Raw genomic sequence first — 72089 nt, 5'->3', positions numbered from 1 at the left:
GTCGAGAACATGTGTCGATTACGTCACTCGGCCTGTTCCCCTCTCGCGCTGTCTCCCTCACTCCTGCAGCAAGCAGCGGATTCCAGAACTTTCGTTCGTACAGCTATTTCAGACTCTAAAGCTGAGCATTTCTTTAGAAATAATGACTAAGAAAATGATGTGCCAGGCTATATGCCTTCCTGGTACACTACCTTTTACCTTAAAAAATTCTTGCTCTAGTATTACTGGTCGTTTCCTTGTCCTACTTGACGTTATTGACGTTCTCATTTCTGGTTGTTTAGCTTGCACTCCTTCGTCCTGATGGTGCTCCAACATCCAACTTCTCCAGTAACTCCTCTCCCCGTTCATCCAAGTTACGAGTTCAATGGTTTCCTCACGAGTTTTCGCTGAGTACTCGGTGCTTTCTGGTGCTGCTGTGATTGAGGTAGAATCACATTAATCCCTTTCAGCTGATTTTCTTCAACTGGGCACCCTCCTTTAGTGGTAGCACACACCTCAACTACTTCCTCAACTGATCTTACTTTCATTACTTGCAAATGTTCCGGAACTTCCTCATACTTATCGTACAACAATGGTATGGCATTATTCATGATAGTTGTTCCGGGGGGTCTGTCGAATTTTTTCCTTATCATATTACATAGCTGTTTTTTCCTCTTCTGCTAAGATGCATGGCACGATTTGTGAAATATCCTCGATCCATATTGCCCATATCAACTATTTCCGTATTTTGAAAGCTTTTGACAATTTTCTGTAGCCGCCTGTTTGTATCATCACTAACTTATTTACACAAGGCCATTCAATTACATCATGTCGATGTGGAATATTACATAATATTACATTGGTGGTCTTTAATTTGCAAAGTACTTTCTTCACCCCAGAAATTACATTTGATGCTTCATTCCTATCAATATCACTTATCCCTGCCATAATAACCACGTAATCATTCTCATTAAGTGTTCCCATCTCTTCGATATCTGACTTAAGAACCTCTTTGTACAGAGCACTTTCAACTTCAGTCCCCGGTATCATATCACAAAGTTCGACAGCAATACCCCGACAATGGCTATCCCCGTACACAACTACCTTACATTCTTTCTTCCTCAACCCCAGTCCAGGCTTCCTTCTAATGGCTTGAACGTTATTAATCTATAGACATTCTCCTTCACTAGAGGTAATTTACACAAGGACCGTGAACTTATTCCTTAATTCAATACCTAGACTTACGCCCCGATCATGATTAGTTTTAGGCCTACTGTTGCAACACCTCGTAATTACGTCCGACCAAGTCTCAGTTTGCCCTTCAGTCACACCAGTTAAATTAACTGTATTGCGTTTAATACTTTCAATGTCTTCCCTTAACATTCGAATAATTTCATCCCATGAGGCCAGTTCGGATAATAAATTAACACAGTCAACACAATCTCCCGCATCCGCATGCACTCCGCGACTTATTTTCCCTTTCGCCTACGTCCTGATCCACACTTCCACTGGTATCCAATTGAGTCGTATGTGTGTGGCTTGTGCAACGCTAGAAAAAAATTAGAAGATGGCTACATAATATGTGTCGGAAGGTGTCGTAGAAGGCATCATAGAGTGTGTGTAAAAATCAATAAGAAACATTTTAGGAAACTTATTGATGTTAAGTCAAAAAATGGTACTACGGTAGGTGTGACGATACAGCATGTCTTAGTAATGAGATTGAGTGTGTGTCTAATGTTGGTAATATAGATAACGTGATAAGAGATATTCATAAAATACTTTCAAAACTTGAGGAAATACAAACGGAGCAGGGCAAGATTCAAATGCAGTGTCATTTTGTGAGGACATTTACAATAAGATACAAAAGTTGAAACCTAGAAAAGCAGCTGGAAATGATAAGATTTCTGGGGATATACTTAAGACAATGGGTTGGGATATATTACCATATCTGAATTACTTACTTTATTATTGTTTGCAGGATGGAGTTATAGTGAATGAATAGAGAGTTGCTGCAGTGGCCAACATGTATAAAGGAAAGGGTGATAGACGTAAAGCTGAAAATTAGAGGCCAGTAAGTTTGACGTGCATTGTATGTAAGCTTTGGGAAGGCATTCTTTCTGATTATATTAGACATGTTTTTGAAATTTATAACTGGTTCGATAGAAGGCAGTTCGGTTTTAGGAAAAGTTATTCCACAGAAGCTCAACTTGTAGGATTCCAGCAAGATATAGCAGATGTTTTGGATTCAGGAAGTCAAACGGACTGTATCGCGATTGACCTGTCTAAAGCATTTGATAGGGTGGATCATGGGAGACTACCGGCAAAAATGAGTGCAATTGGACTAGACAAAAGAGTGACTGAATGGGTTGCACCCTTCGGGTTAAGGTGAACTACAGTTATTTCTCCAGCTAGTCAGATTTCGTCTCAGGTTATCCGTATTTTAAGAAAAATGTTTAATTTTTCTATAAGTTCAATTTTACGTAAGTTCACAGAAAGATGCTAGTTCCAAAATGCAGTTCTTAAATTCGTATGTCATCATCAAATCGCAAAGTCAGCAAATACAAACTTCGATCAACGACTTCCAACGCAAATCCGCTCAGAAATTATCGCATATGCTAAGTATGACTATAATCAAATACTACGAATAATAACTCACTGGATTATAAAAATTATTAAGAAGCTTATTTATTAAATTTAAAAAATCGCGAAAGAAATGGTAAAGTACCTAAATATGTTCATGAACTTCCAATTAATATCTCAAAAACAAAGATTCTCATAGGTGAATTAATTCTTTAAGTCAGCGCTGGCTTATATATAGGTTATGTTTGCTTATTACAACATTTTTAACTGGATATATCAGAAGTGAAATCAAATTTTTCTAAATTTTCCATGCAAAAATTAAACCGTGCTACTTGCGTGCACAAATATAGCTTAATTATCTGATTATTGTCAAAATTCATGGTTTTACCAAGTAGTTATATCATTTACGACGTCAAAAAACACTGTCATAAGAATCACAACGATAACAGTAATCATATAATAATAATAATAATATTGACCTGAATTATAATAAAATGACCTCAATCAAAAACAATCTGCATAGTCTGTATTATCTGAGTTTTGATAATAGTGATCTGAATTCGTTGGTATCGGATAAAATAAAGAAAACAAGAAATCGACTGACGTGCTAAGTTACTTGGTCCTACTGCCATTCAAATTACGGCTCCTAGCGTATTACTCACTTTTATAGTGTTTCAATTTAAGAAAAATATAAACGATATATCATATATATATCATATCATTTCCCTATTCTAGCTATATAATTCCTTATTTAACGTAACACAGTTCAATGTGCACATAGACGATAAGCTTCTGCCATATAAACATGTGTGCAAGTACCTGCCGTATGATATCTCAATATTATATTATCACTTTGGTTATATAATAATCTTGACTTTTACACGATCTATATTCATGAAGAATACGACACAACACACATAAATCTATCCATTACCAGTTATTACTACTGCAAAGTCATTCTGAATACTCAGCTAAATACATATAACTGAACCATCCATACCTTGCTATGAATTTTCCCTGGGGTATGTTTCCTTTCAGTAATTGCTTAGTTTCCATCCATATATCTCGTACTATTCATTTCACACATGTCTCATTACTTACCATTCTGCGCAATATTTCAATTAAATCATAACAAACACTTCCATATCATCCTCAATAACCTTCATTTCAACTCATATTCAACTCACTTAACATTCATATATAATGCATATAACCTCCAATAATCATCTAATACATTGAAACATCACGTTCATTTCACGCAGAATTCCTTTCTTAATACTCAACTTATCATAAATATGACACATAACCCCACATATGGTATCTATTTTTCATGCATTACCATACAGCAAAGAATATGTTGACTTTAATTAAACACTTCCAAATACGCGTCCTACTATGACGTAATCTAGGTTTGGATAGCACCATGTCATTCACAGATATTTTAAACTAACTGGCACTCTTTGAAATCAGCTGTTTTACTATGTCACTTTTCAATCGTATGCTCACTCATTGATTGAAATTATATCATAATACTTATCCAGTATATCATAAGATATCGTTTAATTCCACCTTAACTTAATATATTAACAGCATCTTAAATATATCGCACTTCACCTCCTTATATCATTTGCACACTTAATTATTTCATGCTTGGGCTATTCAGTTCTACAGCACATACCGTGAATACGTTAAACAAAGAACTATTCTACTTATTATTACGACTTAGCTCGTCATTCGACATCTCGAGCCTTAGTTGCTCCTCTTCGTCTGCTCCATGGCTGGATCTTAGGTCATGGTTCGACGACTGGTCGGCTCTGGTTGCGTAACCTCCATCTCTCGTGTCGGGCTGTCTTAACTGCCAAGATGACCTCTCTCTCCAGGTTGGTCCATGCCGGGTTAGTTAGCCATCATTTCCTCAGAAGTACTGTAGACAATATCGAATATTTCTGAAAAATACATATTCATTTTGGATTTCTGATATCTTAAAATTTCGGTTGATATCTATATATTCTAGCTTTCTTCTGTAAAATAATTTCCTAATTCTTGAGGTCTGCGTATATGGTAAATCGCTTCGACTCTTTGAAATATACGGAGTTCGCTTATTTGATTTTGGGAATGATTGTTTCTCTATTTATAATATCTCTGCTATTATTTTCTCCAGTTGCAGTTCCAGTTTCTGCTCTCGTGTATCACCAGATCTTATGCTTTCAGATGATCACCATATATATATCTGAACGAAGTTTTCAAAATTCACCGGGTTCTTATCCTCCTCACTGTATTTTATATATTAATACGCTATTCTCTTCTATATTAATAATACGTTTATTGCAGCCAATGGCCATAGAGAAACTTACATACTGTACAAAGTAGATGATCATAAATTACAATTGCATCAAAATAATTCTCAGTCTGCACAGTATTAACTCTCTTCCGAGCAGAATTTCTTAAACGACATACGCCGGTTCTCACAAAATTGCACGTGGTATCGATCGCATAGCTTGCCACACAATGAACAACTACAGTCTTCACATGGCTCATGGAATCGATCCATGCAACAGACTTTGAAATGAAAGCCGCGTATCGCGAACCTTGTCACGAGGTGCCTCAGCTCGTAGTTTTCTTACTTCCAGTCACTTGTCGTCATCGCGTCTGTGCTGTAGAAGTCAATCCAAATGTCTTTCTTTTTCCTCTGGTGTTCGGAGACTATTTCTTCGTAAGCTGGCGTGGATGGCAGTCCAAGCTGTAGGCGGAGATCTTCCATATACGTGGCCTTAACATTTTCGATGTCCTTCAAGTTCGCTTTTGTAAGGCATTCCCAGATTAACTGTAACCCATACGTAGCTACGGGTATGATCTTAAATTTCAATAGTTCCATCGCTGTTCGGAGTGAAATCTTCCTGATATGTCTGATATCATTTATTGCAATCAGAGATGCGGCCACTCTGTCTTTAACATGTGCAGAAAATGTTCTCCTCTGTGCCTGAAGAGTTATTCCCAGATATTTGAATCTGTTCACATTGCTTAATGGTTGCAGGCCCAAGTATATTACGTCCTCGGCTGCTTGCCGTCCTCCTTTCTTAAAGGTCATTTTCACCGTCTTCAGCCTGTTGAGTTGTAGATCGTTGTCATTCGCCCAGTCAACTAGGTGATCGAATACTTTTTGTAGCGAAGTGATCGATGTTGAAACCAGGGCAGTATCATCCGCGTACAGGTATACTTTTACGTCTTCTGTCTTTCTTGCCTGCACCACGTCGTATGTAGCAATGTTGAATAGGAGGGGGCTAAGTGGGTCCCCTTGTAAGACTCCCGTCGTATGGTCAATCGGGTTAGAGGAATTAAGTGCATCGTCCACTTCTCGAAAGTATATTTTTCACCAGAATCGTATAGGAGTTCTCTTCTCCTACGAGCTGCACGTGTTTCGTCATTAGCTTCGTTCTGTTGATAGTGTCGAATGCCTTGGTATAATCAACGAAGATAACATGCAGTTTCCCTTTTGGATGTCGAAGGGCCTCATTTATGTCGTTCTGTAGACATTCTACTGCTTGGATTGTCGATCGACATTTCCTAAAACCGAACTGTTCCTCTGGGATACACTTGTCCACTATGGCTGTCAGTTTCAAGGTCAGAAGTTTCGCCAGGGCTTTATATAATGTACATTCTAGCGCTATACCTCCGTAGGAATCAGGATTACTCGGATCTCCTCTACCCTTATACAGTGTTTTAACCCTCGAAATTCTCCACTTGTCCGGAATTCTCCCCTGCTGGAGACATTCATTGAACAGCACAGTCCATGCCTTTGCTAATATTTGAGCTGAACTCTGCAGGTACTCACTAAAAATCAAATTATGTCCACAGGCTTTATTGGGTTTCAGTGTTGCAAGTACTTCTACTATCTCTTCTTCAGTGAATGACTCAGTGCTTATCACATTTCCTTGGCCAACAGTAGCATTGCAAGGTCTAGTGTCTTTAGACTGTAACACTATACTGAAGTGGTCGTGCCAGATCTCCATTGGAATGTCTCTCGGGAAGGTTGGATTCCTCGGCTTTAAGACCTTGAAGGGGTTCTTCTTAGCTTCTTCTATAAGCTTCTTCACTATTTCCTCAGAAAATTTCCTTTTTGTTTCTCCGATCAGCGCTTTGTAGTTCTGTCTTTTCCTGGAGTATTCGCGCAGGGAGGCTTCACAGGGTGATATTAACGCTGCGTGCAGCGATTGAATCGTTGTTTTCCTAGACTGGTAATAGGCTGCGTTGAACCAGGGCTTGGCTTTCCTCTTGAATGCCGGTGCTACTGTCGTTGCGCTGAGTATGATGTCTTCTACTTCCTGTAGAGCGGTGTCTATGTGTCCATGCTGTATGAGCTGTATTGCTTCTGTGATCAAAGGGGTGGTTTCCTCGATCGTTTGTACATCCAGTGCTCTGGTCCGTTTTATGGTATGAGATGTGGTAGGAATGTTTTGCTGTACAGTAATGTTTGTCAATACAGGCAGATGCTTCCTGACGACAGTCTTCTGTATTCTTTGCACTACGTTTGTCACTTTCTTCATATTTGAGAATACTAAATCAATCGTGCTACTCCCGTTGTGACAAATGTATGTCTTCTCTGTGTAAGAGTTGATCAGGCTCAGACCTTCTCCTTGAAGGAATCCGAGGACTGCCTCTGACTTAGTATTGTCAATATCGACTCTGCAATTAAAGTCTCCAGCGAGTATAACCAGTTCCTGTTGTCCCACGTTGTTGAGTCCAATGCTAATGATATCTATAATATTTTCATCTCGCTTCAGCTTAATATCCGCGTTAGAAACTGTTCAATCTTCTAAATTCTTCAGAGCACTATCAATCACCTCTTGTCCGTGCGAGATTAAATTTTCAAGTCAGTTTTTCTGATAATCCCTTCGATTCTTCTTATTTTTTAAAAAACAATTCAGTCGATTCTACTCTGTCGCACATTGCCTTCGTAACATCGTAGTTCCGAATCAGTCATGGCCTTCTAATATGCTTAAACGTCCATATCTTGCTATATATTCCTGTGCCTTGGGTGGTCTCTACCTTCCGTAGGCGTCATTTTGGAACACGTCCAAGAAATGCATGGTTACATTCCTGCAATTTCCCTATGACTCTTCGATTGACTGATGGATTTTTCTTTCCTCTATGGAATAATATCGATTACTCTTTTATTCTAACTGATGTTGTTTATTTTCTCCAATCCTATCTCTTTGCTTATCAGCTGATTCACCAATGTATGTATTCTGTACTTCATCTGCAACTCTATGGGACTTATTTCTCTGTTTCGTCAGCTTTGTTTTCATGGAAATACAGCTTCTTATTACTTGAATTGTGAACGTTTCTGTATCTTCCGTCCATGCTTACTATGAGATACGCATTATTTCTAAAAGCATGTTCAATTCTGTATGGTCCCTCATATAAATGGTTAAACTTAGCACATATCTTAACTGGTGCATTTGTTACTGGTGCCTTTTTAATTAACACGAGGTCGTTTTCCTTGAATGGTGCGCGAAATCTTTTATTAGCCCGCCTGGTGGCCATGATCGTTAAGGCGCTGAAGTCTAAAAACGGTCTAACACCGAGGTTAGCCGGTTCGAGTCCCGTTGGTCGAAAAAATTTTCACCATCAGAATGTTGGCCGGCAGGGTAGGGGAGGTGGTGGTATACAATTTCTAATCACTAGATTGCGTGCCAAAAGCCTGGATTAAATTCCAAACCTCTCCGCAGTGCTCATATGGAGTGAGGGCATATGACGCTGTTGATGGTGATTCGTCCGTCGGATGGGGACGTTAAGCCTTGAGCAGACCCCTTGGTGCTATTCGACAGGAGTAGGCTATGTGCCGGCACCGGGTTTCACCCTCTCCCTACTATCATATATCACGTCATTCATTTCATCTCCCATTAACTCCTCTGATGAGGTTGACGTCAGGAAGGGCATCCGGTCATAAAAAACCGCCAAGACAAATTCATTCCACCTCATACCCGACCCCGTAGGGAAACGGGACAAGGGTTGGACAAACGGTGCGCGAAATCTTTTATTCCGTAGTCTTTTACGTCTCTTCTCAGACTGTTGTTTTAACCACCGCCGTCTCAATCTCTATATACTGCCTGCTCTGTGCCGCGATAAATGCGTTTACAGCGGCATTGCAGATGGCAGCGCTTACCGGACCCAGAGCACATGTTGGTATAATGAGAGTTCGTCCGTAAAGCCAATATAAAATGAAAAATAATCCTTAACATGTTATTAATTGATAATATATTCCACATACAGAAACTAACATTTCACATTTGGGCTTGGCTTAAGATATAGAAACGTAAAATATATAAAATCTTGCCAGTTTTAGTAAATATATTATGATCATCACACTGCTGCACAAATTTCAGAATTTTCTCGACACGAGTAACGGAGCACATTTTCAGTCCTTTTCTTACTGTTATTTACCAGCAGTGGACGCAAAAAAATGTCTATCACTATTTCGCTGACCCTTTGTTCACGACCAGATTTCAGGATACGTTTTACAACACATAATGAGTGCGTCCGTCATGTTATTAAATCCACCACCCAATCTCACTGAACTAAATAGGGCATCTATTGCTTCTCCAGAAAATCATCTAGTGAGAACATAAAATAATCGTTTTTGTAACAGACAAGACACACATTACACTATACATTTAAGAGTTAGTGAGACAGCATCTGCCATCTCATTAGTCAGATACTTCAGTTTTTAGCGTTTTGATTCCAAGGTAAGTATTTTATCTGCTTTCTTTCTTTCTTTATTCGTGTCAGAAGTATCAACTTATAGATATTTAACAAAAAGCAACATCTACATTTCTACTATACAAATATACAAGTCTATTATACAATCACAGATAGAGCAACAATATTCAAGAGCTAGATGATGCTTGCCCAGTATTGGGCGACGTCAATAGCGTTGGGGGAGGCTGCAATCAAGTCTTTCATAGTGCACATTGAAGGACATAAAACACACTGACATAGATGTTGGATCGTCTGCTGCTCTCCGCAATCACAAAGTGATGAATCACTTGAGAAGCCCCACTTCCGCAAGTTTACTTTGGTTCTGCCGACTTCTGTACGGAGTCTGTTAAGGGCTTTCCATACTGTCCACTTCTCCTGGTGTCCACATGGAAGACTTTCCTTTGGCTCTATCCAGTTGGAAAGGTGGTGGATTCTTTCCTTCCACATTGTGACTCTAGCATTCTCTGCTTTCCCCTCAAGGTTGACTGATGTGCGGAGAAAACTTTTCCTAGATTTTAGCCTCTGTGTGGCTGGTTGGTATCCATAGAGAGGATGTGCTTCTGAAGAAGATGCCTGGAGCCTTTCTTTGTTAGCTGCTACCTCCCTACGAATCTCACCGGGAATAGAAATGCACACAGTCTGGATTGTTTTGCCGAAAGGCACTACAGTAATAATTTCTGAACTAAAAGAGATAGATCGGAGACCTCCTAAGCCTTTAACGAGGAAGTAGGCAGCAGGACTAGACACAGAGAACTCCTTTGAAAGTCGGATTACAAGAAAACACAACAGTTTATCCGCGAGAGCAGCAGATTTACAATATATGTGCCGCATACACCTTCAACATTGACCACGCAAACGAACTTGTCACTGTTTCGGTCGTAGTGGAGCCGTGCCTAATTAGCCATTTAATCGGCGCGCACTGTTACACACCTCTCTGTTGGTCTGAGAGTTTTACATTCCGCTTTAAATCTTTCCTCCACTAATTGGGAAATCCCGACAAATACTATCAACATTTTCCAATTAGGCTACCTGTCCAGAGTACTTTGTGACGTAGCTGACACTAGATCAGGAGTCCTGCCATATTCGTAACCGTTTGGGATACTATTCCTCACGCCACATAGTACTGCGTGATTTGTTCTGACTGCCAGGATTTTGTCTTGCGAAAATTATGAAATTCATTTTTTTAAACGGTCGTTTTTTATATTTGGCGGCTTCCTTTACTTTATTCAGACGATCATTTTCTGGGTTGTATTCGAACTGTCTCCGTAGTCTTTTAACTTCATTATGGTTACTCATCAGCTGTTATCGCAGTCTCGGAATTCTTGATCGGAGCCTCTAATGTCTCACATTCTGATCACTGCTGTTATTCTTACTCCTTGGAATATTGACTTGGATTGATACATAGTTGTTCAAATGAATTTCGTACTCGTCATTCAATGTATTTCCTGCGGTTGAAGAGCTTGTTTCATCACAGATTTCTTCCGAAGAAATATCTTGTCCTTGTCTGGTCTTTCGTGGAGCTATATTTCTGGTTTGAAGATAATGGGGATAATTCTAAGACCGAGTAGGCACGCACTCTGGCTTCAATATATATTTCTTTTAGTTTTATATTTTATCCCCATTTCTAAAATTCAGACTGCAAACACGAGAATAATCGGATAGAGGAATCCATTGAATATCCTTGGTTGATCCTTGCGTTCATATAGCGTTAAGCCAATTTTTCCAAAGTTCCTTACTTGGGGATAACAGGAATCCTCACACCTGAAGAATTTGGATTTCCTGCTATGATATACAGCGAGGAAGGCAACAATTAATCATTTTACAACCAGAGATACACACACAAACATTCGATGCAAACGCACTAGAACACAACAACGTGGGTGCGTTACCTGGCGCCCTTAGCGGAGGTTCGTGACACTAAGAGCTCACGCTGAGAAGCATGTTAATCGCATAGCATTGAGCAGGCAGTATATAGGATTGAGACGGCGGTGGTTTTAACCTTCCCTGGACCATTTTAATAACCTCTTGGATGTCTGGTTTCTGTTCAAGTGGCATGTTTATCATATTGTCCCATGTTCTGCGTGATTGTTTATTATGATGTACTAGATTTGGGATCTGAGCAATTGATTCGTTGATGGTATTAGTTAGGCATTCCTCTATGATTTCTATTACGTCAATCCATTTCCAGTGACAATGATTACAGTAGATCCTACAGAATTTTGCGATCTCTTTCATATATATTTCCGCTGGATTCGCCGATGGATGCCGTACTGAGCACAATACGTGTTTTATGCCCATACTTTTCATCTGTTCTCGGAATAACATAGAAGTAAATTGTGTTCCCGTGTCTGTTAATATTCTTTCGGGCTTGCCCATTTGAGGAAACACCTTTTTCACTAAGCTGTGTAAGACTTGCTTCGTATTTGCTCGTTGAATCGGCTGTAAGTAGTGAGATATACTTTGAAAAGACGTCGATTACCACCAATATATATTTCTTTCGCTTTTTGGCTGTCGGTAGCTTTCCGAAAATATCGATCGCATAGATTTTTCTGACTTTTGCTGGTATTATGGCGATAGGCTGGTTACTAGCAATGAAATTGTTATGTTTAACGCGCTGGCATATGCACATGTTGTAACAGTGTTTCTGACTGATCTCCTAAGACCTGTCCATGTGAATTTCTCTGACAACGTTCCTATGACTTTATCGATTCCTGCATGTCCTGTCACTTTATGCACATGCCAAATTAATTCACGTTGTAGCGATCGTGGTATGATTATCCTCTTCTTATATATGGTTTCATCCACAACTTTTGTTAATATACCATTCAGTATTTTGTATTTATTTTTTAGCAATGGTTCTTCCTCATCAGCCATTAACTTATAAGTGATGACCTTTAATTTTTCATCCGTTTTCTGATATTCTCCAAGGTTTTCCAACTTCCTTAATAGTTCCTCATCTTGATTATCTAATGTTATTTGCAAAACATTTTCTTCATGGTCTGCTGGATTTCTAATTAATGCAACTGCTAATACATTTTCTTTCCGGCTGCAATGTTCAATCTTGATGTTGAATTGCTGTGTGAAAAGCATCCATCTAGTTACCCTTTCACTAACCATCATTGCTTTTAACACAAAAGTTAGCGCTTTATGATCCGTTCTGATGATCACGGGGTATCCATAAATAATCCGTCTCCATTGCTGTAGAGCATGCACGATGGCAAGGAGTTCGAGCTCAGTTGATGTGTAATGTAGCTCGTGTTTTCGCAACTTTCTGCTCGTGAATGCTAAGTACGTTCGCTTCTTATCTTCCTCTGCCTCCTGGTATAAACATGCTCCTACGCCAATATTCGACGCGTCTGCCTGGATGATGAACTTTTTCTCGTAATCAGGGTACCCCAACTTGATGCTTTGCCTTAGCAATCCTTTCATTTTTATAAATGCATTTTCAGTCTCTTCGTTCCATTTCTAGCGATTATTTGCCTTCAATATTTTCTGTAGCGGTGCGGCTATTTCCGTATAACCCCTACAATGGTCGGAAAAGAATCCAGTCATGCCTAGGAATTGTCTTACATGCTTTACTTTAGAAGGACGTGGGAATTCACAAATTGCTTTTATTTTCACCGGGATTGGCTTGACTCCTTCGCCGTCTATTATATGTCCAAGGAACAGCACTTGATTTTGGCCGAATTTTGATTTTGCTAGGTTAACTTTAAATCCGGTTCTCTGCAGGTTACTCAACAATTTTTCCAATTTATCACAGTGTTCCTCGAAAGTCATACTGCCAAATACCATGTCATCGACATAACAGCTGACAAATCCCTTTACTTCATCTGTTAAGTTCCTATCTAAGGCCCTTATCAAAACAGCACAACTGTCCTTCAAACCAAAGTGTAATCTGCAGTAGGCGTACGTTTGATTATCAAACATAAACCCTGTCAGTAACCTCGATTTTTCTTCCAGTACGATGTGATGGAACGATGAGGTACAGTCCAAGCTCGAGAAGTATCGCAGGTCTCTAAATTTCTTCATTATGTCTTTAATTCTGGGTACCTGATTGTATTCTGGGATAAGCTTCTCATTGAGCCCCGTGACATCCAAACATGGCCTAAGTTTCCCATTACTTTTCTTTACGATTACGAGCGGATTTAAATAAGGTGTTACTGCCTTCATTATTATCCCATCAGCTACCATTTCATGAATAATTTTCTTTACTTCTGCGGAATACTTCTCTGATACATGGTATATCTTTCCCTTATATGGTTTCCAGTCGTTGACTACCAGTTTATATTTGAAGTTGGGTATTTGTCCTGGTTTATTATCGAAAAACTCAATATATTTCTTCAAAACTTCATATAACTTCCGTTTTTCCGTAGATGATATTGTAGCTTCGGCCATAGTTTTCCAAATTTCTGTTTTTTCTTCTTCCTCTTCGATAGTTAATATTCCCACAATCCTTTCAATTAGTTCCAAATCTATTTCTTGATCACACTCATCCCTATTTTGATCTTGGTTTTCCTCGATTCCGGCATCAATTTTCTCCACCATAATCTTCAAGTGTTCATTTTCATCTGTATCGTTACTCAGTTGTATTGTTTCTATAGACTGTATTCCACTACTTTCTGTTATTGGAAACCGAACTTCTCGTTTCTCCATATCAATGGTCATCCGGGATGTTAGCATGAGTCTATTCCAAAAATGATATTGTATTTTATTTTCTTCATAATAATGAATGAATGCTCAAACTTATGCTTTCCTATCATGATCGTAACATATGCTTGCATTTTGCAGTCAACAGATTTATCTGGGATTATTCCCCCTTATTTTAACTCCTGATACGGGTATTGTTGGTATATGTACTCTCTCTCTGAGCTCTTGGAAAAGCACTGATGCCATCACACTGATACTGGCTCCGAAATCCACCAAGCAATGCAACTTTATCTTGGCCACTGTTAATATAATTACGGGTAACTTGAATTTTGTTCTTTCTTTGCCATAAATATTTTCCTCAAGCAGATCATCGGGTTGAATACCCCAGTCGTCTACTTGCGCGACTATCCAATTACGAATTTTGTCAACTTTATCATTCCTTTCGCTATGCAACATCTCTTCGTTCCTCAGTTCGAGATTGGCGTTTTTTCTTTCAGGCGGCTCCGAATTTCCTACAAATTCCGGAGTATCTGGGTTCAATCTTCCCTCTTCTGCTTTTCTTCGCTTGTAAGACTGCAATTCGAGGCTCTCTGCTCCCTCGATATCTCCGTTAATGTCTTTATCTCTTATTGCCTCCTCCCATCGGATTTTATTTCGCCTCTCTTCTCGTAATTGTTGAATACATCGACGGTTCTCTTCATTCCTTTGATAATTATTCTGTATTTTCTGTTGTTAAACCATGTCCTGTTTCTATAACGTTGCTGTTCCTATTTCCTCTGAATCGTGGATTATTCCTATAATATGGATCGTGTACACTGATATTCTGCTCATATCCTTCATTAGATTTCCCACTGCATTGACAAAAACATCTCTTTTTTCCCATTTCTTTTTGTCCATCATTATTCTCTGGCCTATTCTTTGACTTATTGTTCTCTCTATAGTTCGCTTCCTCGGGAACAATGGTGTTTATCGCTTCCTCTTGGGTTGTATTCCGTAGATTCCTATTCAATGGACATGACGATGTCATATCAATTTGCCTCAGCTTTTTCTCCATGCCGATTGCAGTTTCTACATCTGAAGCTGCTAATAACCTCTGCCGTAAGAAACTTTCTGCATCCATTATATCATTTCTCAGCCATGATTCAACTCCTATTACAATATCTGGTAAATATATATCTATTAAATTACTTAATTCTGTTCCTTTCCTTACAATACTTCTACAGTTCAACACTAACAATGTTATGTCATCCCTACTTGATTTCCAGTTCCCTGTTTCCTTATCACCGCTCCCTAGGCCATCCCGTTTCCCTGAATGTACCTCCCTATTACCCTCCCAAACAAATTTCCCCGCCCGTTTAGGATCTAGAAATTTCACTCCCAGTTTCCCACTCCATAGTCTCATTTAAATCCCCAATCACCCTCCAGTCAGTATCCCTTCTACACAGTATTCCACTAATAACAATCTCCACTTTCTTAAATTTCACCCGTGCTGCATTTACCAGATCCCACACATCTCCAGCTATGTTGGTAATCTGACAGTTTACCAAGAGCAATCTCAGATCCCCTTCCCCTCTAAAACTTGACTGTTGCAATAGGGTAACTTGAAATTCCTTACTTTCCTGGGTTTCATTTTCTACTAGACTGAGCCAGCTTGAAGTACAGTTTCTAGTAGTTTTCCTGGTCACTGTTATAAATCAAGGGAGGTGCCTTTTTTGCAGTACATATCTTATGATTAATAAAATCTAGAACAATATTTGCAACCTTTTGTTTACCTGAATTGTTTAGATGAGGGCCATGCTTTGTGTATTAGTGTCTCTTGAAACTGCTGCATTCAGTTACCTGAGTATTACGAAAATATTTTAAAAATTTAACCATATCTGTATTAACTTTGTCCACTTCAATGTTCACACACGAATCTCTACTCAAATGATGGCTGTGGGGCACGTTCACTATAAAGATGTTGGTGTGAGTCAGCTTACCTAGTGTACATTTAAGTTGAGAAATGACATTCGTAGCGTCGTTGTGAGCTACGTCGTTCGTCCCGCCGATGTTCACTACTGCATCACGACTTTCGAGATTTCTTGCTGCCTGCTCCGTATTTTCCAGTACGGTACCTTCTTGATTGGGGCCCCAGGATAGATGACAGCCGATGCTGCAATATCTTCATTGTTCATTTCCTTCGCAATTCCCCTCGCCTGGCTATCACCAAATATAAGAATGTTCGACACTTTCGTTGGTGCACTGTGGGATTTTAGGCCTAACTTTGCCGCGTCTTCTAACGGAGTTTGTGCTATACGTTTGACTGCTTCCCATACGAATAATCCTTGCGTATCGCTTACTTCTCTCAAGGCTGAAACTCTATTTTTGGTATCATTTACAAACTTATCCTTATGTAACTGTACACTTTTCCTCCTAGAATCCACAGCAACTTGACACCACGCGTTAGAATTCTCGGAGCCACCTGTGTTCTGATTGTTTACCGGTACCGTACTTTCGATTCCAGTAAAAGCCCACCTTCTCCTTTAAGATCTCATTCTCCGCTTTTAATGCTTGTAAATCCTGTTGCAATAAAGGGAGAATTACAAGTACATTACAATGGCATACATATAAAGAACAGCAAACAGTTGAAATTAATATCTTACAGTTTTCAATTATCGCTAAATGTTTTTGTTTGATTTAGTTATCATCCGATAGTTCAAATAGCGAATCTGCTAAATAAAATCCTCGCTGAATGAAACATTACGGAAGTGGGTAATGTACTTTTAACTTCTCTGCTAGTTGAGTGTAAGTAGAAGAAGAAGAAGAAGTAAAAGAAAAAGAAGAAAGCGATAAAACAAAACGATACAACATTGCAGTATAGAACGTAACCTAAAATTAATAGTGTACATTGTGATTTTTTAATACTTCATTCCAACAATGAGTATCGGCGCTCGTAATTTGGCGGTAGTGTCTGTTGACGTTTGTAGGTTATGCCTGTGGATCAGGGGGCCAATGTTACCAATTTTTACAGGGCATGGCAAGGATGGCAAGGATCGGAATTTAGCCACGAAGATAAACACCCTTTTTCCCTTTGATGTAGGTACTTAAAAAATGTGTATTATTTTCCCATGCGAATTTATTGATGATATCCTGTTTTACGGAGTTATCACGATCTTACTTCAACATCGTTATAAATACTGTATTTATTTTAAATCCTTACTTTAATGCATATTTTATCTTTATTTGATTATTCCATGTACCTGTTGAAAATTGTGTATTGGGGAATTCCCTTTAATCTGTTTATTGACGGGTCTTCATCTTTCATATCTTCTTTTATCTTAAAGTGTCTATGCGAATGTACTGCTAGATTTGAGCTTTGTATTTAGATTTACATTTCGATTTTCATTAAATTTAAATGATTCTTGATTTCAGTGGTCCTATTGGAATTATGTGTTTGCTGTACGCTACTGTTTTTATTTTTTTTCTGTCGGTTTTTTCCATTTCTTTACATTAAACCCCAAATCTACTGGAAGCAAATCTTGCTTTCATCAATATGGCAAAGAAAAACAATTTTCGTGATTATGACCTTGTTTTACGGCCGAATTCCCTTCTTATCGTCAACACTATGCGAGTGATATAATCAATATTGCGTGTTTCTGTCTGAGTGTCTTGTGTGTCATGAAGGTACCAGATGAACACAATCAACCAGCTCTAAGACATAGGAATGAATTATGCGAAATTAAAATCCCCGGCCCAGCTGCGAACAGTAGCGGCGCTAAGAAGCCCCCCCCCCCCTCACGTTTCCTGTTAAGGAAAGTTGCAAGTTTATTTCATTGTACAAAATTGTATATGATTACAATGAACAGCAACGATAATAATAATAATAATTGACATAATTTAGTTTCCAAATCCGAAGTAATTAAAATAATACACTTATATGTACAAACACACGTGCACCAGAAATGCATATTCCTATTATAGTAACCAAAACACGCTCACCGTCACAATATTAAGAAATAATCCCGTTCCTAGGACCAAATAATTTACTACCAGTACTGTTTACAACCTAACCGTCCATCGTAGGACTACACTGACTACCCAGAGTTATAAACAGGCTCGAAACTTCATATTAGAGTTTGGATAACAAGGATGTGTTTGTTATCGCACCTTTGCTGACTACTGGGTTCTCAGAACTACCTAATTACTTCAAAAGCCTTGTTTATTTATTTATTTAGCACACCGGTATGGCTTTACAGATACAACACACAATGATTTTGAAAAACAAACTATATATTTATATCCAGTTTATGTATATAGCTAACTGTCTCTGGAAGCACATGAGCAAAGTCACTGATATTGCCACTGTACTTTCTTTTTGGACATTTGCTAATAATGTGCAGGATGGTCTGCTTGGAGGCGGCACACTTGCAGTTAGCAGCAAGGAATGGTTATTATTGGAACAGGTTGGGAAACTCACATTCTTTTAGAAATAACTACCGTACTTCTATTGACAAAAGAAGCTCTGCACTACGACAGCCTAAGTTTGGAACAACCCCCTGTAATACAAATAATACTGTGTTGTGTGCTGTAACTTTATCAATATGTAAAATCACTCTTCAGCTTCTGAATTAAGAAACAGTCATGGCCCCTCACAAGCCATGACCCCCCTCCCCCGTCTTGCGGGGTCCTTATCGCCGCCACTGGCTTCAAATCGAAGCTGAGGCCATTTACCAGTTGGTCGTGCGGTTAGGGGCGCGCAGCTGTGAGCTTGACACTGGGAGATACTGGGTTCGAATAATGATCAATGATCAATCAATACTGATCTGCATTTAGGACAGTCGTCCAGGTGGTAGATTCCCTATCTGTTGTTTTCCTAGCCATTTCCTAAATGATTTCAAAGAAATTGGAATTATTGAACATCTCCCTTGGTAAGTTATTCCAATCCCTAACTCCCCTTCCTATAAATGAATATTTGCCCCAGTTTGTCTTCTTGAATTCCAACTTTATCTTCATATTGTGATCTTTCCTACTTTTATAAACGCCACTCAAACTTATTTGTCTACTAATGTCATTCCACGCCATCTCTCCGCTGACAGCTCGGAACTTACCACTTAATTAATTAATTTCATTATGTTCCGTATTGATATCTACCATATATCATAGAAAGAAAAGAAAGATCCACCTGATCAATACTTAACATTTTTGTAACGCTACTCTTTTGTCGGAAATCACCCAGAACAAATTGAGCTGCTTTTCTTTGGATTTTTTCCAGTTCTTGAATCAGGTAATCCTGGTGAGAGACCCATACACTGGAACCATACTCTAATTGGGGTCTTACCAGAGACTTATATGTCCTCTCCTTTACATCCTTACTACAACCCCTAAACACCCTCATAACCATGTGCAAAGATCTGTACCCTTTATTTACAAACCCTTTTATGTGATTACCCCAATGAAAATCTTTCCTTATATTAACACCTAGATACTTACAATGATCCTTAAAAGGAACTTTCACCCCATCAACGCAGTAATTAAAACTGAGAGGACTTTCCCTATTTGTGAAACTCACAACATGACTTTTAACCCCGTTTATCAACATACCATTGCCTGCTGTCCATCTCACAACATTTTCGAGGTCACGTTGCTCATATCATTTATATATAGGCCTATAAGAAAACGTAAAGGTCCGATAATACTGCCTTGAGGAATTCCCCTCTTAATTATTACAGGGTCAGATAAAGCTTCACCTACTCTAATTCTCCGAGATCTATTTTCTAGATGTATAGCAACCCATTCAGTCACTCTTTTGTCTAGTCCAGTTGCACTCATTTTTGCTAGTCTCCCATGATCCACCCTATCAAATGCTTTAGACAGGTCAATTGCGATACAGTCCATTTGACCTCCTGAATCCAAGATATCTACTATATCTTGCTGGAATCCTACAAGTTGAGCTTCAGTGGAATAACCTTTCCTAAAACCGAACTGCCTTCTATCGAACCAGTTATTAATTTCACAAACATCTCTAATATAATCAGAAAGAATGCCTTCCCAAAGCTTACATACAATGCATGTCAAACTTACTGGCCTGTAATTTTCAGCTTTATGTCTTATCACCCTTTCCTTTATACACACGGGCTACTATAGCAACTCTCCATTCATCTGGTATAGCTCCTCCGACCAAACAATAATCAAATAAGTACTTCAGAAGGAATCCCCCATGACCAGAGCCTCAACCCTACCCACCTCATTTGATCCCCACCCCTCCTGGTCAGCCCTATCTTTCCTGATAGCTGCAGAAGCTACTTCCTCCTCCCTTTTCTCCTTCCCATGACCCTGTTCCACCTGTCTTTTCCTATCCTCTACTCTACATTTCCCTTTCCTACCTTTTCCCTTCCTCTTACTTCCACACATCTCAGCAACGGTTCCCTGTCCCTCTTCCCTGTGTTGTTCTACCTGGAGTGACTCGTACCGATTTCGCACAGACACCTGTCCTGAATTCTGATCCTGAATAGAGCCCTTAGCCTGCAGTCTCCTTCCCCTTAGAACTTTAGACCACCTGTCTTCTACAACTCTACAACTCCCCCCTTTCCTTCCCCTCCCTCTTGTACATCTACTGTAACATGTACATTGTTTGAGGGAGTCCTATCTTCCTTCCTGTCTTCTGTGAGATTCCTAATTATCTCCCTCAAACTCTCCAACTCCTCCCTCATATCCCTCAATGCCTCGCCACACCCACAGTTTGTATACTCGCGCTCCTTAGCCATTCTTTACGGAAAAAAATGAAAATAAAAATAAAATAACTTATTTGCAAAAAATAAATGAACGGAGGGAATATTGTCTGGGATAGTACTCAAAGATCACGCAACAATAAGGTACCGGTAATTAATATACGACTACGCTACAATACTACTCTATTTTTTATCCTACAACCCCTAACAGGATAAAAACTGCTGTTAATTACTGAATATCTAAAGGAATACACAAGAACTACACAATTCCAAACTGCAATTAAGCCTATCCTAATTACAACAACTGAATTTTAGTAAGAGTTTCTACGGATACCTCTACTACACCAGTACTACACAAATATTTTACAATAATAAAATAAGCACACTAAATTCTGATGGGATATTAGACTACTCGTATAGGCCTACTACTGTACAGTACACTACAGTAATTTTTAAACTGCTTTCAGATGTATCCTAATTACAATACCGGTACCGTATGTCACTACTAAGCACGAACAGAAATGAAATTTGCAAGAACTACTGTACTCAAAGATTACCAACAAAGCTAAATGCTTAGACAAATTATTATTAGAACTACGCTCTAATAGATACACACGAATATAGCAGGCAAGATATGGCACTATCTAAATATACAGTACTGTATCTACACTACAATTTTCAGCTGTAGTGTGGTTATGTGGACTTTTACCACTGGTGGATTAGTATTATTTTCCTTACTACGCGGCACGGAGAATAAAAGTGTCCTTAAATGCTGAGAATAAGAAGTTGTCTGCTATAATTTCTGTCAAAACCACGCCGGGGGCTTGAAATGCAATATTATTGGGATATAGGAATTTGATTATTAACTTTTACTTGATGAATAAACGAAGGTGGAGAGTACAAAGTATGCAGGGAACTAAGACTACAAATTATGAGAATAATGAATCAGCTGACTTTGTATTTATTTACACAACTATCATGTGCATGTAGCAATAATCGTCAACAATCCAAAAAACTGTTAAGTACCGTAATTATCCAGTGAAATTACCGTGAATTCTCTTTAACTTCTCTTGAAATCGATGTTTAGGCCTACAGGCTTATCGTGTTACTTAATGTAATAAATGATTACCTTCGTGATAGTTTGAACGAACCTCACTTTCGGTTGAAGATTGTTTTCCATCCTTTCCCATTTTCACACCGGGCAAATGCTGAGACTGTACTTTAAATAAGGCCATGGCCGCTTCCTGCCCACTGCTAGGCCTTTCCTATCCCATTGTCTCCATAAGACCCTGTCTGTGTCGGTGCGATGTAAAGCAAAATGTAAAAAAGTGACCATTCAGTCAAGAAGCCAGACTAATGAAAAAATAAAGAGAGAATATTGCAAATGACTACAATTTATATCTTCTAATGTACAATTTTTTTTTTCAAAAGCTTATCTTCATTTCTGTGTTTTTTTATTCATTTTAGTCTCATATTCTTTTGTTTATGGGGCCAATGACCTTGATGTTAAGCCCTTTCAGACTACGGTCATTATCTCTTATCCTTGTCATTTTAGTCTCTCATTTACATAAATAATCATCTTTAATATTGTTTTATTGTTTAAATTATTGTTTACTACAGTTCTGATAAAAATGTGATCATGCACCAAGTCACTGCATTCATAAAAATGCAGAATGCTTAGCACAAATCTAGGGAAGAGGATCCCGAAGGGGAAGCGAAGCAGTAGTCTGACCACTAACAGCACATCAAATGCAAATGGAAATGAGGTTTGCTGTTGGCCAGAATGTAAGAGAAATGCATTACGACTCGAATTGTAATTGGGAATCATATTTTCATGAAACCCGGTTTAATACGTTTGCTCACCCAAATTAATTTAAACATAGGAATTTCATTTTGTCCGTATTGTGTATTGTGTATGTTTATCAGGAACTCAAGGGAGACTTCATTAGTTAGTCAGATCATAGAAAGAATCATGATCTCTTCCCAGAAGAACTCTTAAGGTTTCACCTTACTTTTTCCTGCCTGCTGGCTCTTTAGAAGTGTGTGCGCGCGCGTTTTGTATTCAGGAATCATTCAAGGCAAATATTTTTGCACTGCAACTTATGTGGTTAAGCTTATTTTTAATATGTATAACTTGCCTTCTCAACGATACATGTGTTTCTACATTCGTCCCTGTTTTCATCTCCTCGTAAGATGTGTATTATTTAATGCAACACCTTGTATTAAAAAACTGGGTTATATGAAGGAGTTATATCATGTTCAAAATAATGCTTTCACGTCTCTGCACAATATTTAAAATAAAAATTTTACCGTTGGTCTTTAGAGCTATTGTTGAGAGTGAAGGAGAATTTCCTGTTATGTATGTATGTTTATCAGGAACTCAAGGGAGACTTCATTAGTTAGTCGGAACATAGAAAAAATGAGGAACTCTTCTCAGAAGAACTCTTAAGGTTTCACTTTACTTTGTCCTGCCTGCTGGCTCTCCAGAAATGTGTGCGCGTGTGTTTCCTTTTTTATATTCAGGAATCATTCATTCAAGAAGAACACTTTCGCACTGCAAGATATGTGGTTAAGGTTATTTTTAATATGTATAACGTTTGTTTTCTCAACGATTCATTTGTTTCTATATTCGTCCCTGTTTTTTATCTCCTTATAAGATGTGTATTGTTTAATGTAACGCCTTGTGTAATATAAATGCCTACATCTTGCCTATTTCCCACATTTTGGCTGATGATGACGCAAACACAGCGTCAAAACTAGTTCCAAGTGCAAATACATGTTATAAATAAATATAACATTTTTGTATTGAAAAGGTGGACCGTTTTAAGTTTTTCCTAACATCCACCCAAATTAATTCCTAAAAATACTGTATTTTGTGTTGACTAACAGATAAGCTCAAGTTTATTTTTTAGCTCTACATAACACTGAATATTATGGCTTCTAAACAAATTTTGTTACCAGGTGATGAATGCTTGCTGTTTTAAAAGGAACAAGAAGAGGCTGTCGATGCTGATGAAATGGGAGACCCAGTTTTAAGGTCAGAGTTTGACAGAGCTGTGAGCGACCTAAGTAGGTACAAGGCACCTGGAATTGATTATATTCCCTCTGAAATACTGACTACCTTAGGAGAAACCAGCATGGCAAGGTTATTCCATTTAGTTTGTACAAAGGGCACTAAGAAAGTTTTGCAATGTGAGTGACCGCTTTAGAATTTTTCAAAATAATTTCCACCACACTCAATACACTTTTCCATACATCAAAACCAGTCACTCAACCAACTCTACCACTTTCCTTTGGTTACATTTTCACACTCTTGATCCCATGCTGCTAGAAGCTCCTCGTCGGATGCAAAATGCCGCCCTTTCAGCTTCATCTTCACTTCTGGGAAGAGTGCAAAGTCACATGGGGCAAGATCAGGACTGTATGGAGGGTGATCAAGCACAGTCAACCCTGATCTGGCAAGAAAATCCACTGTTACATTAGCACGATGTGCTGGAGCATTGTCGTGATGCAAGAGCCAAGTGTTGAGCCGTGACCTTGGACGGAGCTGCTTGAGAACCTGGATGACCTGAGGCAGACAAGTTTCACTGTACCACTTCCCAGTAACTGTCAGTGTTTCTAGCACAACCTGAGTCAGGATGCCCCGTTTAGTGAAGAATACTGCAATCATACTTTTCTTCACTGCCCTTGACTTTCGCACAGTCACAGGAGTACCCGTACCTTCAAACAGCCACAGCTTGTTCTGGGATTTTGTAGGGACATCATAATAATAAAGCCAAGTTTTGTCACCTGTAACGATGCTATTGACATTACGCGACGTCCCATTTTCAAACTGTTTTAGCATTTTTTTGGCACCATTTCATTCGATGTGCCCTTTGTTCCTCTGAAAGTGAATGGGGCACCCAAAGGGAACAAACCTTTCTAACATGGAAATGGTCGTGTAGAATTGAATGAATAGCTGGTGCAGGGATGTGGAGGGTCTCTTCTATCTGCCGATAAGTCAACTGCCTCTCTTGCTGCAACATTTTCCTCACAGCTTCAATGTTTTCCTCAGTCACTGATTCAGATGGTCGCCCAGAAAGAGGATCGCCTTCAACCCCAAAATTTCCCCTCTGGAATTCTTTGTACCAGCGGAAAATTGTTGTCCGATGTGAACAGTCTTTCCCCAGCACAGGAGTCATTTCCTCCAGGCACTGGTCAACTGTTAATCCACGAGGAAAATTATAGCGGATAATTGCGCGATATTCACCTTTAGACCACACTGACATCTTAGCTTGCTTTCAATCCCATTGCTTGGTAACAACTGGTGTGAAGGTTGCGCCTTGCTGTCTTCTAGACTGGTTTTCACCCTTCTTTTCATCCCTCACCATAACAGGGGTGTCCAGCCAACCGTTTTTGCATATTGCAAAACTTTCCTAGTGCCCTTTGTAAGATGTATGAGACACGAGAAGTCCCATCCTATTTTCAGCAGAATGTTATACATATTACCAAGAAAGCTGGTGCTGACCGATATGAAAACTACCGCACCATTAGTTTAGTATCTCATTCCTGCAAAATGTTAACACGTATTATTTACAGAAGAATGGAAAAACAAGTTGAAGCTGAGTTGGGAGAAGATCAGTTTGGCTTCAGAAGAAATGTAGGAACACGCGAAGCAATCCTGACTTTACGTCTGATCTTAGAGGATCAAATCAAGAAGGACAAGCCCACATATATGGCATTCGTAGTTCTAGAAAAGGAATTCGATAATTATGATTGGACCAAGCAATTTAAGATTCTGAAGGTGATTGGGATCAGATACCAAAAACGAAGACTTATCTACAATCAGTATAAAAATCAATCTGCAGAGATAAGAATCGAGGGGTTTGAAAAAGAAGCAGCAATCCAGAAAGGAGGCAAGTCCGCAGTTTGTCCTACCTCCTTTTCAATGTTTACATAGAACAGACAGTAAAGGAAATCAAAGAGGAATTTGGAAAGGAAATCACAATCCAAGGAGAGGAAATCAAAACCTTGAGATTTGCCGATGATGTTATTTTATCTGAGACTGCAGAAGATCCTTAGAAGCTGCTGAATGGTATGGACAAAGTCTTGGGTAAGGAGTACAAGATGAAAATAAATGTCCAAACCAAAAGTAATAGAGTGCAGTTGAACAAAGGCAGGCGATGCAGGAAATATTAGATTATGAAATGAAGTCTTAAAGGAAGTAGATGAATATTGTTACTTGAGTAGTAAAATAATTAACGATGGCAGAAGTAAGGAGGACATAAACTGCAGTCTAGCACAAGCAAGGAAGAGCTTTCTTAAGCAAAGAAATTTGCTCACTTCAAACATTGATATAGGAAATACAAAGATGTTTTTGAAGACTTTCGTGTGGAGCGTGGCATTGTATGGAAGTGAAACATGGACGATAATTAACTCAGAAAGAAAGAGAATAGAAGCTTTTAAAATGTGGTGTTACATAAGAATGCTGAAGGTGAGATGGATAGATCGAATCATGAATTAAGAGATACTGAATCAAATTGGTTTGAGGAGATCGATTTGGCTAAATCTGACGAGAAGAAGAGATAGACTGATAGGACACATCTTAAGACACCCAGGACTTGTTTAGTTGGTTTTTGAAGGAAGTGTAGGTGGTAAGAACGATAGGGACAGACCAAGGTATGACTATGACAAGCAGATTAGGGCAGATGTGGGATTCAATAGTTACGTAGAATGAAAAGTTAGCACATGATAGGGTGGCATGGAGGACTGCACCAAACCAGTCTATGGACTGATGACTCAAGCAACAACAACATTGAGGTCATTGGTTTTTATTCCCCACTGGATATTGGCAAAGTAGGTTTTCATTCCTGTCTTCTTGGAGGGGATGTTGACATTTATCTTCTCCTTCCTTTCCCATCTTAATGAAGCCTTGAATTTTCCCTGTTGCTTTTTACATATTTATGGACCTGTCAATCAATCAGTCACTACTGATCTGCATTTAGGGCAGTCACCCAGGTGGCAGATTCCCTATCTGTTGTTTTCCTAGCCTTTTCTTAAATGATTGGAAAGAAATTAGAAATTTATTGAACATCTCCCTTGGTAAGTTATTCCAATCCCTAACTCCCCTTCCTATAAACAAATATTTGCCCCAATTTGTCCTCTTGAATTCCAACTTTATCTTCATATTGTGATCTTTCCTACTTTTAAAGGCACTATCCAAACTTATTCGTCTACTGATGTCATTCCATGTCATCTCTCCACTGACAGCTCGGAACATACCACTTATTCCAGGTTATAAACTTCATTTTCCTTGTCCGTATAGAAGATCTACTTGTGATGCAGATCAGTAGTGACTGATTGATTGACAGGTCCATAAATATGTAAAAAGCAACAGGGAAAATTCAAGGCTTCATTAAGATGGGAAAGAAAGGAGAAGATAAATGTTTACATCATAATAAATATGTAAGTTTGTAATATATTTTTATTGTATTGAAAAGGTGGCAATTGGCAAAACTAAAGAAATTGTATCACATACCACTTAGGCATAGATACCACTTAGTCGAGCAGCTCGTCTTCTTTCTCCCAAGTCTTCCCAGCCCAAACTTTGCAACATTTTTGTAACACTACTCTTTTGTCGGAAATCGCCCAGAACAAATCGAGCTGCTTTTCTTTGGATTTTTTCCAGTTCCTGAATCAAGTAATCCTGGTAGGGTCCCATACACTGGAACCATACTCTAGTTGGGGTCTCACCAGAGACAAATATGCTCTCTCCTTTACATCCTTACTACAACCCCTAAATACTCTCATAACCATGTGCAGAGATCTGTACCCTTTATTTACAATCATATTTATGTGATTACCCCAATGAAGATCTTTCCTTATATTAATACCTGGATATTTACAATTATCCCCAAAGGGAACTTTCACCCCATCAACGCAGTAATTAAAACTGAGAGGACTTTTCCTATTTGTGAAACTCACAACCTGACTTTTATCCCCGTTTATCATCATACCATTGCCTACTGTCCATCTCACAACATTATCGAGGTCATTTTGCAGTTGCTCACACAGGACTGCACACAGGACTGTTCCAGATCATCATAAAACTTCTTCCTCTTTCTCTTCTTTATGTTCAGTGGCTGCATGTGCAAGTAAAATGGTTATGCTTGTTATTTTCTCTCTCAATTTAAATACATGCATCTTTCCTTTGATGGATTCCTACTCCTTCATGCTCCTTACCACACTTATAGTACTTGAGATTACACCAAACTGGCTTACTCTGTAATAATAATAATAATAATAATAATAATAATAATAATAATAATAATAATAATAATAATAATTACTACTACAACAACAACAACAATAACCCTTATCCTGTTTCTCTGCAGGGCCGTGTATGAATGTGATGAATCTTCATAGCAAGTTTTTGCCACCATATGCCCTTTCCGATGTCAACCTCATCAGAGTAGTTAATGCACATGGTTATGAGGGTGTTTAGGGGTTGTAGTAAGGATGTAAAGGAGAGGGCATATAAGTCTCTGGTAAGACTCGAACCAGAGTATGGTTCCAGTGTACGGGACCCTCACCAGGATTACCTGATTCAAGAATTGGAAAAAATCCAAAGAAAAGCAGCTCGATTTGTTCTGGGTGATTTCCGACAAAAGAGTAACATTACAAAAATGTTGCAAAGTTTGGGTTGGGAAGAACTTAGAGAAAGAAGAAGAGCTGCTTGACTAAGTGGTATGTTACATTGAGTAAAATCGAAATTGATGAATGGTTAAAATTACTTAATTTCGTTTTAGACAACAACTATTTTACCTTCAATAAGAAAATTTACAAACAAGAAGGTCTAGCGATGGGAGACCCGTTATCTGGAATACTAGCCGACATATACTTAGATAATCTCGAACATAGTAAGATTATTAATAACATCAACGGACTCTGTCTTTGGCATCGCTATGTTGATGATACCTTAGCTATCATTGATAAACAAATCAACAACAGCAATAACATACTATCATTCCTCAACAACTTAGATAATAATATTAAATTCACTAAAGAAGATGAGTTCAATAACTCTCTGAACTTCTTAGATATCAAAATCACACGAGCATTGAACAAATTCGACTTCCAAATATACAGAAAACCCACCTTTTCTCCAACAACCATAAAAAATGATTCTTTACATCCCAACTCACATAAAAAAGCCACTTATCACAGTTTAATATATAGAGCATTAAAGATCCCTATGTCCTCTACTAATTTAAAGAAAGAATTACTATTCATCAAGGAAATAGCTAAATTCAATGGATTTAACACGAATATGATTGATAAAATCATCAATAAAACCAAACTAAAACTAGCTACCAATTTAACTCCATTAAAACCCGTCAAACCAAAATACGCTAAATTCACGTTCACTAACCATAGCATTTACCCGATAACCAATTCATTAATGAAGCACGAAATAAAAATAGCCTACACAACAAAAAACACTAATCGCAATTTATTCTTCAATCACAACTCTATCAACATCACAGACAATAGTTACTCTGGATCAGGAATATACAGATTGAAATGCTCTACATGTAATTTTTCTTATGTTGGCCAAACTGGCCGCAGCTTCTCTACCAGATACGCCGAGCATTACAATGCCCAAAAACACAACAAATTCTCCGCAATGGCCAACCATATGAGGGACACCGGGCATAAATTCACCACAATAGAACAAGACCTCCATATCCTAAAAAGAGTTGATAAAAGCAAACTCATGACAGAATATGAAAACTTATTTATTTTCCTCGACCAACATTTTAATAAAGATAAAAATCTAAATGACACTATTGATAAAAAAAGCCCCTTGTATGAACAGATTCTTATTTTATTACGAGAATCAACTTCCCTCACCAACAAATTCTTAAAAATCTTCAACCTCACATCAATTAGAGTTCCCACCTCCCCTACAGCTAATATACCCCCCTCCCTTCCCCCCACCGCTAGTACCTCTAATTCAAATACAACCAATAAACCCATAGCCACACCCACCGGAACATCGCTCCCTCCAATAGCCTTACACCGTTACAACACGCGCAGTAATACACTCTCTTCCTTCCCTCCCACCAATAGCAGCCCCCCTCTAATAGTTACGTCAACGCAAACAGATCCCCCTCCAACACAAAACTTCAGTTATAACACACGTAGCAAGAAGTCTACTGTTGCAAATACTTCTTACTCATAATATTACAAGCTATCTTTGTCACCGTCAAGTGGTAAGTGCATACGATTCTACTTCAAGATTTTTCAAATATCTTTTCACACAATTAACTCTACGTTTCTTGCTTCCATTTACAGATTCCACTTGTATATGCTTTTTCAACTAGAATATCTACAAACTCACAATTTACAACATTTGAACATCACTTCCAATTTTGAGATGGTCCATAGTGATCCTATTTGAAACTGTTCTTCAACTTCTATTCACCAACTTCATATCCTCAACGTGTTCTACAACTTCACCATATGCATCTGACTTTCATCCTTTATCTTCAAGATCATAATGAACTTCGGATCTCTCGACTAACTTTGACTTTTACTCTCTCCTCTTTACTTTGATTACATAAGATTTTTCGCCATCGTCTAATTATAACCGCCATTACTATCAACTTTACTTTTATGCAATCTTACTACTTGTTGTATAACAATCTGTTGTTTTATTCCATTGTACTTATTTTAGCAGCCTTCTAAGGTTAATTTTGTTAATACTTCCACTATTGTATCTCATCACATTGTATTTTCAAACCATCATTGTTATTTTTAATGTTATTTTACTTCAAATCTCTTCAAGATTTTAAAATTCATTTCATCACTACATGTTATTTAGACGCTTATTTTTAATTTAAGGTTAAGACTATGGCTGATGATGCCTTCAGAGAAGGCGAAACATGTCCCACTATTAGCTAACAAATTTATGTAAATCATCCAAGACGATTTTGTATTGATTAGGTGGTCTAATAAATAACTTAATGTTATTATTTCAATAAGTGGTATGTTCCGAGCTGTCAGCGGAGAGATGGCGTGAAATGACATTAGTAGACGAATAAATTTGAGTGGCGTTTATAAAAGTAGGAAAGATCACAATATGAAGATCAAGTTGGAATTCAAGAGGACAAACTGGGGCAAATATTCATTTATAGGAAGGGGAGTTAGGGATTGGAATAACTTACCAAGGGAGACGTTCAATAAATTTCCAATTTCTTTGAAATCATTTCGGAAAAGGCTAGGAAAACATCAGATAGGGAATCTGCCACCTGGGTGCCTGCCCTAAATGCAGATCAGTATTGATTGATTGATTGATTGATTGATTGATTGAGAAGAAATGAATGGCATGATTCATGATAGTAGGAAGGGAGAGAGTGAAACCCGGTGACAGCACATTGCCTACTCTTGTTGAATAGTATCAAGAGGTCTGCTCAAGGTTTACCATTCCCATTTCATAAATGAATCACAGTCAACAGCGTCGTATGCCCTCGCTCTATATGAACAGTGCGGAGAGGTTTGAAATTGAATCCAGGCTTGTGGTACATAATTTTTAATATAGAATAAGCAACATCATTCATTTTACTAAGCAAGACCATTGTTTTATATTCCATGCTATAAGTGTTAGTCATTAGCCTTTGATGACAACCAGAGTCCAATACCATTTAGTTAACCACACGCTCAGTCCCCAACCTAAGAGACCAGGTACTTTTTTTGTCAGGGTTACCGTATCATAGCCAGAGAAATTAAATTTTATATGCTGGCATATTCCTCACTCTCCCCATTAAGGATAGGATTTGCTCGTATCATTGGCTAGCCTTTTTTTAGGTTTTATTAGTTATATTTGCTCAACGCTTGTGAGCTCCACATTACCAGCCTTTCACATTCCCTCTTTAACCAGACTTTGAACCAATTCAAATAGATACAACTGCACCCACTATAGGCAAAGTTGAAGAATCCTCGTTGGCTCACTTATTCAAGCATGCTTGCAGAGATATTTTTACAACACATTCAAAACATCAAAATCCAGCACCACCAATGCCTGCTTACAAAAAATATATTGCCACATCAGACTTTATACTTAGTTACTCATCAAAACCTCAGTATACTGCACAATACGAGTCCGACACAGTCATTAACTGCTGCACTCAAGCATCACAAAATTCAGACTTACAGAAACATAAATTCAGTATACCATATTCAGGAAGCCCACTATGACTTAACCTTTTGATTCATAACACGTAAAATCACCTTACCAATTTATGTTACATAGTCTACAATACACAATTGTCCCACTCCTTGGCTGAATGGTCAGAACAGTGGTCTTCAGTTCGTATAGCCCCGGGTTCGATTCTTATTCCTTGATGGGCTGGGGATTTTAGCCATGTCCGATTAATTCTTCTAGCTGGTGAACTGTTGAGGATGATTGTTTTAATACACATCTTCATTTACAAGCAACAATGTCAGAATGAGTGGCTCAGGCGGTTGAGGCGCTGGCCTTCTGACCCCAACTTCAAAGGTTTGATCCTGGGTCAGTCCGGTGGTATTTTATGGTGCTCATATATGTCAGCCTCATGTTGGTAGATTTACTGGCACATAAGAGAACTCCTGCGTGACTAAATTCCAGCACCTTGGCATCTCCGTAAAAGTAGTTAGTGGGACGTAAAGCCAATAACATTACTACAAGCAACACATCTTACTACCAACCACGACAGAAATGTGCCATAGTGAATACATCTCTCCACTTAAGCATGACACCAGGAAGAGCATCTGGCCATAAAACTAATCTTTATCCACGTAAGTTCCAATCCCAGAAAAATGGGGAAAAGGTCAGGAAGAAGATTACAATACATCATTCTTCACAGAAAATTACATCCTGGCAGTTGTTCGTAAACAGCCTCCAGCCTTCTCCTCTGCAGTTACATGCAAATTAACTATAAAAACCGAGCTCGATAGCTGCAGTCGCTTAATTTCGGCCAGTATCCAGTATTCGGGAGATAGTAGGTTCGAACTCCACTGTCGGCAGTCCTGTAGATGGTTTTCCGTTGTTTCCCATTTTCACACCAGGCAAATGCTGGGACTGTACCTTAATTAAGGCCACGGGCACTTCCTTCCCACTCCTAGGCCTTTCCTATCCCATCGTCACCATAAAACCTATCTGTGACGGTGCGATGTAAAACAAATTGTAAAAATAATAATAATAATAATAACTATAAAACAAACTCCTAACAGTCACAACAACAAATTTTGATGTAGAACAAGTACCGTTAAAAGTCGGATTGTGAGTTTCACAAATAGGAAAAGTCTTCTGAGTTTTACTTACCGCGCTCATGGGGTGAAAGTTCCTTATGGGGATCACTATAAGTACCTAGGTGTTAATACAAGGAAAGATCTTAATTGGGGTAATGACATAAATGGGATTGTAAAGAAAGAGTACAGATCTATGCACTTGGTTATGAGGGTGTTTAGGGGTAGTAGTAAGGATGTAAAGGAGAGGGCATATAAGTCTCTGGTAAGACCCCAACTAGAGTATGGTTCCAGTGTATAGGACCCTCACCAGGATTACTTCATTAAAGAACTGGAAAAAATCCAAAGATAAGCAGCTTGATTTGTTCTGGGTGATTTCCGACAAAAGAGTAGCGTTACAAAAAAGTTGCAAAGTTTGGGCTGGGGAGACTTGGGAGAAAGAAGACAAGCTGCTTGACTAAATGAGAAATGATATAATGATATAATGGATGCAGAAATTTTCTCACAAAACTGGAGGGTGTATCGTAGAGATAGGATAGTAATGGTAGGAGAGGGAGTATTCATTCTGGTGAAAGAAGAATTTGTAAGCTACGAAAAAGTTAAAGATGACAAACACGAAATTCTAAGGGTAAGGCTCATCTCTAAAGATAATAGGCAGCTTGATGTCTTTGGACTGTACAGACCAGGAAAGTGTACCACAGATGCTGATTCAGAAGTATTTGATAAGATAATCACTTATGTGGGAAACGATAAGGAAAGGAACGTGATTGTAGCGGGTGATCTCAATTTACCAAATGTCAGGAAGCATGACCAATGGCAAATAAGCTAATATGGGAAGGGCATCTGATTCATAAAGTGATGGAACCAAATAGAGGAAAGAATATCCTGGATGTGGTGTTGGTAAAACCAGATGAGATGTATAGAGAAACCGAAGTAATAGATGGTACTAGTGATCACATAGCTGTTTTTGTGGTAGTTAAAAATAAATGTGAAATAAAGGAAGCTATTAAAATCAGGATTATTAGGCAGTACCATATGGCTGATAAAACAGGCATGAGGGAGTTTTTAATAAGTAACTATGATCGGTGGAAAACGGTAAATAAAAATGTAAATAGACTCTGGGATGGATTTAAAGCAATTGTTGAGGAATGTAAAAATAGGTTTGTACCTTTAAAGGTGGTAAGGAATGGTAAAGATCCACTATATTACACGGAGAAGTAAAGAGCCTAAGAAGGAGGTGCAGGTTGGAAAGAAATAGAAATGGCTGTGGAAATAAGGAGAAATTGAAGGAACTTACTAGGAAATTGAATCTAGCAAAGTCAGCTAAGGATAATATGATGGCAAGCATAATTGGTGGCCGTACAAATTTTAGTGAAAAATGGAAGAGTATGTATAGGTACTTTAAGGCAGAAACAGGTTCCAAGAAGGATATTCTAGGAATCATTAATGAACAACGGGAGTGTGTATGCGAGGATCTTCAAAGGGCAGAAGTATTCAGTCAGCAGTATGTAAAGATTGTTGGTTACAAGGATAATGTCCAGATAGAGGAGGTGACTGATACTAAAGAAGTGTTAAAATTTACCTATGACAGCAATGACATTTACAGTATGATACATAAGTTGAAAACTAGAAAAGCAGCTGGAATTGATGTTTCGAGGGATATACTAAACACAATGGGTTGGGATATAGTACCATATCTGAAGTACTTATATGATTATTGCTTGCATGAAGGAACTATACCAAATGAATGGAGAGTTGCTATAGTAGCCCCTGTGTATAAAGGAAAGGGTGACAGAATATAAAGCTGAAAATTGCAGGCCAATCAGTTTGACATGCATTGCTTGTAAGCTTTGGGAAATAATTCCTTCTGATTATATAAGACATGTTTGCAAAATTAATAACTGGTTTGATAGAAGGCAGTTTGGGTTTAGGAAAGGTTATTCCACTGAAGCTCAACTTGTAGGATTCCAGCAAGATATAGCAGATAACCTGGATTCAGGAGGTCAATTGGATTGTATTGCGATTGACCTGTCTAAGGCCATGGGCGCCCATATGACAGTTTGTATGGGGGGGGGCTCAGACCTGGGGGGTATGTAGTATTTTTATTATTTTGGAAGATAAATGGTGATTTGTAGAATAACCCACGGTATCCCCTGCCTGTTGGCGGGTAACGGTACTACCGCTTCTACGTAATACTGACTTTTAAATCATTTTCTTGAAAGCAACACACCTGACTACAAAAGATTTCAGCATTTCCCTATGACCTGTGGCGGGGGGGGGGGGGGGCAGCTCCACCTTGCCCCCGAGTATGGGCGTCCATATGATAGTTTGTAGGGGGGGCCTAGACCTGGGGGGGTATGTAGTATTTTTAATATTTTGGAAGATAAATGGCAGCTTGTAGAATAACCCACGGTATCTCCTGCCTGTTGGCGGGGAACGGTACTACCGCTTCTACATAATACTGACTTTTAAATCATTTTCTTGAAAGCAACACACCTGACTACAAAAGATTTTTGCATTACCCTATGAGCTGAGGGGGGGGGGGGGGGGAGGGGAGGGGTCCGCGGCCCCCCCTTGGCCCCAAGTATGGGCGCCCTTGTCTAAGGCATTTGATAGGGTAGATCGTGGGAGGCTACTGGCAAAAATGAGTGCAATAGGACTTGAGAAAAGAGTGACTGAATGGGTGGCTCTGTTTCTAGAAAATAGAACTCCGAGTATTAGAGTAGGCGAAGCTTTATCTGTCCCTGTAATAATTAAGAGGGGAATTCCAGTATTATTGGACCCTTATGTTTTCTTATATATATCAATGATATGTGTCAAGAAGTGGAATCAGAGATAAGGCTTTTTGCAGATGATGTTATTCTGTACAGAGCAATAAATAAGTTACAAGATTGTGAGCAACTGCAAAATGACCTCGATAATGTTGTGAGATGGTCGGTAAGGAACTGTATAATGATAAACGGGGTTAAAAGTCAGGTTGTGAGTTTTACAAATAGGAAAAGTCTTCTCAGTTTTAATTACTGCGTTGATGGGGTGAAAGTTCCCTTTGGGGATCATTGTAAATACCTAGGTATTAATATAAGGAAAGATCTTCATTGGGGTAATCACGTAAATATGATTGTTAATAAAGGGTACAGAACTCTGCACATGGTTATGAGGGTATTTAGGGGTTGCACTAAGGAGCAGCTTCTGGGCGATTTCCGACAAAAGAGTAGCGTTACAAAAATGTCGCAAAGTTTGGGCTGGGAAGAATTGGGAGAAAGGAATTGAGCTGCTCGACTAAGTGGTATGTGATTGGAATAATAACAGTAAGTTATTTATTAAATAGACCACCTAATCAATACAAAGTCTAGTCTTGGATGATTTACATAGATTTGTTAACTAATAGTGGTACATGTTTCGCCTTGTATGAAGGCATCATCAGCCATTGTCTTAACCTTAGATTGAAAATAAGCGTCTAATTAACATGTAATAATGAAATGAATTTTTAAAATCTTGAAGAGATTTGAAGTAAAATAACATTAAATATAACAATGATGGTTTAAAAATATACAATGTGATGAGTTACAGTAGTGGAAGTATTAGCAAAATTAACATTAGGAGGCTGCTATAATAAGTACAATGGATAAAACAACAGACTGTTATACAACAAGTAGTAAGATTGCTATGAAAATTAAGTTGACTGTCTGGCGGTTACAGTTAGACGATGGCGAAAAATAGTATATATTCAAAATAAAGAAGAGAGTCAAAGGTTGGTCGAGAGATCCAAAGTTAATCATAATCTTGAAGATAAAAGACGAAGGTCAGGGGCATATTGTGAAGTTGTAGAACACATTGAGGATATGTTGTAGAATAGAAGTTGAAGAACAGTTTTAAATTGGATCTCTATGGACCATCTCAAATTTAAAGCATTGCTCAAATGTTGCAAAAATATGAGTTTGTTGAAATTCTAGTTGAAAAGGCATATAATAGGGTAATCATTTGACGATGACGAAGATAACTTGTAACGTTATGATTTAGAAGTGTTTGCAACAGTAGACTTTTTACTACGTGTATGATATTTATTACATGTAAGTAGTATGTTGCGAGCTGTCAGTGGAGAGATGGCGTGGGAGGATATCAGTAGACGAATAAGTTTGAGTGGTGTCATTAAAAGTAGGAAAGATCACAATATGAAGATAAAGTTGGAATTCAAGAGGACATATTGGGGCAAATATTCGTTTATAGGAAGGAGAGTTAGGGTTTGGAATAACTTACCAAGGGAGATGTTCAATAAATTTCCAATTTCTTTGCACCTGGGCGACTGCCCTAAATGCAGATCAGTGTGGTCGGTCGGTCCAATCTGTCAGTGGAGAAATGGCGTAGAATGACAATAGTAGACAAATAAGGTTGTGCGGTGTCTTTAAAAGTAGGAAAGATCACAATATGAAAATAAAGTTGGAATTCAAGAAAAGGCTAGGAAAATCACAGATAGGGAATCTTCCACCTGGGCGACTGCCCTAAATGCAGGTCAGTAGTGATTGATTGATTGATTGATTGATTGATTTATTTATTTATTTATTGATTGATTGATTGATTGATTGATTGATTGATTGATTGATTGATTGATTGATTGATTGATTGATTGATTGATTGATTGATTGATTGATTGATTGAATTACGGTGTGTTAGGCATTGCAGAAATAAAGTACGAAGGGAGTTCTATATATAATGCAACACATATTTTTTCTAAATGCAGGTTGGTTGTATTTTGTATTCAAATACACCATGTTATTCCCCAATCCTTTTGCCACATTACATAATCTCCGTTCAATGTTACGGCCTTATGACACTATAATGTGAGGGTTTGTATGCCTGCATGGTACCACTCGACTGGTCGATATCGGAGCCAACGTCATGCTTTATCGATAATTTCCCCATCATCCACGTAGTGCTTCCCGTGGAGTTGCACCTTCATTGGGCTAAACAGATGGAAGTTAGAAGGTGCGACATCCAGGCTGTAGGGTGGATGAGGAAGAACAGTCCAGATCAGACAGGTTGCTCAACCTTGTTGTGATGAAGAAACACGCCTCGTCAAACAACTCACTGTGCTTTTGTCCACTGCCACGTATCTGTAGACATTCTGGTTACGTCTATGAATAGCTGTGAGACCTGGTTTTCCACCAAAAGAAACTGAATAACTGCTCTGTTTGGTACGCACCTCCATTACAGATGCCATTTTGAAGGCTAGTTATAGCGCTGCCACCTATCGGAAATTAATGAAGCTCTACAAGACAAAGCGAGAATATTCAACGATGTCTCAAACAAATTTCCAATTTTTAAAACAGAAATTCGCTGAGAAATAAAATATGTTGCATTACATATAGAACCCCCTCGTATTTAGTCAGTGTGTGTTGACTTATCACTGGCTGTTTGAGACTAACACCACAAGACAGAATCTACTGTTTGGCTGGAATTACCCCACCAGATATATATATATTTTTTTTGCTAGTTGTTTTACGTTGCACCGACACAGATAGGTCTTATGGCGATGATGGGACAGGAAAGGGCTAGGAGTGGGAAGGAAGCGGCCGTGGGCTTAATTAAGGTACAGCCCCAGCATTTGCTTGGTGTGAAAATGGGACACCATGGAAAACCATTTTCAGGGCTGCCGACAGTGGGGTTCGAACCTACTATCTCCCGAATACTGGATACTGGCCGCACTTAAGCAACTGCAGCTATCGAGCTCAGTGCCTCCAGATATTAGAAGAAAAGTTACATCAATGAATGAGAGAACTAAAGCACTTGCTTCATGTGCACACCCGTTATAAGGATATGAACCTGCCCACCGACGATTGAGGTCTAGGAGGAGTTTCCTGAATACAACCAAAGATCTAAATGAATCTGATCAATCCACAAGGTTGAAATTATGGAGAACTAGAAATCCTCAACTTGCTGGTTGGATGCTACCAATTTAACATCTCCCTCCAGGGCATGAGGAACACTGGTCTGCTTGGAAATTGTTGAACAGGCTTCGCACTGGGGTTGGTAGATCAAGAATCAGTATGGTAAAGTGGGGCTTTCCTGACACATCCAGGCTATGTGAATGTGGTAAAGACCAAACCACAGCCCATTTCATGAATTGCAGTAAGTGTCCTTTAAGTTGTACAATGGAGGACTTGATGGCTGCGATACTTAATGCCTGTGATTTGGCAAAATTCTGGGCTGAGACTATTTGATATGTATGTCATTAAGTACCAGTATATTATGTAAAATGTATGTTTCTGATACGAATAAAAATAAATGTGTGCCTATTAGGCTGATTGGATCCTCAAATGGTACCACCAAAGGTTAAGCAGTTATAGCGAAACCACAAAAACCGATGGTAGCGCCAAAATGAGGTGTACTAGGCAGGATGGGAGCAAGATAGTTTGCCATTGCCTTCCTCAATCTAGTCAGTATTGTATTTTATTTCCTAATCTGAAACAAATTTCTCAATTTTACGACAAAGTTGATGTAAAATGAGTCTGTCATACATGAAACAATGCTGCATATCCCACATGATATCGGCGTGGATGGTAGAGATATCCGAATTGTTGCCAACCTATATTGGAATCAGACCACATCAGTTAAGACTGACAAGACAAACACCTGTGCTACTGAAATAAAGCAAGGAGTGAGCCAGGGCTGTGTTCTATCTCCACTCCTCTTCAATATTTACTCTGAAAGGGTATTTTCTGAAGCACTAGAAGGAAAATAGGAGGCTGTCGTCGTCAATGGGTTCACAATAAATAATCTGCGATATGCAGATGATACTGTTCTGCTTGCAACAAATGCTGAAGATCTGCAGACATTACTAAACTGTGTGGTTGAACACAGTGCTGTAGCAGGTCTACGTCTAAAAACGAAAAAGACCACAGTAATGGTCATAAGCAAACATGTCATTCAACCTGTTAACTTGACAGTAGCTGGCACATCAGTGGAGCAAGTCCAACGCTTTAAGAATCTTGGCAGTGTACTTGATCAAAGCTGGGACAATGCTGTTGAAGTTAGGTCCTGGATTGAATAGGTAAAGGATTGCATCCAAGAGAATGAGCAAACTTCCCTGTAGCAGGGACTTTTAAGTTCAATCTCTATCTCTGTTTATTTTGGTGTTATGTATTTTCTGTCTTACTTTATGGTGCAGAGACTTGGACCCTAACAGAGAACACCACCTTACCACCACTTTACGATCTTACGATTTTCTTAGATTACAATAACATTAGTTTTTTTTTCATGTTTCATTTTCCATGGAAAATATCTTCAGCCATGATCTTGAATGATGGTTAAAATATACACAAAAACACCAGTAACATAGGTAAAACACAATATAAAAAACAACTTGTCCTTGACTAAATAAAAATTTAAATGCCTAAAGAGTCAATGGTTTTCTCTTCATCGTCACTGTCTGGCACCTTTTGACGTAAAAGATGTATTCATAAAAAGCCACTTAAAAACTATCATAAAGTAAAGGGATCCTAAAATTTCTTAATAAATAATTAAAACAGTGGTGTGTAGCTAAGCAAGTGCTTGTAACATTCAACCTTGATGTTGGAAAGAGGAATTTTCTTGCCATATGAATTGGACTAGGTCTAATTGTGTTCAAGGTGGAAAGCAACTCTTTGTGGTATGGTTGCGTCCAGATCTGAAAAGGAGAACAAATTTGGAGCTTGATAGCGAAAATGATATAGCTGTCGTGTTTACTAAGACTTCAAGTTTATTCACCACCTGACACCCCTCAAGGCTGACTCACACTGGGTCTCCTACTGCGCTCAACGTTGCTTACCTTGTATCTTTGTCTGCATGCTTTGTGGAGGGAAGGGAACAACAGCTGCAGAAGGAGGTGGAGGGGGAATGTTCTTTCAGGTGGGGGAAAAAGTCTTCATTCTATAGCCTATTTTGTTAGTGACGCAGAGTGGATTTAATAAGGGAGGCATTGAATCAAATAAAGACTTCCTATGTTCTATATTTTCATTCATATTATGATTATTATAGAATTTGTCCAGGAAAATGAATAGTTTCTCCGTTTTATTCATGAGGCACACTTTCTTCACTCTTTTTATTACCTCCAGATCTTGTTCAATTGAGGTATATGTATCAATCAATCACTACTGATCTGCATTTAGGGCAGTCGCCCAGGTGGCAGATTCCCTATCTGTTATTTTCCTAGACTTTTCTTAAATGATTGCAAAGAAATTGGAAATTTATTGAACATCTCCCTTGGTAAGTTATTCCAGACCCTAAATCCCCTGCCTATAAACAAATATATGTATGTCCAGACTCTTCCATATGACTGTTCATAGCAGAGAATTTTCGGTGTATATTGGAGTTTACATGCTCCATGTATCTAGTTGCGAAGTCTTGTCCGGTTTCTCGAACGTACGCAGCTCCACAACTAGCATAATTAAGCCTGTAAACACCTGAATTGGTATAATTACTGTTTTTTGGGTTATCGCTACTCTGATTAAAAAATGTATTGGCAATCGTATTGTGGGTGGAGTAGGCTACTTCGACTTTAGACATTTAAACCTTTTACTTAGTCAAGGACAGGTTGTTTTTAATACTGTTACTTGTGTTTTTGTGTATATTTTAGCTATCATTCAAGATCATGGCTAAAGATTGTTTGTATGGAAAACGAAACATGTACCAACAAAAAAAAATTTTAAAAATAAAGTAATGCTATTGTCATTTAAGAAAACTGTAAGATTTTAAAGTGGTGGAAAGCTGGAACTTACCAAACACACAAGTTTGAATTTTCCCTGGAAATTTTCGTCACCGGGGTGGGGAATACTGCGTAAAAATGAACATGAAAAAAGCAAAAAATCACATAGGTAAATATTAACTGCAAAACTGAAGACAAAACAGAGTATTTTGAACTGTGGAGTATGCTGAAGGGAAAAGTGTATGTGAACAACTCTCACACAAGAGAAGAACTACAAGAGAACATTACACAAGTTACATTTCGAACTTTACACGGACTGAGATTCGCCGACTGTCTGCAAACCTATTTACGAGGTGTCAGGTGTGTATGACAGCTGAGCAACAACATTTTGAACATCAAATGTAATGCCAGGTAGGTTTTAGACTAATAATTTCACTAGAAATGGATTTCTATAAATGTGAATTGCCATGAGTAGTGAGGAGGAAAAGCGTGCATTATACCGGCTAGCGACGGAGTGTCATTGCATCAGCCATGCCGTGCTCTGAGTGGTGCTGGGGAACGAGCTAAAAAAAAGACCCGGTATTATGTATGAGGACGGTTTGAAAAGTTCTCGGAATCACCGCTAGATGTCAGTGCTAGAGCAACGAGGTTCCCACGCAATAATCACACATCCTTTGTGAGTGAACACGTGGCGCGTCAGTGCTCTAGCTGCAGGAGTGTGGTAGTGACGACTCTTTGTTGTTGTTCCCGTGTAGTGATTTGTGACAATGGAAAAAACTGAGATTTGAGTAGTGAATAAATACTTTGTAAAGAAAGGTATGAAAGCAAAGGAAATTCATGCCGACTTTCAGAACACACTGGGGGACTCTGCCCCTTCATTTTTAACTGTTGCCAAGTGGACCAGCGAGTTCAAATTTGGTCGGGAGAGCTTGTATGATGATCCGCGTAGTGGATGGCCAAAAAGTGTTACGACCCCAGAATTTATCGCAAAAGTGCATAAAATGGTCATGGAGGATCGTCAACTGAAAGTACGGGAGATTGCTAAAGCTGTAGGGATGTCTTCTGAATGGGTATATTATATTTTAACTGAAGAATTGGGTATGAAAGAATTATCCGCAAGATGGGCTCTTGACATTGGACAATAAACGCACCAGATTGGAAATGTCCGAACAAAGTCTGGCCCGTTTTCAGTGCAAACAACAAGATTTTTTGTGCTGGTTTGTGACTACAGATGAAACTTGGGTACACTACTATACCCCAGAGACAAAACAGCAGTCAAAGCAGTGGAAACATGCTGATTCACCACCACCAAAGAAAGCAAAGGCAGTGCGTTCGGCCGGAAAGGTCATGGCCTCAGTTTTCTGGAATGCAAAAGGCATTCTGCTGATAGATTATCTTCCTACTGGCCAAACAATTACGGGGCAATACTATGCAAACCTCCTAGGCCAACTACAGGAAAAGATACACGAAACAAGGCCTGGTTTGACAAGGAAAAAGGTCATCTTTCATCAGGACAATGCTCCGCCGCACACAAGTGTTGTTGTCATGGCAAAACTTCATGAACTGAGGTGAATTGTTGCCACATCCACCTTATTCACCTGATTTGGCACCATCAGACTTTCATCTAGGCTATTCCCCAAGCTGAAAATTTTCTGCGGTGGACGGAGATTTTCTACAAGGGAAGAACTGACAGCCGAATTGGAGAGGTATTTTGCAGGCCTGGAGGAATCTCATTTTTGAGATGGGATCAAGGCATTGGAACATTGCTGGACCAAATGCATTAGTCTACAGGGAGACTATGTTGAAAAATAAAAGCAGTTCCACTGAGGTAAGATACTTAATTCTAGTACATTCTGAGAACTTTTCAAACCACCTACGTAACTGTTGTAAAACATATCTAGGTTATCTTAGCTGGGTGGTCTGTAAAAACGGCAGGGCCCATGTAAAAGGTCCTAGGGAGAACAGTAGACACAAGATGTACAGTGTCCCTCTCCCAGCAGTCACTCCTTTTTTTTTTTTCCTAATTGCTTTACGTTGCACCGACACAGATAGGTCTTATGGTGATGATGGGATAGGAAAGGCCTAGGAGATGGAAGGAAGCAGCCATGGCCTTAATTAAGGTACAGCTCGAGCATTTGCCTGGAGTGAAAATGGAAAACCATCCTCAGGGCTGCCGACAGTGGGATTCGAACCCACTATTTCCCGAATGCAAGCTCACAGCTGCGTGCCCCTAAATGCCTGGCCAACTCGCCCGGTATATAGTCACTCCTAGGGTAAACCATAATCACTCTAAGTTGTAAAGTGATGAGCAACTGAATTAGAGATAGTTGCCATTTTGGCAAAATTGTGTTATGGTCAGTTGCCATTTTGGCAAAATTATGTTATGGTCAGCCCAATGAATGTAGTATGTGACTGCGATGTCATCAGATCTAGTATTGGCCATATGAGGAACAGTTGAGCTCAGGATGGATGATATTCAAGATCTCAGTGCATTTGATCCTGCATGTACTAATGATGAATAGAATCCCTAATATCTGATTTTCACAGATTTAATACTGTCCTGCAGGCAGGTTACATTAGAATATGAAAAGGGAATAACTGCATAGCCGCTCGCTGCATGTTCCTCAGCGCTACCCATCTAATGCACCCTCTTGCATTACTAAGCCTTGTTTTCAAATACATAGTAGTAGGCCGGTATTTGGTATAGCAGCACTACAGTTGCTGTCAACATATCAAGAATGGCTTGTGTGTTCAGCAATGATGTAGGCACAGACATAATTTTAATCTATGGAGAATTTGTAGTTAGGCAAAAAAAATTCTAAAAGAATGACAAAAGCTAAATCCACCCATCCAATACACTACATATGACATTTAACCGTTTGGGAGTCAGGTTTCTTAGCCCACTGCACACCCCAAAATTTAGGTTTTTGCACATGTTTGTAAAACAACCCTCAAGAGGCATTATATTTTAATGAAACGAATGAATTTAACACAGTATGTTGACAAGACATCAAACAACTAGTTTACGCACAAAAATTGTGAAACATCATTTTTAGTAATGTTTTTTGATATGATAAACCTGAAAACAAGGTACAGGGCAAAGAGTTTTGTTGCACTCTGTACAATGGTAGATAGTCCTTGTGTTCCTTTTCTCCCTTCTTGATGTGTGAGCCCACATATGGCACACTCTTGAAGCTGGTCTTCTTCCTGGTTTGTTTAGGGGGATAAGGTGCTTTATTTACCTTCATTCGCTTCGGACGTGGCAGCTGTAGACCTCATCCTCACTTTCATTTAAGTCTTCACCACTTGAATTATTTCCGGATATACCTCCTACATCGTCTTCATCACTGTCTTCAAATACTGAACAATCACTTTCATCATTCATAATAATTTATTTACCTTTATTTACCTTCGTTCGCTTTGGACATGGCGACTCTAAGACCTCATCCTCACTTTCATTTAAGTCTTCACCACTTGAATACCTCCTACATCGTCTTCATCATTGTCTTCAAATACTGAACAATCACTTTCATCATTCATAATAATTTATTTACCTTTATTTACCTTCGTTCGCTTTGGACATGGCGACTCTAAGACCTCATCCTCACTTTCATTTAAGTCTTCACCACTTGAATACCTCCTACATCATCTTCATCACTGTCTTCAAATACTGAACAATCACTTTCATTATTCATAAGAATTTCATGAACTGTATCATCGCTTGTAAGCAAGTCAGCTCGACTTGGCGCAACCATTTTCAACTGTTTGCAATTGACTCACTAAAGCTGAAGACATCCGCTTAAAAAACATTTCATTTCCATCGCTCCCTGTGGTGATAACAATAACGTAACAACTTCAGAAAATAGCTAACAGATGTCGGAAGCTATCCGTTTTTCAATCGTTGTCCAAAGATATAGGCTACAGTTACGAAGATATATCACTTCAAATTCCGACACGCAATATATTGCGCCGTGACCTTCAAGGGGTTAATAATAGAACATGTTTCGACCCTAATTGGGCCTTGTTCAGCTATATAACTAAGACAAATTTAGAAGCTAAAATAACATATTATACAAGACAGAATATTAATGTATAACCAACATACTGATATTGGTTAAACAAGTCCTAAGTCAAAATCCTAAAATGACATAATTCAGCAACATACATTGCCTGGCAAAGAAATATAAGCACCCAGAAGAAATGGTCAGATGTCAATGTAACTTTGTACACGAACACACCATTGGTGGGTATGTTAATGATTAGAGTTACAATTCTCTGTGACACTTAGAACTGCCACCAGAGTGCCTTAGTGTTGTTCATGTTTAGTGTTATCAGGACTGGTAGGTTATATAATGGCTGTGAACAGTGTCGGATGTTAAGTGATCACTGTGAAGGACGTGGAGATTACTCGTGTAAGACAGCGTTATCAGCACCCGACAGAGTATGAAAGTGGCTTCATTGTGGGTCTCCATTTAGCTGGCTGGTCGAATTGGGCAATATCCAGATTTGTGGGGCAATCAGATGTGACAGTGGCCCAGTGTTGGACTGCATGAGGACATAAGGGCAGGCATACTCGTCGTCAAGGTTCTGGTCAACCACATCTGACCACCACAAGGGAGGATCACCATATTGTGCACCAAGCACTTTGTAACCCTTTTACATCTGCGCCTGCCATCCAAGAACAAGTAATGAACTCCCTGCAATATTCTGTACCATCCCGCACCAATGGTTGGACACTAGCAACAGCCGGACTAAGGAATTACCGTCCCATGCTTAGGCTACCGTTATTACCACAACGCAAAGGAATCATGGTTCTGCACTAACCTGGTTGGCTGTCGTCTGCGGGTATGGCGGCGACCTGGGGGGAGGTCTCATTCTTCCACTGTTTTGAAGAGGCACAGCGGTGTTACTCCTGGTGTCATGGTATGGTGAGCCATCGGGTATGACTTCAGGTCACGGCTGGTAGTGATTGAGGGAACTCTGATGGCACAACAGTACATCACGGACATCCTGCATCCTCATGTGTTATGTCTCATGCAACAGAATCATGGTGCCATTTTTCAACAGGACAATGCTCATCCACACATGGCACATGTCTCTGTGAACTGTCTATGTGATGTTGAGGTACTCACATGGCCAGCTAGATCAATCTGTCCCCGATAGAAAATGTGAGACCAGCTCCGTCCCAGTGCCAGTATCCACGATATCAAGGACCAGTTACAAGAGTTGAAGACCAGCTTCCCTCAGGAGAAGATACCACGGCTTTATGACACTCCTCCCAACAGAATCAGTGCATGCATCCAGGCCAGAGGGGGGTGCAACTTCAAACTGATAAGTGCGGTCGTACTGTCCAGTTCTTTGTAAATTTGACTGTTTCTTAATCACTGAAATAATATAATATACCCTCTTAATATGTTAAGGTTCATTTTGTTTCCTCGTCCCCTTGTGGGTGCTTCAGTTTTTTTTTGTCAAGCAATGTATTCATAAAATAGGAATAATGACATCTTTATACATCCAGTATAGAACCTCAAATACTATTCTTAAAACATGTCAACCTTATAAAATTCTACTAAAAATACTGGACAAACAAAAAAAACAAGTACAGAAGAACCTCATTTATCCAGCCCTCATTAATCCTGATCTCCTGTTTATCCGGATTGAAAATAATAAAAATTACTTTTTACTTGTACAGTATTTCTTTTACAGCATCGAGTCTTCTTGAATATCTTTTCTGCCAAGGATAGTTAAGTACCGGAATTGGAAGTAATTTGGCCATGGTCTATCAAAGGTACCGTCCTGACGTTCACCTGGAATTGAGAATGGGAAACCATGGAAAACCATTCTCAGGACAGCCGAGGTGGGATTCAGAACCATGCTCTTCTGAATGCAATGCACTACTAATTCACTGATGGCGAATTCAAAAATGAAACCGGCGCTGCATCAGAAAAAACAATGACTCATGGAGAGGCAACAATGCAACTGGACCTATTTAGAATCCTTGACTGAAACCACACCAGCAGAACTGTTGTTAGTAAAACGTCTTTGTGATCATGCTGGACGAAAACGCTATACAAAATAATGTAAAATAGAAAAAACTCACACATTATTTTAGTGCATGAAACAGAGCCGTAAATGTAAGAAAAGTGTTCTTTTTTTTTTTTTGTACAATTGAAAAAATGTATTACTGTACAACTTATGTTAATAGATTATATAACATGTACTGTATTAGTTTTTTTATTATCTGGATTTTCGATAACACAGATCTGTTCCATTCCCACTTAATCTGGATAAACGAGGTTCTTGTGTAATTAAAAATAAAGTCCACAAGTAATAAGCTCATCTTTAAGATCACTGGAATGTCTATCCTGAGTAACGTGAGTTAAAAATTCTTGTATATAAACTCCTTTGAGCAGTAAAATGTTTCATCAGTGACATTAGTAAACAAACATGTTATGTTATCTTGATCAATACGGTTTTGAAGAAAATATTGTTGAGAAATCTACATGTGGAGAATCTGGTTGGAAATGCAGCCAAAGCTTGCAGACAGTCTGCACAGAAGTTTCCAAGTAACATCTGCCTTCTATTCAAGTACTTTGCCAAACACAGCTGCAGTTAAGAACTATTGGATTGTTCAAGGCAAATACCAGCCGGGATAGAGCCATCTGCAACAATGCTGACATTGTGAAGAATGTTCTGCAGTGCTTTGAATGCAATCTTTCAAATGGTAAATTGAACTTCACCTTACTGTAATGATTAAATAATAATACAGTTGAACCTGACTTATACGTATATCAAGGGGAATAGAAAAAAACTACTTGTAACACAGAATTACTTAGAAATCAGACTTATGCAATACATCACATATTTACTGAAAAACCAATGAAACAGACCTACTTGTGTAAATCCTTGCAAATAATAAATACATTAAGATAGAAAATATTATTTTGAACTTGGCCCAACCTTAAAGAAATCGGATAGTTTGGCTTGTTTCAATTTTCTTGCATTAAGAGTATAAACCTCCTTTAGCAAACTTACAAGGGGACATTTATTTTTATTTTCTATACGCTTGGCCATCTAGAGTTCCCACTTTGGGTACTTTCATTTCTAGCCAAGCCCTGCATTTTCTATAAATTTGAGCGAGATCGGTGGTGACGAGTAGGGAATGCCTACACACTTCGATTCCACTTAACATTTCACTCAGTTCAGGTGTCAAGATTCAAGTCGTTATCTCCATCATCTCCAATGTCACTATCGTTTGTAGCTGGTCCATCACTGCCACGTTGTTGGCATACATCAGCAATAATCACTTCATCCGGTAGTTCTCCACATACAGCCAGACTGTCATCGAAATGCACAAAAGTATCTAATTCTACACCCACCGGTAGCATTAGCTCATTGCTAGACAAAACTTCGTCCCCATAATCATCATTAGAGGCAGCCTCTTCTAGTAAGACACCAGCTTTGCGGAAACAGTTGCTGATTGTGGAGGATGACACCTGCTTCCAGGCAGCCGAAATAAAGTCCATGGCTTATAAGCAAATTAATGGAGAGAGGTTCATTTCCTGCATCACTCAGTGTTATTAAATGTTGAACCAGCATTTTTCTATAATGCACTTTGAAGTTTGCAATGATGCCCAAATCAAGCGGTTGTAGAACACTGGTACAGTTAGGAGGGAAAAATTCCATTTGGACATTCTCCAGAAGATTTGAGGTGGATGTGCTGCACAACGATCCAAAAGAAGGATTTTCTTCTGTTTCTTTTTTATTTTAATGTCCAGTGTTTTTTTAACCACTGTTCCATTGGATTCATATTCCTTAAGTTTTGTTTTCGCATCCTTAAAACACCTCGGATTCATCGATTTTCCTATCATAAGTGGAGGAAGTTTGTCAGATCCATCTGCATTGGTGGCAAGAAGGACTGTTACACAAATTTTACTTTTCTTCCCTCCATGGCATGAGTCACCTGTTTTTTTTTTTTGGGAAGGAGATTGTAGAATAGGCCAGTCTCATCACAGTTGTAGATGTTTGGAGGCTGATAATCGGTTACGATACCCAGTAGAACCTCTTCTTTCCAGTGTTGCACTGTGACGTCGTCTGCAGATTTTGAGTCACCGCAAATTGCTCTCCCTGTGATTCTATGATGACCTTTAAATCCTTGCAACCATCCTGATGAAGCCTTGAAAGCAGCAGTGATACTCATCATTTTAGCTAAATCTATCGCCTTTGCCTTCAGCATGTTTCCACTAATTGGTAGAGCTGCAGCCCGCTTTTGCTGGAACCATGTGAAAAGTGCTTTCTCCAAATCTACGTACCTTCCTTCCAGCTGACGGCTGCGCTTTGCTGATTTTGAACCCAGTTTTAAGAACTCGTCCGAAATAGCGTATGACTTCCTTTTTCTGTTCTCCATGGCTAATCAAAAGCAACTCAATGACAAAACTACTGTTCAACAGTGAACACCAGATACCGGCATCATGGACATTTTACTTCTCCGTTGTTCCCACAAAAGGAATTCTCATATTCAAACAAATTTACTGTATTTTCTTTTGTTTCCACACCGAAACTCCCCACTTTGCTTATAATGTATCTTAGTCTTTGGCGGCGTGTCAAAAACGATGAAAGTAGAGGAGGAGCGAAGGGGACTTGTCTTTGTTAATCCGCCAGTAAGTAAGGGTCAACAATGTCACTCGGCGAAACTCTGTGTTCTGTTTCAGCACCGAAACCAGATCGCTCTACTTCCGCCTACGCCGACAAAGAGGAAACTTCGTAAATACGGTAGTTTCTTTTTAAAAAGCACATTCACATTACAATTACACAAAACTCAGTTAATTTCACTGGCACTTAATATGTATAACAGCGAATTACGTATAAAGGGATTACATATAAATAAAGGTTTAATTAACACACTTTTAAATTATATTTTGCCGGGACCTAAAGGAAATTACGTACAAATACGAATACATAGAACAGAGTTACGTATAAAGCAGGTTCAACTGTATACAAATGGACCGAGTGGCTGCACGGTTTGCATTCGGGAGAGGTGGGTTAGAACACCACAGTCGGCAGCCCTGTACATAGTTTCCCATAGTTTCCCATAGTTTCCCATTTTCACACTAAGCAAATGCTTGAGCTGTAGCTCAATCAAGGCCACAGTCACTTCCTTCCCATTCCTAGCCCTTTCCTGTCCCACTGTTGCCGTGAGAGACCTATCTGACGGTGCGATTTAAAGCAAATTGTAAAAAAAAAAATATATATATATTTGTACAAACCATCAGTGTTACAACGTGCACATGTTTAATGTTACTTGTGGCAAGGAAGAGCTGCAGGTGAGCTAGAGGTGCCCCAAACATCAATGCAAAAGAACCTTAAGGAGAGACAGTGGCACCTGTATAAAGTGCATCTTCATCAGCAACTTCATGGAGATGATTTTGATCGCAGAATGGCCACTGTATTACAGAAAGATCTCAGTTTACCAATAATATCCTGTGGGGTGATGAAAATTACTTTTCAAATGATATCACCATCAGCACTCACAATCTTCATTATTGGGCTGCAGCATATGCAATTCCAGTGAGGGGTTAATATGTGATGTACGATATTTTGGGAGACCGCATTATTGGGCCTGTTTTATAACCCCTTGGCTCACAGGTAGACATTATCTGGAATTTCTAAAGGCCAACTTGTCTCTAGAAAACCTTCCGGAATATATATATATATTTATTCCACTGCAGCTAGTACTGCATTATTGGTTCCAGCATGATGGTGCACCACCTCACTATTTTTGAACAGTTCAGGAACATCCTGGTGCACAATATCCTTCGAAGTAAGAAGTCTACAGTTGTCAATACACTTAATTCATAACTTACAAGTTACCTTCACCTCGTCAAATGATTCAACTGTCAATAAACTCATATTCTTGACAACATTTTAACATCACTTCAAATTGAGATGGTCCACAGAGGTCCAATTTTAACACTGTTCTTCAACCTTTAATCTACAACGTTTTATCTTCTCATCAATGTGTTCTACATTTCTACCATATGCCTATGACTTTTGTCTTTTGTCTCCTAGAAAGGAATATAGTGATCTCTTGACTAACCTTCAACATTATTTTCTCAATATTACTTTTTGAATAAATATGACTGATCGTCATTCTCATCAGAGTCTAATTGTTACCGCCAATCGCTCAACTTAATTTTATAGCAATCTTACTATTTGTTCATCACAGTCTGTTGCTTTGTCCATTTTACTTGTAATAGCAGCCTTTTAATGTCAATAATATTAATACTTTCACCTTTGTAATTCTTCACATTGAAAAAAAATATTTTAAAACCAACATTGTTATTTTTAATGTTATTTTTAGTTTAAGTCTCTTCAAGATTTTTAAAATTCATTTCATTTATTATATGTTAATCAAGTGCTTATTTTTATTCCGAGGTTAAGACAATGGCTGATGATGCCTTCATACTAGGCGAAACATGTACCATTTTTAGTTAATAGATCATGTAAATCATCCAAGACAATGACTTATTGTATTGATTACGTGGTCAATTTAATAAATAACTTACTGTTATTATTCTAATTAAATGGTATGTTCCGAGCTGTCACAGGAGAGATGGTGTGGGAGGACATCAGTAGACGAATAAGTTTGAGTAGTGTCTTTAAAAGTAGGAAAGATCACAATATGAAGATAAAGTTTCAATTCAAGAGGACAAATTGGGGAAAATATTCGTTTATAGGAAGGGGAGTTAGGGATTGGAATAACTTACCAAGGGAAATGTTCAATAATTTTCCAATTTCTTTGCGATCATTTAAGAAAAGGCTAGGAGAACAACAGATAGGAAATCTGCCACCTGGGCGACTGCCCTAAATGCAGATCAGTAATGACTGATTGATTCGACCTTTCACAAAGTCCGAAGGATGGTGATAAGCTGCCCGTGTACGTCCTCTAGGCATGCTGTGTTGCGATCTCTACCTGAAAAGAGACAGTAACGTCAGACACGCCCAACAGTCATCACGTTCACAACACCAGCCGCCATTTTTAGGAATGACATTTTCCTGTAATAAACATTCGGTCATATGAGGATGAAATTTTAATCAACATATTTCACAGGAATGGAAATACTGGGTTATCAGTTTTGTGGCATTCGGTCAAAGTGTTCATGGTGTAACACTTTCTATTTCTGCTAGTTTATTACTGAAACAAAATGATTTTATTTCTTTATTTCAGGTTTCAATGAATGATGGTCTTCCCAAGCAAGTGTGTTATCTCTGTGCTTACAAACTGGAAATTTTCTATGGTTTTTATACATCATGTTTAAGATCTCATAATAAATTAAAAGATTACTTAGTAACAAGAAGAATACCTGAAATCACAATTGAGGATGATGAGGTACGTATGAGTCATGCATGTTTCATAATGCTAGGACTGATAAACTAAAGAATGTGGTGCTATATCCTAAAGTACCTTGTAATGCTCAAAACTATATGAATTTTAAAATGTTGAAATAATTAAAATCAATGTGGATGGTTGAATGGGCTTTATTTTAACCTATTTTAGAACTATATCTGTTCATTTGAACAGATGTTTTTAAAAAAGTGTTCAGAGCACTTTTTCACTATAGTGTGTGATTTTCTACTTATCTACAAATAAAAAAGTTTTGAAAAATAATTTTCCTTTGTCAAAGTTCTATTGTTTACAAGACATTCTCTTCAGTTGCTCTTCCCAAGGAGAATGTGTTGTTTGTTTTAGTTTTATAAAAGTGAGTCTCTTGAATTCTGTTAATGTAGGATCCCTGAAGCTAATTGGCTGTCTTATTATTATTTAAAGAGCCTTTTTTTACATCTGTTTGAATGAATAGATATAGTTTTAAAATAGTTTAAAGTAAATTACATCCATTTTCCTTCCCATTTCACTGCCCCATTCACATTTATTTTAATTATTTTAACATTTTAAAATTCATATAGTTTTTAAGCATAGCAAGGTATTAAGATGTTTTTTAAGAAGATAAAATATACTTTGTAATTTCACCTAAGCATTGTAACGTACCTGAAGATGTTCCCAATGGAACGAAATATGTACTACAAATGATTAATTCATTTGCTTAAAACAAATATAAGTATCAAAAAGGTGGACATTTACTGTTATTGATTCAATGTAAATAAGATTTGATACGGGAAATGAAGCTGATTTCTTGCAATCTTAAAGCCAACCAGGCAAATAAATATGCCATCATCTATTTTAATATAAAGGCGAAAGTAGCTAAGTCAGCAAAAGATAGAGTTTTCTTAAAAAACTATCTCAAGGACAACCTAGTACCGGTACCTAAATTTTTAAATAAAACCCAAAGGAAACCCTCCAGCTACCACTATGATATACAGAAAATATTTAATTAAATTTGGCTGAAAAAAGAAATAAAATACCTTTATGGGAAGAAAGCATGTTTTAATGATAAAATGTATTCAGTACATTTCCAAGCCCCAACACTACTGTTGCCTTTGGAGTGGGATTTGTTCCAAAGATATTCCAAAAAAAGAATGGATATCATTCTAAGTAGGAAACAAGAAACCCTTAACAACAAATTATTATGGTTGAAAAATGCTAGATCAATTGAAGAAAAAGGCAAAACTCAATCCTCAAGTTTAGAAACAGATTTAAATGACCGATAATGGTCAAGTTTGTCAAATTTGAAAATCCCTCTCCCGTCGAGAACATTTCTAAAGTCAGTGTTTCCGAGGAGGAAAAGCACACGTTAAGTCAAGGCCCAAATTTCAATTGGATAGGAACGAACAAGGGAAAAGAACTGATTACTACTATTGCAGAAGTCGAAATAGCTATACAAAAACTCCCTAACGAGGTTCAAAATGACTTCAGTCATGAAGTAAAAAAAGAGTTAAAGGTCTCCCAAAGTGGTATTAACCGGGCGAGTTGCCCGTGCGGTTAGGGGCGCGCAGCTGTGTGCTTGCATACGGGAGATAGTGGGTTCAAACCCCAATGTCGGCAGCCCTGAGGATGGTTTTCTGTAGTTTCCCATTTTCACACCAGGGAAATGCTGGGGATGTAACTTAATTAAGGCCACGGCTGCTGCCTCCCCATTCCTAGGCCTTTCCTATCCCATCGTCGCCATAAGACCTATCTGTGTCCCTATATCTAATATGTTAAGAACTATTTCTTAAATTTAAATAAAAAACTCTTATGTATTGAACAGGTGGAATTTATAATCTAGTATTATTATTCGACTTTAAGTGGTATGTTCCAAGCTGTCAGCAGAGAGATGGTGTGGAATGACATTAGTACACGAATAAGTTTGAGTGGCATCTTTAAAAGTAGGAAAAAATCACAATATGAAGATAAAGTTGGAATTCAAGAGGACAAATTGGGGCAAATATTCATTTATAGGAAGGGGAGTTAAGGATTGTAATAACTTACCAAGGGAAATTTTCAATAAATTTCCAATTTCTTTGAAATCATTTAAGAAAAGGCTAGGAAATAACAGGTAGAAAATCTGCCACCTGGGCGACTGCCCTGAATGCAGATCAGTATTGATCGATCTTTTTGATTGTAATCAGTATGGGTACATAGTACATTTTATACATTATCTCTTTACTTTTCCTTGGCACTTCTTTGCTCCAAACAAGTTTTCTTACACTTTGATAGAATGCATTGCCCTGCTGTATCCTCCTGCTAATCTCCATGTCCACCGTAGCATTTTGCATTAATTCACTTCCTAGGTATTTAAAGTTGTCCATAATTTCCATACTCTGACTTTCAATTTTCACAGTGCCCTTTCCTTGCCTTTCCCCTCTCAACATTACCATAGTCTTGCTTTTCTCTGTTCAGTACATCTAGTTGTTGTTGCACTTCTTTGCTATTCTTTCCCCAGATCACAACATTATCTGCTAATAGCAGTATCTTCATCTCTTTATCTCCATTGGCTTCCTTTGTTTCCTTTACAATTTTGTCCATGATCATAATACACAAAAGAGGTGATAGCACACTCCCCTGTCTTAGTCTAGTCTTATTCCTGAACCATTCTGTCTTTCCAACTGGGGACAGTATTATGCTAACACAGTTGTAGTACACTGCTTGCACCATTTCTAAAATTTCTCCTCTGAGTCCCTTTTTAACCATGGTTTCCCAAACCTTCTCTCTGGGGACACTTATCATATGCATTTTCTATATCTATGTTCTACTTCGTCTTAAAACAAAAGTCACCATCACTAGCACCTCAGAAATAAAATAGTTAGGATTCATACATGTCTCCTAATACAACTTCATGGTGTATAAATAAAACAGTTTGCTATAAGTCAGATATTTATTTTTTGCTTTATTGTTTCAACTATCCGTTAAACTGTTACTACTTCTAACATTATGTTTGCTAGATAAATACCGTTTTTACTAGGATCTAGTGTGCACTCTTTTCAGCCAAATTTAATCTGCAAAATCAAGGTGTGCATTAGAATTGACGGTGCAGTAGATTTGTATGCTACGAAGGCAGATCAAATATAAACAGGAATTTGAATATACCGCTGGTAATAATTCTGAGGTGGGGCTTTCCCAGGATGTTGGTGAGGGTGTCTTGAGAAGGGATTTGCACACGTGAATGACAGTGGAGAGCTGGGCTGCTTAAGTACGCCATGGGTGAGCATGAGATGCACACGTTGTTGCGCAATGCATCATTATATCGAATTTCTCAAAAAAGAGGGCACCAAACCTTCCAAAATTTTGAGACGGCTCCGTGCACAGTTTGGGGAAGAAACGTGTTCACTGACTTCCGTGTATGAATGGGCTAAAAAATTAGTATCAGGAAGAGAAGCTGTGGAAAATGAACCTCATGGAAGGAGACCGCAGACAAGCATCACTGCAGACAACATTGTTGCCGTTCGTGACATTATTGGTGAAGATCGGCGAATAAAAATTTTGCAAATTGTGTCAGCCATAGGAATAAGTTACGGACTCACAATAATAACTAATATTGTATTGGTACACCTTTTCAATACTATATTATGCAATGTTTACATTACATTTTTAATCTTTTTTTTTTTTTTTTTTTTGCTTTACGTCGCACTGACACAGATAGATCTTATTGCGACGATGGGACAGGAAAGGGCTAGCAGTGGTGGGAAGGAAGCAGCCATGGCCTTAAACCTGCTATCTCCCGAATACTGAATACTGACCGCACTTAAGCAACTGCAGCTATCGAGCTCGGTCATTTTTAATCTAGGAACTAGTTTCGGCCTTGGCTGGCCATCATCAGCCTTAATGCAAAACTGTACAAACACATCCAATAACTAAAACAAATGTACAAACATACACAAATGATGTTAAAAAGTGTTTAAAAAAATCTGGGATCTATGTGCACAACACGTGAAATATGACAAAATTAAAATCAGTCTCTAAAATTCTTAGATGTGTTGCATCATGTTAAAATGTTCCATTAGTGCTTGTTACAATATCATGAAAATGCTGAAAAGTTCCTCGGTTGGAAATTGTCGATGGTTGAATCAAGGATGGCACACGACAATATGATTAAATAACAGGCACGTTCTTGGATTGCAGCTGGTAGAGATTCTCAATTCATTGCAGCATGTGGTGAGTTGCCTACTGTTGTGTGCCTCATAAACCATGAAGTTTATATCCTATGACAAGTTACAGAAGTGTTAAAACCATCATCCGAGATGAATTTAATTTCAGAAAATTGTCTGCCAGGTGGGTTACTTGTCTCCTCAACCAAGAACAAAAGACAAAAGACTTTATGCCAGGAAGTTTGTCAGAGACTCCTGTATCGCTACAAGAAGGAGAGAATTTCTTGCGTCATATTGTGCCTTGTGATGAAACTTGGGTGCATCATTACACCCCAGTCAAAGCAAGCAAGCATAGAGTGGTGGTGAAGAGATGAAGCAGGTTCGGCCAAGGCCAAAACTCGCCCATCTGCTAGAAAAGTGCTTGCAACCGCTTCCTTGGACTCCGCGGGCGTTGTACAGGTGGATTTTCTTAACAAAGGACAATTAATGCAGCCTATTACTGTCACCTTTTGGATTAATCAAAAGCTGCGTATCGCAACAAGCGACGCCGGCAACTGATCCGAAACGTCATTCTTCTCCATGACAATGCAAGGCAGCATACTACAGCTTTAACGTGGGAAAAATTGGAGGAAATTCACTGGACACCTCTGGAAAACCCTTCGTGCAGTCTAGATTTATCGCTGTACGACTACTGTTTGTTTGGACCATTCAAACAAGACCTTGTGGGACAGCTGTTCGATGATGATGCAAGTGTAGAAGAGCTCATGCGCAACTGGCTTTGCACATGTCCCTCTTCTTTCTATCAGGACGGCATCAAAACCTTACCAATACGATTAAGAGAATGTGTATCGAAGGCAGAACACTATGTAGAAAAGTGATCTCTATATGTGTACTTTTTTCTTGGTTGATGTAATACATTTTTAAAAATACCCGTTTATATTTGATCCGCCCTCGTAACTGAAAAATTCTGCTCAACTTTCTGCTTCTGTGTGTGCTTTGGCTCTGTTTGGGTTACTGTGTTGCACACTTCTGTACTTCATTTTACTACCAAAAAGTACCAAAACTGTATTTTTATGGGCATTTTTTATAAAAAGCTTCATTGTGAGTTTGACTTAATTGAGTTGCTGAAGACAAAAGAACAGTTTCATATAAACTGAGCTTCAAATGGAAGGTACAATTTTCTGCTGAAAACCATAGAAATAGACAAGCTGCAAGAGAATTTGATTTGGTAGAGAACAGTGGCACCCGCACAAAATGGCAATATTTGTGATGAGAAAGAAGTTCACCGACCCATAAAATGGAAGATATGAGGGAGGATCAAATATAAATGGGATTATATTTTTCATTTAAATTCATTTATTGATAAACACAAGGCAATTACAATTTATTTTTCTACATAGTTTCCTGCTTTGGAAATGCTTTTGTCCCAGAGTATGGGCAGCTTTTTGATGCCCTCATCGTAAAAAGAACAGGGTAGTGTCACCATCCAGTTGCGCACAGTCTTCCACACACTCGACATCTTCAAACCATTGCCCTCCTAGAGCTTCTTTAAGCGGTCCGAACAAATTGAAATCGCAGGGCAATAAGTCCAGGCTGTAAGGAGGATGATCAAGTATAGTCCAGTGCATTTCCTGTAGCTTGGAGACAGTTAGAGCTGCAGTATGGGGCCGCGCATTGTCGAATCGGTTCGTCTCGCCTTTTGCGGCGATATGCAACCCTCACCTCGTTCAACAGCTCGCAGTAGTAAGCAGCATTGATTGTGCGTCACTCATGCAAAAAAATCAGTCAGAAAAATGCCTTGCCGAATGAAAAAAACGGTTGCAGGAACCCTGCCAGCTGACAGTTGAGTCTTGGCTTTCACTGGTGCTGCCTCCCCTTTCCTCTGCCACTCCCTACACACACGCGTCTTTGAAAATGTTTGATCACTGAACTGTGCAGTCAATCTCTGGAAAATTTCTGCTGCTGTAACTCCTTCGCAAGCAAGAAATTTTATAATTACGTGTTGCGCAGTGGAGGGGTGCACCTGTTGCTCTGACATCGTAAGTGTTACTGACAAAACGGCAGGAAAAGTCTAACAGCACGTTCTCCCCATTCCTAACGGTCCTGCCTAAGCATAGCAGGAGCACGGGGCCAGTCCTACCAACTGTTGATGTTCAGGAACAAAAATCCTGTTTATATTTGATCGACCTTCGTAATTTTAATGTTCCTGTATTGTAATATTCAGAACAGTAGCAGTGATTAGGGGGAGAACCAGGGCGGCAGCCACCCCCAACTTTATGAAGAAAAGATATTCCATTTTAGCCACTGAATTTGTTAAGTTTCAGCAGACTGAAGAACCTAAGTCACCTGAAACTAGGAATTATAGAAAAAGCAATTTGTAGAATCCCCATTGTTTTTTCACTTAATTCCTTCCTTTAATTTCTTTAATTATTAAGAAAAATAAGCACAAAATGCCGTTCATTGCGGCTAACCGATCCGTACAGCGTCACAGCAAGTAGTGGAGACTCGTGCAGCATGTGCTGTGAGGAAGGGTAGTAGTGGGTATATTTTTTGCCAAGGTCAAGGACACTGAGGTATGATTCACCCACCTTCAGTAAATGTGTCTGTGTAATTCCATCTTTGTTAGTATGTAGTCAAATACTCAATGACATTTTAATTGTATAATCATGCTGAATTGTTATTTAATTGTAACACATGTGTACTTATTCTTTCTTTGATGAAAGTTTTATTTTATAGTATTGAATTATTACTGCACTTAAATTGGTAGACTGAACCTTTACGTCTCTGTCAAAATTCGCTCAGAGATCATCAAAAAACTTACTATTTTTATTCAGTTTTGATGTTCCCCCTTCCCCCTACTCTGCCCACTATAGCCCTCACACCCTGATACTTCTTGTTGTCCATAAAAAGTCCCCCCCCCCCCTTCTAACTTACAATCGCCGCTACTGATTCGGAAGTCCATAAATGGAACTTGTATGCAGTGAAATTAAGTTTTGCAGCTGTGCATTACAATTGCAAGCAAACATTTTTTAAAATTTCAAGTCTTTCAAAATAATTGGGGTCCACATTAGATTCAAGGATATATGGCACTCTCAAATATTTTAAAGATAGGCCTATACAGAATTCATTAGGCATTCATGAGACAAAATCTTTTATCCTACAGCCTGAAAACCAGCAGATAAAAATTGAAGATTCTCAACAGACGACAGATTTAATTGTACCTGTTACCACCGAATGTCAGAACCAGTGCAATGGCATTAGTCCTTCCAATGCTCCAGTACCTGGAAATGTAAAAACAGATGTGAATGATAATGAAAATTCTCCAGAAGATGAAAGGTGAGTACTGTGTTTATTGACATAAAGAACAATTTTTTAGATTTTGGTGTTCAGCATTAAGTGCAGAACATAAAAGTTGTCAGGAAGGATTAGAATGTGAATATCTTGCATTTCCTTGTCTTATTCAGTGTTTCTTCCTTTTTACATTTTATGTTTCCACAATTTTCTGCCAATGTAATGATTAGGAAGCCAATAGTACATTTTGCACAATATCTACTTTCTGTGAAATAGAATTTTCACTGAAAATACTCTTCTTGCTACCAAAGGAAATTTTAAGGAAATATCATCAAACTTTTACTTCATATTATCACTTTCAAAAATAAGGTGAGGGTAACAGTAAAAATATTCCTTATTGTTTTAAAATCATAAATATCCCAACATTTTAAAGCAGTTTTGCACAATTATTTTCTTGTAGAACAGAGGTGCTCACGCTGGGCATTACGTCCCGCGGGTGCCCAGCACTGTAACCAGGCAGGCAATGAGCGTATGCTATTCAACCACAATCCGTGAACGTTGGGCGAAGTTCTCCCAGTCACTCTCAATCACTGCGGTGATACACAAGTTTGAAATGGAGGCAGACAATAATGAAAGAAAGAGGGGAGCAATCCACATCATTTTCAATTTACGTTGTAAGGCCTACAACTTCAAATATTTTTGTAATGTATATAATGAATTACAATTTTTACTATTAAATTTTAAGAGGTGTTTTAGATACATTTCTAATATAATACAGACTTAAGGTGGATAAGCTGTGGCTTGTGGTTGCTCAGGTTTAAATTATCTGATAAACTCACCATCAATCCAATCATGCTTACTGGGAATCATATCCGTTAGGTTATTTATTTGATAACATACTGTACATCTATCTACATTTACACTGTTGTTATACTTTAATCTTGGATAGTAAATATCTATTCCCCACTCGATATGAAACTCCCTTGCCATTTAGACGCTAGCTGTTATCATTGGACGCCTGGTAAGTTTTATATACTAATTTTAAATTCAGTGAACAGGGAAAGCCACACAACACTACAACAATGTGCAAAATCAACTTGTTGAATTATGCAAATATTTTACATTTTGCTGAATGAATAACAAAAATTTTCCTTTTTTCAAATGTAAATACTGTCATTTCCGTCCAAGGAATTGTAAATCGTGGCTTGTATGCTTAAAACCTGCATCATTGTAAATTCTAACTCAAAAATTATAACATGTCAGCTTCCTTTGAATGTATAAACATAAGAAAATAAAACTGACTGTTTACATCAAGCGCAGTATAAATCAAACAGGAATATCTTGGAAAGGTTGGTTTTCTTGCAGTTATAGCAGTTTTTCCCTAAAATACTGTACCCATTTCAGCATTTCACTGAGTAGTGGAGGAGAGCTTCATAATGACAATCGAACGTCACCGTTCCCTTCCTGCAAAGTGCGTTCGCTTTCTCGCTTCACTGTGATGTATGCTTGCTACATGAACTGCCTGCATTTATGTCACGCCAGCCCAGCTGAGCACCTCCGTTGTAGATGTTGTAACACACCGTGTCAAATCCATTCAAAAGTGTCCTTTCATTTACTGTTTAAACTAGCATACCTGCCAACCCTTCCGATTTACCCGGAAACTTTCCGGTTTTTAACTCGTCTTCCGATTTTCCGATTTATTTTTACTTCTTCCGATTTTTGACTAATATAACCTCTAGTACCGCCAATATTCTTCCCCTTCGATGAAGGATAAATTCTTACGTACTTGTGTAATTTACGAAACCTTATTTTCAACCGTATTTATTTGTTGCTTTATTTCGTGAGTGTTCCGTCCGTCGCCTCCGTGTATCGTGTTTCCCGCACACCACAACAGCGTGCGCGCTTTATGCAGCTGGGGATTCGGGGCGACAATCGTCCCGCAAGCAAGAGGCCAGCGCGCGCTAGCGACTCAGTTAATCGGGACGAAAGAACGAGTTTATTGTGCTGTTCGCGCGCTGTTGACATCTTTTCTGTGCACAGTTTCGTCGGAGTGGTAGGCCACGTGTTTTTCCCCCTCTCTGTCAAAGTCGTTTGTTAATAATGTATGGGACATATTGAATTGTTTTGCATGTGGTAGTTTCGCGTATTTACAGTAAGTGCATAATTTTAATGAATTTAATGTTTTTAAGGGGGTTCTTGTCGGTGACAGTTTCTGGCATTTTCTTTTCTTGTTATGGCCAAAAAATATAACAAACGTTATCTCCAAGTGTTCAGAGATACCTATAAATTTCCGTTCATTTTACCGTCTAAGGGAAACTACCGTATTTTTCGCATAATTAACGCCCTTGCATAATTTACGCATCCCAATAATTTTGGGTCCAAAGTGGAGAAAAAGAAATGTTCACGTATTTGACGCACCCACAACTTCGAACATCCATCACTCAGCTCCGGATGCGTTTCGAAATAAAGATGCCAACTACTCAAGTAGCAGGCTTCCTATCGCGAAGCAGGCATTCCACACATAATTTGTTGTTATTAGCCGTCAGGAAATCCCACTGCACTAGTTTTACGAGTGTTTCGGGTACGGGACCTTCTGTGATCTCAAAATTGTTTGTCAGTACACAGTATTCCAGTAATACTGCATCATACAAACTCGCGGTGATCATTTACGTCGAAACATACGGGAATAGAGCAGCAGGCGGCAAGTATTCAGTGTCCAAATGAAACGTACGCTACCGCGGTAACAGAAGTGCACTTCAAGCGGCCAACAAGTCTCCCAAAGCATTTCGCGGACCGCGGCAAGTTTCTGCAAGTAGAGGATTATCTGCTTAAATATATGATTTTGTTGGGCAATGTTGGATAAGCCGTTTCTCACGAAATGCTGTATTTAAAAGAATGAGAAATAGCCGCGGCACATGGAATCAGTGTCTCGGTTTTGAAGGTTAGCCGAGGCTTGATTAATTTTCTGAAGAGAAATGAACTTTCTCTTCGACGAAGAACAACATTATGCCAAAAAATGATGAATGATTTCAACCATTGTCATCGCTTTGTGATTGAGAAGCGTGAAATGAAGAAATATTTGATCTCCCTTTATAGGAACCGCACGTCAGACGCCAATCAGTTTCCGTACGCCACAAAGTCGAAGAATCGATGAGAAAGGAACATATAGTGTTATCGTGCGCGCTATCGAAAGCCAAAAACAACGATGTACTGCAATGCTTGCTGATGGCAGAAAGGTTACACTTTACATTGCTCTAAAACGAAAAACAATGCCTAAAGCAAAATTTCCGCGAGTGATCCACGTTCGTATTCAACAGAAAGGATGGATGGACACTTCACTCGTACAAGATTAGATACGAACGGTTTGGGGTAATGTAGCAGGGTCCCTTCTTCGATGCCCGGCCCTTCTCGTGTTGGATAGTTTTTTTTTTTTCGGTATGCCATTCAGGTCGTATTTTCAGCTCGTAATGAGAAGAATATTTTCTAGTGTCGGTACTTGAAACCCACGTGTCTAACTTACCTGATGTACCGTATTTGACTTTTCAGAAAAAATCTCACGCCGGAATTTTACGTTGTATGACGATAATCGCAAATGAGTTGAACCAATTGTCTTTATATTATATTTGATGTATCTTTTAAACGTAAATGAATTATAAATAATTTGTAAAGATCTGAATTCCGTGAATAATTTACGCATCCGCAGTTTTCGCCTGTATTTTTCGTCAAAAAAGGGCGTTAAATACGCGAGAAAATATGGTATTATGGATTTTGTTGTGTGTGTCGGTGTGACATAAATATTATTATTCGCATGCAAGTGTCATAAATGAGAGTGATTAGGTACATTTTCTTGTAACCATTTTTATGTTTTCTTAGTTTAAGATTTTAAATTTAATGATCAATTCGCATTGTAACTGTAGGTATGTATGCCTTTTATCCTGAGCTATTTTCACGTAGACTGTGGTGAAATATGCGTGATGAAATCCAAGAATTAAAAAATCTTCCTATTTTTGGGTTCTAAAAGTTGGCAGGTATGAACTAGTAATGTGGCTTTAGTCTTTTATACATGAAAATAACGTTTGTCATTAATGTCTTCTTTTAGGTGTTCTTCAGATGGTGACCTGGTACTTTATTCCAGTACCACTGATAGTGTGCAAGAAACTGAACCACAAGAAACAACACAGTCTTTAGAGGAAACTCGGAGACATGATAACTGCAATGAGACTGTTCCACCAAGTCATGCACATAATCAGTCCTGCAGTTCAGAATCTGTGCTCAATTGCCGTTACTGCAATAAGGTATTCTATGAAATCAGGACTCTGCATGCCCATGAAAAATTACATAATGGAGGAATTCTTCTGTATTCCTGCAGAACATGTGGGAAAGAATTCTACTCAGACTCAGATTTGAAAATCCATGTGAACACTTCTTGTGCCCAAGAGATTCATAATGATTCTCAGGCTACTGAAACATGTGCTGCTCATGGTACATCATTTCCATGTAGAGTTTGTAATAAAATTCTCAGAAGTGCTGCTTCTCTTCTTAAGCATAAGGAATCAAGACAGCACTTGATGAGATTAAAGAAAATAGATGATGAATCTGTTAAGTCATCAGCTCAGAGGCTGCTTGGGAAAACATCTAAAGCATCTACAACCAAAGAAACCACCAAGAAACTGCTTTTCAAAGCATCTAAAACCCGGGAAATCACCAAGAAATCGCTTGTAATCAAAGACAAACTGGTCCCTCATTCTGCCTGTGTCTCAAATTATAATTCAGCTATTCACCAGCTTAAGAGGAAATCTTCCTCGAGTGTAGCAAACCCAGCAGTGGTTAAAAAAGGAAGACATTGAAATAAACTTACGGTACTTTCCCCACCAAGAGCTTACTAATCATTTATTAATGCTGATACTGATCTTCTGTCACTTTCATCTTTGGGTTTGCTCTCATCTTTGAGTTTGCTCTTGTAATCTTTATAAGCCTTCTCATTCTGTCCATTGCTTATAATTAGGGAACAGATTTTTATTTGCTAAATAAGTTTAAAAATTCTTTTTTATGTGCTAAAAAACCTAAATATATTTGATAAAAAATTAATAATATTCTGGTTTAAATATCACATAATCACTCACATTCAAGAGGTAAATGTATATAAAGCTTTGTATTAAAATATGGTGCTACCAAACATGCCCATTAAAGGCAAATGAATGTCTGCATATGGAAAAGTACAATATGGTATATTAATTTTTGATGTGCCTGACTAGATATTACAAGTTGCTTTACATCGCACCGACACAGATAGGTCTCATGGCGACGATGGGACAGGAAAGGGCTAGCAGTGGGAAGGAAGCAGTCTTGGCCTTAATTAAGGTACAGGGCCAGCATTTGCCTGGTATGAAAATGGGGAAACCACAGAAAACCATCTTCAGGGCTGCTGACAGTAGGGTTCAAACCCACTATCTCCCGAATACTGGCCGCACTTATGACTGGATATTACGGTACTTACAAAAAAAGGTAATGTTTTATTTAACTATAGCAAAAAAAAAAAACTATCATCTTTGAAAAAATTGTCCCAGTTCATATTCACCAATTACACGCTGGAATCAGTGGCGTATACTAAGGGCTACCAAGGCTATCAGTGAAGTCCAAACCTCAAATGCGAGCGATGGAAATCTACAGCACATTATATTGTAAGCATCTGACACATTGTTCCATTTGCAAACCGTGAAGGCAATGAGAAAAGACGTCGCACGTATTTCTGAGAACAAGGCTTTGGAGACTGATATAGCAGCCCAGACTCTAGTCCCGCTCCCCCCCGACTCGCCTCACGCGGCTTGCTGCTGTATGCCTACAGGCGCAGGGAATGGGGGAGGATAGGTGTGCTAGGCTTCGGTCCGTCAAATCGCCACTGCTAACTATTAACCATGCGTTAATCATCGTATATACTTCCTCACCTCATCCTTCTGACTTAATTATGTAGATAACAGAGTGCTGGTATTTCACTCCCGTTTACTTCTACATCCTTGTAGGAAGACACTGCAGGCCTGCTGTTATAGGAGTAATATAGGTAGTTTTATTTTTACCGGTAGATCTGCTAAAATGAAATGCAGTCTTTTAGGTTTAGTGTTCTCTTTTGTTGGTTGGAATCAAACTCGTGATCATGGGTCGGACACAACCACTGATCTTCCGAGGAATATAATTAACCAGTGAATGATGGATATGAGCGCTGTAAAATTCAACATTGTTATTTAATGATTATGATGATGTTAATAATAATAATAATAATAATAATAATAATAATGGTGCATGGCATCTGTATAGGCTTGGTGGTGACCTAATGAGGATAAAATGAATGGCAAAGATGTCATAAACCTAAACCCCAGTCCCCAAGCTGGGGGAACAGTATGAGGGTGTTGATTCTGAAAATTAAACCGGGGCCGTTGGACCAAAGGCAAGCATTTTACCCATTTAGCCTCAAAGCTGGACTTCAATTTGCTAAACCTTAGGCTACCAACTCAATTGATCAGGTGTTGAGTATTGGCAGTGGCAGAGGCCAGGGCAGTAGCTTGTGAAGCAGCCTTCACAGCACAGCAGACAGCTCAAAACGCTTAAAGCTTGACGTTCCCTAAACCAACTATCGAAAAGGGGTAACCTAATTCTAGAGGTAGCCCATGTCTTGATACCAGCATACGCCACTGGCTGGAATATTAGCTGCTAGAAGTAGTCTTAGAATTGCAGTGAAAAGCAATGGTCATCTCCAAATTGTCCATCACAAATGTGTGCCAACTATCTCTGAAGAACACCTTATACTGCAAAAACAATCGCTCCACATGACAGGATGTCAGACATGCATAATTGAAGAGAGGAATGTCACCAACACTAACATCTTCAATTTCACCAAGATGAGCACTCTCCAATACTTGAGCAACTTTGTATATTTTTTTAAACCTTCTGTTTTTACAGAACAAATTTTGATATTTGGCCTTTAACAGTCCCTGTACCTGTGAAGCTGAGAGTGAATCTAATTTATTTTCAACAGCACGCACTTCATTCACTGTTTCTGACAACAGGTCAGTGAATTTTTTAAGTATGTCTGTGGTTTTACACAAGAAGCTTAGATAAGCAGATATAAACACCAAATCACTTTTCAAAGAGCTGTCTTTCAGTAACGCTTGAAGAATTTCAATTGAAGACACATCATTTTTATCTAGTGTATTCACAACAGATGCGTAACTTTCAAAATTGACTGCGCAGTATACCACTGTGCTAAGCGAGGTACCCCACCATGTGACAATAGGCAGAGAAGGCAGCAAAAGACCTGGGTTTCTGTCTTTAAACATCTATTTTTGAGGGTGCTTTTACAAAGTTTTCTTTGCCATTAGACACTAATTTATCGACTTCAGGATACTGAGCCCTTACAGTTTCACATAACCTAGGTAGAACATGAACTACACAAGTTACGTGTATCATTTTTGGAAAGCTTACAGAAAGGCCTTTGACTGCTTTTTTCATGTAAGTTGCACTATCAGTAAGTAGAAGCAATACATTGTCGTATTTTACACATTTTGGCCAAAGTAAGTGCATGGCTTCATTAAACAACCTAGCTACAGTGACAATGGTTTATAGCAGGCATTTCTTTACATGCTATCAAATAAGAATGTTCACAAGCAGTTTTGTCATTCTTCAACCCACCAACTACAACATTTCCTACTTTGCTGACACTTGAATCAGTGGTTTCGTCGATGCTCACCCACAGTTTCTCGCTATCACATACTGCCCAAATTCTTTGTAAAGTTTCTTCGTAACATCTTGAAAGAAGGTTTTTCTTAAATGTGGATTTGTCTGGAGGCTCAAAATTAATGTATTTTGTTAGGAAATTTCTCAGTCCCAGATTATTTATTTTGCAAAGGAATGTTGGCGCAAACAAATGCTCTGCATAAATCTAGATAATACTGGGAGTTTTGGATGGGCCTACATTTGAAGTAGCTGGTTTATCTATGAGTAATTGTTGCAAACGCACACGCAAGGTAGCCACTATATGCTCTATTCCAGACAAATGCTGGGTTACTTGAGAACGTTGATCTGCACTTACTGTTTTACCACAGAGTTGACAAAACAATACTTTTCCATCGGTAGCGAAAATGTTTTTAAATTTCTCTACGTATTCTGTGAAACCCAGTTTCTATATGCCTTCTTTTCTTGCACCTTTTCTTGGACTTGGACCATCCATAACCATGTTTGCTTGTCAATACGGTGCAAACTAAATTTTGTTGTACCCAAGGTTGCTGTGACAGATTTACAGAATATGGTCCACGTGTTCTCAATTGCATTCAGGTTGATGGGAGGAAAATTTATACTGCCTGCTGGGGTCTCCTTTTGGTCTTTAAGCTTCCACCACTTGATCTTTTCGGGGCATTTATCCCTCTACCTCTACGATGTTTACAGATCCTTAAGTTTGCTGCAAGCAGCTTATGTTGAGGGGCTACACAGTCAGATACTAGTCTGATACTAGTCTGAGTCACAGTGTCGAACAAGGATAAAGTCAATTTTACTGCTATAGTCACCACTAGCGTAGGTGATGAGGTGGTTGATGCACTTTTGAAAAGTTTTTTTTTTTTTTGCTAGTTGTTTTACGTCGCACCGACACAGATAGGTCTTACGGCGACGATGGGGCAGGAAAGGGCTAGGAGTGGGAAGGAAGCGGCCGTGGCCTTAATTAAGGTACAGCCCCAGCATTTGCCTGGTGTGAAAATGGGAAACCACGGAAAACCATTTTCAGGGCTGCCGACAGTGGGGTTCGAACCTACTATCTCCCGAATACTTTTGAAAAGTGTGTTACCAATAAGCAAGTCATTTGCCTCGGCAAAATCCAAAATTTGAGTTCCAACATCATTTTGGATTCTGTAGCCATTATCACCATGGCAGCCATAACGATCCTTGGTGTGCCCATTAAGATTACAAAAGAAAAGTAGAAACTCATCTTGAGGACACGCTGAAATTGTCTTGGAGCTCCTGCCAAGAATATTCCTTTTCTAGGTCACCACAGCCAGATTGTAACGCATATGCAGAAAAGACACGGAGTCGAGAAGATTATGTTGATTGTAATTGACATAAGGCGGTCTGAATAGCGCTGAACCTCAGCAACTCCATCTTGCAGGCTGGTGCAGACTATAATGGCAACACCATTCCTGTTGGATGTACCATGGTAGATCAGTTTATAGCCATCTCCAATGTCACAAGATTTCTGGCCTTTCCAACGTGTTTCTTGCAAACATGCAATGTCCACTTTCCGTTCTTTCACCATCACTACTAGTTTACGACTGTGTCCAGTAAGAGTCCCAATGTTGATCGTGGCGATGTGTAAATGTTGTTTGCATTGAGCTAGCTTTTTTAGCTGGTTCCACTCTTGAACCAGTAGCCCTTGTCCATTTGTCGCGGCAGTCAGGCAAGGCCGATGCGCATATCCCTCCTGGGGGACGTACTAGCATTATCCGACAAAATTGATGTAGACATGATTCATGGGTTGCAACAGAGTTACCGACCAGCTTGTCGCCATAGCCTGGCATCAGGCATTTTAGAGCTATTGCCAGCAAGAATTTAGGCCACCCCTAACATGGAGAACAGGTGCTAACTCTGATATATGCCCATAGTTATGGATAAATAACTTGTACTCTTACTAATCCCAAGTACTAGGATGCCACTTCCACCAGCTGCACTGTTCCAAATTCCAGCTTCTCCACCGTTGCTACCGTTATGGACTTCACTCATAACCCTGAGCTGGGGACCCCTGGAGAGAGGGTGTCCCAGTATTATACAGTCCCAGGAGTAGAGCTGCCTGTTGGTTCGCGGGTTCATTTCCGAGGCATATTCAACAGCCCACATTTCTATAGGATCCCTCTCCACCACCTGGGGACGTGCTCTCTAGCGGTTGACAGGCTACCCCTGCAATGGAGAACAACATCTTCAAAATATTCATGAAGCTCATCACAACAAAACTAACACCAATAGCACAAATTCCAGATTGCCAATTTGGCTTTATGCCCAGAAAAAGTACAACACAAGTGGTGACACCTGCTAAATAAAGTGGAAGAAGCATTAAGAAAACCCAAAGGGAAATATTTTACAGTATTTATGGATTACATGAAAGCATTTGACTCGATATATCAAGAAATACTAATACAGAAGATCAAAAGTTTGTCCAATGAATTACGTCCAATAACAACTCTTTTGGAACACATCTTGGCATACAGCCTTGACAACGGCATTACCACACCAAGTCCCACCAGGCAGACGAACGGAGTTTTGTAGGGTGAACCTTTAAGTCCACTTTTATATAATATATCATCATGGCAGACATTATCAGTACAATCCGACTCATTGGCTGAATGGTCAGCATTGAGTCCTTCGGTTCAGAGGGTCTTGGGTTCGATTCCCGGCCGGGTTGGGGATTTTAATTATGTCTGATTAATTATGACCCAGGAACTGGGTGTTTGTGTTTGTTCCAACACTTTCCTTTTCATATTCAGATAACACACTACACTACCAACCACCACATGAATACACAATAGTGATTACATCCCTCCAAATAGGGTAGGCATCAGGAAGGGCATCCGGCCATAAAACAGGACCAGATCCACATGTGCGATGCTGTTCGCACCCGTGATGCCATAGATATCAGAAAAGCGGTAGAAAAAGAAAGAAGACATTATCAGTATTATTCAGGACACACCAAGTACAATGCTATACTTCATGCAGATGACATGGTATTAGGGTCCTCAAACAAACTAGAATTACAAAAAACAGTGATAGAACTAGAAAAATGGGTAAATGGAAATCACTTTGAAATTAACATTCAAAAACAGTTCAAATGACATTTGGGAAAGGCAGAAAATCTACTCTTAAAGACACCCTCATGGTGTACAACGAACAATTAATCATAGTGAACACATTCAATTACCTCGGTATAACTCTCCAAGACTTCAGCAAAGTCATTCAGCTATCGTATACAAGAGAGGTCAGCGAAAGCCATCAAAGCCATCTATAAGATCAAAAATCTAACAGCCCTGTCTCTCACTACAGCTGTGATACTATTCCATATGTTCATCTCACCCATTGCGACATGTGGTATAGAAATAATATGGGATCACCTCAAAATCAATGATCTCAAATAGAGAGTGTCAAGTTGCGTTTCTTAAAATGTGCCCTAAGAGTTGGAAAAATGGCCCCTACCAGATTAGTTTACGAGCTAGCAAAAGAATCCTTCTACATAGAGGACCTTAGGATGAAATTATCATTGCCAGCTACAGGACCTTCTACACACCTATTAAGAGTGTAGACAAGCAAAGAGAAGAGAGATCGATCAAGATTTTTATATTACTGACACCATGATGGACAGAACGCGGAGCAATGAGAATCGAGATAAAAGGCACATAATAACGAGACTCGCCATTTATGGTTTCCACCATAAGATATGTTCAATCAGAACATTCCACAGTCCTAGTTACAAATGTTTATGCGTACTATTTTATCAAAGGTATACCAAGTCTCATCTGATGACGTGCTATAAAAAAAAAATCTTTTAGTGAATTTTAAAAAAAACTATACGCATTACGTCGCACCGACACACATAGGTCTTATAATGATGATGGGATAGGAGAGGCCTAGGA

General features: G+C 38.8%; 1 protein-coding gene across 1 annotated transcript; it reads left to right on the top strand.

Annotated features, from left to right (window-relative positions):
- The first annotated feature begins 16895 nt into the window (after positions 1-16895).
- Positions 16896-65342, top strand: LOC136883108 (uncharacterized). Its single transcript, XM_067155295.2, has 4 exons — positions 16896-17040; positions 52847-53008; positions 60305-60477; positions 64532-65342. Exons 1-4 carry the CDS (start codon positions 16957-16959, stop codon positions 65277-65279), a joined length of 1167 nt encoding a protein of 388 aa, XP_067011396.1. The 5' UTR covers positions 16896-16956; the 3' UTR covers positions 65280-65342.
- The last annotated feature ends 6747 nt before the right edge of the window (positions 65343-72089 follow it).

This window comes from Anabrus simplex, chromosome 1, assembly GCF_040414725.1.
Source record: "Anabrus simplex isolate iqAnaSimp1 chromosome 1, ASM4041472v1, whole genome shotgun sequence".
NCBI classification, from domain to species: domain Eukaryota; kingdom Metazoa; phylum Arthropoda; class Insecta; order Orthoptera; family Tettigoniidae; genus Anabrus; species Anabrus simplex.
Note: the sequence above shows the minus strand (reverse complement) of the source record. Positions and strands in the feature narration are given on the sequence as shown.

What these genes read in the sequence shown, in the direction of transcription:
- LOC136883108 (XM_067155295.2), top strand. Translation starts at nt 16,957, where the DNA reads ATGTTACCAATTTTTACAGGGCATGGCAAGGATGGCAAGGATCGGAAT. An exon ending in ACACCCTTTTTCCCTTTGAT is followed by an intron (nt 17,041 to 52,846) that starts GTAGGTACTTAA and finishes TCTTTATTTCAG; the next exon opens with GTTTCAATGAATGATGGTCT. An exon ending in AATTCTCCAGAAGATGAAAG is followed by an intron (nt 60,478 to 64,531) that starts GTGAGTACTGTG and finishes GTCTTCTTTTAG; the next exon opens with GTGTTCTTCAGATGGTGACC.